Genomic DNA, 72,089 nt, shown 5'->3' on the forward strand with positions numbered 1-72,089 from the left:
TCTGTGCGGTGTGAGTAATTCATATTTCGTGCAAGTCAGCCAGAGCAGTGTATGGACAGTCAAATTAAAACATAAAAACAACATTGTACCACATACAAAAAGACACGCTGGTTTAAAACCTCAAATTCAAAGTGCACAAGTTAAAATCAACATTTTGAGCAACAGTTTTTTTTTTCTTAGCAAGCTAATTAAAAAGCCATCAGTATCAATCCATCTGACCAACTATGAACTGCACTAAATTACTGGTACACTGAATCCATAATTTGGTAAGACAAACCAATTAAAAACATAACACACATAATTGTAAGGGGGTATTTTATTGTAGGGGGTAAAACCAACATAATCCTCAGAATGGGGGAGTGGGAGGCAGCAGACACAAAAGTGATCTCTCATCAGGCAAGAGCGGAAAATTGCTGTTATACACAAATATATCACACCTGGGAGGGTCATAATATTATAAACAAAAAAAAAAAAACAACTATCCAATTATTTTACTTTTGAATAACACTAAGGTCAAATGCAGTGCTAAACCAAACTGCATCAACAATGCAAGTGTGTAGTCAAACTGTAGAGATTTATGATGATGGATCCCACCACATGTAATAACCTATTTGGGAGACATTAGTGGCGCCTGACAGCCTGGCCACATTCAGCCTTGCTGAACCAGAAGCCACACAAAGCATTTCCACATTTCTTCACAAGGGCTGCGATAAAACTTTGCACAAGTCACAATAAAAACAGCTAATTTACGGTAGACACTTGGTTTGGGGGCAAACTGAAGACAGTGGAAATGGCATATTGCAGGATATGGCAGCTTTCGTTCGGCTGGTCTGAGGGGTTGTGGTACTATATCTACAGGTGAAATGACTAATGCTACCGCCTAGATGTGGGTTGCAAGCCATGATTGTTGTACAATTGCTGTACACAAAACCCCAGGGTACATGGTTAATGGTTAACCCTAACCCTAACCCTAACCCTACATACTCTCTAGTCCGTCACGTCTTTTACGTATGCTTTTCCGTCATCTGTGGCAGTTAAAAAAAAAAAAAAAGTAACGAACCTGTTTTTCCAATGTAAAGAGTAGAAAGCATATATATTTGTGTATAGATGTAGGGAGTAAAAGTAAAAAGCCGTCAGAAAAATAAATATTCAATTAAATTACAGATACCTGAAAAATCTACTTAAGTACAGTAACAAAGTATTTGTACTTCGTTACTTGTCACCTCTGGATACATACAGACATAAAATCACATCCAGCACGCTTAACCTGTGGTACCTCTGCAGTTATTCTTCGTCTCTCCATAGAGCGGATTACGTTGTTTTAATCCAGCTTAGAATGCCCCTGCACAGCACACCATAGTCCTTTGCCATCGTACCAGGCCAGGTATTGACACACAGGCCCTGTTTACCTCCATAGGGCAGAAGGATTAGGAGCACAGGCTTTGATGTCAGATTCACAGACAGTGGTGGAGAAAAGCTAAAGCCTCTCAGGGTTATTATGATATCCAAGTCCGTTTCTTTACCAAACATTATGAGGCAATGGAAGGGTTGGGAATGAGAAGAAAAGGGAAATTTGGACCAACTGCAGCAGACTCTTTCATCATATATTATAATTTTATTCCGTTCAATGTTTGTTTTTGTTTGGCTGCTCATTTGTAGTGAAGGGATATCTTAGAAATTCTCTCTGGTATGTTTATAAGAGTCCACCAGGAGCTTTTATGTTAAGAAAAGTCCATTCTGTCAACTAAATAGCTAATGAGTAATACTGCTGCCACACTCACTACCAGCACCTCAGTAAATACTGCTCCATTATTTACAATCTGCTGTTACAGTCAGATTTAATCTGTCTATTGTCTTTATTATCGCTTAGAGGAAGAAAAAAAGGTATGCTCATTGCAATAGTGGTGCAAGGTTTTACAGCTGCACTACCACTGAGGGTCAGTGTTTTTTGATTATCTCTTTATTTCCCACTTGGCCTGAGGCAGAGGCAACTCCATCCTCTCAGCTCTTGGTTTTGGAGTCTGTAAACACGACCGGTGTGCTTCCCTATTGACATAATCAGGCTGAGTGGTGCTGATGCACTGACATTTGCAGTAATAGGAGACTGATAATCCTCACACAATTGCTTCTCCACTTTTGCACCATAGGGGAGGCCACAGGGGACACAATTGTGCCTCTGCAGAAAATCTGCTGCTTACCAAGTGACCGTGAACATGATAGCCTAGCCCTCACTCTTTAACTCTTATTACCCTGTGGAAAATGGGCGTCCTGCAAGATCAAACTGTCTATGATGACTTGGTGAATGGGGAAAAAGGGCTGGACAGAAATAAAAGCAGCAAGAGCTCTCTCAAGTGGTAAAAATGAAAACTTCGCTCTGCTCAGCTATCAAGAAGCTTTTTTAATCCTCACGGATTTTTATCATCCAGGCAAATAACTATACTGTCTAAGGTTTTTAATTGCCTTTTTAAACCCTCCCAGTAATTTGTCCAGATCAGATTTTCGTCTCACAGCTAAATTAAGTCTGGCCACAGAATACAGAATTTCAGCTGCGCAGCAGTAAATGTTCAAATTAGATACTTAAAACCTGCAGCATTACTCAAGCAGGTGTCATTAAAGCTTATAATTTACTTGTAAAATTCACAACTTAAGTGTCAGATTTGCATATATACTGTGGAACAAATGTATTATTTTAAAGCACTTCTTAAATTGGATCAAGAAAATAGTTTTGCCTCTGGTGTGAATTTATTCAGCATTGTTACAGCCATATAAAAACTCACGTCACACTCAAATAGCATGCCCCAAACTGAAGAAATAATATACATAACACAATGTATGCTTTGGCTAATGCTGCCGAGGGTTACAGATGTTTGTTGGATTCTGTCTATTTCTGGAAAAAAAAAAAATCAACATTTAGTCAGTTCATTAGCAAGAATTCATTTGTAATAGTTTTGATAAGCGATGTGAGAGTGAGCTGCTTTTCTTTGAGAACTTTGGTGATGGATTTTTATTGTTTGATGTGTTTTGTTCAAACAAAAATCACCAGATAAATAACTAATGAACGACCATCATTTATTAAAATATTTTGACAAGGTCAGCAATGTATTCCATCTGTTATTCAGACTGAGAGGACTTTTCTTTTACGATCCATACTTTTAGTCCAACATCTCATTAGCAATCCTGTTTGCAGGTAAAAACAATGTTTACCTGTGTGAAAGGTCAAGTAATTTGCCACCTCTGTATGTATCGCAGCAGTCATAAAAAGGGAAAAAAGGTCAGATCGGCTGCCATCTAACTATACTATATCAGACTATATTAAAAGAAAATTAGCCACTGGCCACACAAAAAGCATTTCCTTTTAGATTTCTTTTACCTCTTTTGTGCATTATTATCATAGCATAACATAGCAGCACATTAGTATATATCTTAACTACAAAACACCAATGTATGATTGACTTCCTTCTGTAACAAACTATGTTTCAGCAACTACACTTCAACATCAGATCTGCATCATCCTTTGTAAAGTCCCAAAAGCCTGTACCTCCATGAGCTCTCTCTTGTTCCAGACCGCTGCTGCCAGTAATTGCAAATAACTGAAAAAGGCTGTGAGCTGGAACCATTTGCATCTCTGTGACTCACTAACACACTAAAAGCGGAGATACTAGCAGTTACTTTGTAAGCCTATGAAAACTACAAAGTCAGTGCTTCCGTGCTCCATCATACTGTTTTGATCAATCTCCCCTTTATTCATATCACTTACTTTGGCCTCTATCGGTTTCCCACTGTGGTGTTATCTGTTGTTCACCACTGCTGTTATCTGCTCTTTGTTACTTCCAACAACACATCCTGCTGTGGGGATCCCTTCAGAGGCAACACTCATTTCACCGTTCTAACTTCACTATCTGTGGTATGCATTTTCTTCAGATTCTGTGAGGTCTTCCTATTGTCGTGTTTGTGCATCATTATTTGTTTGAAAAATCATGGGTCTCATTTTTAGCAGTGAACCAGAGGTGTGCATGCTAAAATGCACAAAACAAAACACTGTCTTGACATGAATCTGCACATGATCAGTCCATGCAACATCTATTTAAGGACCCCCATCGCATAATGAGATGTGATTTTGTTTTTACATAAATTGTTATATTTGAATAATTTGAGGCCTGAAGAGATAAAGGTATTCAATACTTCACGGGGATCAGAGACAAAGATCAGAGAAAATCATTCAATAGATCAGAGTGAGGAGTCATTTAGCATATCTACACTGATTAGATACTTTTCTATTATATTTACTATGTATGGTAAGAAATTGTTTTCTGTAAACTTTGACATAAATTACCAGTCAAGTGTGGCAGATTGTGTAGAGCAATGACTGTTAACGGCATAAATGTTATTTCACTCTGTATACAGATACAACACAACACGACATACTCAATGATGCAATTATCACATTATAGGTCCATGTAATGCCTAACGCAAAACGGCTACAGAAAAACCTGAAGTGACAGCCATTGCATGTAGCAGGAGAAAAGCACATCCTGTTTTGTATGCTGTCACCCTCATCATAACATCCCACAGACAGGCAGTCTGTCAAAAGCCAATCGCGCTATTACACCAAACCACAGGATAATGTTGACCATACGAACTGCAATTTAAGAAAAGAGTGTCACACAGGTGAACACCTAACAGATACTGTGTTCATAATAACAGTCCCAAATGTGCAGCCCACATATCAGAGTGTGCCACATTGTATGCAGGTGCTACCTTTAGAAGGCTTTCTTCCAGATGGAGTCATGTAGGTGTTTCAGCCTGTAAGCCAGGAGTAACAACAGAAGGCAGGTTGTGGACAGGTTCATCCTGATGCCATGTCAGTTATAAAATTTATATTCTAACATTAACAATGGACAGGCAAGCTGAATAGCAATGCAACAGCTCACTGGTAGGACAGAGTAGTTTTCCAGCGCAACAGATATGTCAGCCTTATTTTGAAAGGCTGCAATTCTTTAGGTCACTCGAAGCTGGTATTTAGGACAGGCCACACAAAACTCTGTTTGATCATGAGGCCCGTTTTGTCTGGCATTTCCCTACAGATTCCTACCGTTCATCTCCATAAAGCTGCTGCTGATTTTTCATCTGTCCGACCTGAGGGTGAAGGACACGTTTATGTTATTTCCTCATATAACGGATATCCTACTGTATTATAATGCTACATACCATTGAATACATCAGCAAGCAAGCATATTTATAATACCTTAAGTCCTTCCATCCGCGGGGGAGCTGGAGCCAAATCCAGCCAACGTTCTGGGCGAGGGGCGGGGTCACCCTGGGCAGGTCACCAGTCCATCACTGGGCCAACACACAGAGACAGACAGAGACCAACAACCACTCACACTCAGACCTACGGACAGTTTAGAGTCACCAGTTAACCTAAACATTATGACTTTGGACGGTGGGAGGAAACCGGAGTATCCGGTAATGATATGACGGGTAGGAGTACCATACGAGTAATAGGAGTCAATATCCTGCTGTCCTGGAGATCCTCCTCAGGCCGTCCTGTGATAGAGCACGCCACACCCACCGGAAGGGAAAACAATCGGCGGCACAATTTAAACAACAGCTTAAAACATGATTTCAACATGTCAGATGATTATTTTAACACACTAGCTGTACAAGAGAAACAACGGTACAATGAAAAACTCCTATTTGTGAGTCTTTCTCATTGTCCCCTTCTGTTTGCCTTCATTTTCATGGAGAAATGGTGGTGAACATCAATATTTACAACCACCTGATGGAGTCCCCCTGTAAGATCAGCATTTAACCTAATAGAGATACATCCACACTACTGCATCATCATTTCAAAATAGCTTTTTATAACCCAAATATTTCAAATCTGCCCCATTTTATGGGTTAAAGACTTTAATTCCTAACAGAAGCGGTGCTGCATGCATGTTTCTTATTCTCAGACTTGCAATAAATATAGCAACTTCTGATTCAGTCTAAAAAATACAATTTACATATAGACCACTCCCACTTCCAGTTTAAGTCCCGCCCCTTACAAGTACAAATACAGATACAGATAATGTAGATGGTTGAGCAGATACGGATAATGGGGTATTTGCTCATCCCTAATATAATGTAATAAAAACATGCATATACAAGTAGTATTTCTGCTCGTTGGCCAACACAAAGCTTAAACTAGTAATTAGAGGCTTTGACTAGTAAACACAGAGGAGTAAATTGTTTTCTCTGGTTCATAGTGAAGTAGGAGTGGAAAGTGCCTCACAGCCTCTCAGTATGCAGCCAGTAAGTAAAAACACTTACCTAACCTGTTCAGCAAACACTTTGTTGTGATTTAATTACTTCTACTCCCTGCTGCTGACTGATGCCCCAGCAAAATCCTTTACATCAGGCTCATGCTGATTTTGTGTCACATCATATAGCGGCCTGCCGATTGCAGAGTGCTGCAGTAGCATCGCTTTAGGCACATTAGTTGAAACTAAATTCAGACAATTTTCAGGTTAACTACACCTTAAATTTTGCTTATTGCTGTCCTTTTATTTACTTATTTTTTCCTGCACTGTAGGTGGGGTCAGAGATATAGTTCGCGTGTGCAGTTAGGTACAAATGGGCAAAAAAAGGGAAACATCTTTAAAAAGTACACCCTATCTATAAAGTATTGGAAATACCAGTCACTGTACTTTTACCCTCACTGTCTTCATCCTTCAATAGTATACTGTGGCCTGCAGTGTACAGTTATAGCTTGAACTTTTTTTTTTTTTATTGTAAAGATTAACACAAGTCTATGTTGAGTGGTATGCTTCTAAACACACTACATGCCAAACACACCATACATTCATGCCACGATGGTGATCCCATAATGGTCCACGGTAACAAGTCCATTATTCAATTTGCAAACAGATTGCATGAAATTATCAAAAATCAAGGTTTATTCATCTACGAAAGGGCTTTTTTTTTCCTGGTGGAAAAAGGCCAGGAAATAAGGTTTGCAGGCAATTATTTGTCGAGCAAAATTGCAAAGCTCCTTCAGTTGAAAAAGTCTGCAAAAAAGGTTTCACCATGGCTTCCTGAAAGTCATGTGAAAAATAAAGCTGCTTATGGTCTCCCCTCTTTGTTTTAAACTATTGCAACTCTCCAAAGGATGTGGTGATGTGATGGGTGTGTTGCCACACAATACCACAGAGGGTTAAAAAGTCTGGTATCGCCCATTCCCTGTAACAAGCTGCACTGCAGCAACCTTTGTTCCTCCTCCGTGGGAATTAAGTGGGCCTCCGTTTTGTTACATCATTGCCTCTCTGTGGTTTTAGCCATCCATTACAATCTTGTAATCAGACAGGTATCTTTCAAACCACCCACCTACTTGCTCCACTGGCCTCTAATCTACACTCACTGGATAAACCTCCAGAACAAACTCAGTCCAGCTCTGCTTTGAATGGCATGGCGATGGTGTGTAATTGTCAGCAATAATAATTATCACTGAGTAGGTTGTCCAGCCCGAATTGGAAAACCATCAGAGCAATTAGAGACATGTCAGCAAATTGCAGTTTGTGCACGTCTTCACTCTCCTCATAGGAGGTCTAACTAAAACCAGTCAGCAGAAGCACTTCCGTGAGTTGACTATAGTTGTTCTGGAGCACTCAAATTGTATGTAGTAAATATATCTACTACATATAAACTACTGCAGCTGAACAGCTAAACGGTACAATACTGACAGTTTTCATGAGGGTGATTTGTTGATTTAAATGGGAGAGATGGAGGTCGTTCAGGCCTACAGGCAGACAGGTAGAGGAAAGAACAAATGGAACAAAAGCAAGCAGATCATGAACAAGACAACAATCTGACAAATGGGTCTGTGAGCTGATTGGAGAATGGGAAACAAGCAATGCGAGAGAGCAGAGAGGATGCCTGTGTGGCAGGGTGACTGGATATACGTGGCTGCTGGAGACCGGAACAAGTTTGGCTGGTAACCAGGGCCAGTCTGTTTCCATCAGGAAAGAGAAGAATAACCAGTCTAGCTTGGGAGGCCACGACGAAGGACCTCGACGCTCTTTGGTGGCCAGTTGAGTCGTCTACCAAAGTAAGGTGGTGTTTATCTGCTTCCCCAGCAGGTTGTTCTGAGTGATGGCTAACAGACAACAGTGAATCAAATTTTAGCTTTAGAGCTCTCCTTCCTCAGACAGACTCCCCCTTGTATTTCGACAAACGATCTGCTATTCATTCGCCCAAATCCTCAAGAATCACCACCCGCTTACATATCATTGTTATATCATGCCATTCCACTTACATATCCAAGCTCACCTGTTTCACCTAGTTTATGTTTTGACTTGCACCTGTATGGAATGAGCACGTTTTATTTCCCCTTTTTTTAATTAATAAAAAAACCCATAAATTAAGCCATTGTTACAGTCCTTCCTTCAGTAATTGTTCTTAAGTCAATCCACAGTAAAGAACATTCCTTCTAGATTGAGATTTGATAAGAGGCAACACCATACACAATCTAAGGCACAACAATATCAATAATGCATGTACTGCAGTCTGCATGCTTTGCTGTGTTTCGTGGGCATGGTCAAGCATGCTCTTGTCACTCTTACTTCAGTTCAACATTTGGATAGTTCTGCCACCAGTGTATTTTTTTTTTTTGTCCTCAATAACTACAAATTTTCTGAGGCTCGGATGGCACAGTAAGAACATTATCATTACTTCATCAGATCGTGTCGCTCTGCCAGCATTTTCAGTCTTCCTCCTCTTGCCCTTATTGCAGCTGCTCTGCAGTGTGCACTTATTCGGGGCCTGAATTCTTCAGTTAACCAAATACATGTGTGTTCCAGCAAAGGAAAATCTCAAAGTCCACCTCCGCTTCCGCCCCCTTCTTTGATTGGCTGGTGGAAATGTCTGAAGTGAGAGGAGGAGAATTCTCCACCCAGCTGTAATTTAGGTGTCATGGTTTTGCTTTTGTTGCCATCTTTCTCTTCTTTCTTCACAGAAAATCGGAAGATGGCCTCAGCAAATGACAGAGCTGTTCTCCAGGCTATATTCAACCCCACCACCCCCTTTGGAGACGTCCCTGACCTGAACCAACAGGAGGAATTAGTTGATGATGGTGAGCATGAGCCTCCGACTTGATATGTCTCTACACATGTCACGGCTTTTTATGTTTATCATTTCATAGCATATTGAATTTATTTGAACACATTCCATTCCTGGACTAAAAAAAACATGACATTTTAATCCAAGTTGAGTTCTGGGTGACAGTTCTGTGTTTTCTTTGCCACGGTACCTGTCAATTGAGTTTGAGTGGTTTTCAACCTGTTTATCTCCTCCTGCCAGACACTGGCTTTGACACAGAGTTGCTGAAGCAAGTGAAAGAATTGGAGATGCGGGGTGTCTCGGCAGCAGAGGCTGGGGATTTGCAAGCTGCACTTCAACTGTTCAGCCAGGCAATCCAGATCCTGCCTCAGCGGTCTTCAGCCTATAACAACCGGGCACAGGCCCTGCGGCTGCAGGGCAACACTCAAGGTACATGCCACAACTTCAGTAACAGTCCGTTTCATAGATGCTTCAGTGTGCTGCAAGGCCAGCACAACACTATATCGAACTTTGTCTCGGCAACTTTGTCAACCGTGCTACAGTGCAAGCTCTGGGTCAGTCTTGTGTTAGCCTCTTTTACCTGCTCCAGTCACAAGGCTCTCAAAGTTCCGTGCATCTACATCTGTTCATTTACTGCTTTGAAATTAAAAAAAACAACATCAAATGTTAGCTTTGACAAATCAATATCTAGAATAGTTTGTCCTCAGTAACACATTCAATCTCATCTGATTTCCATTGCAAAATATCTAAATGAGATAGATTCCAGCCACTGCTTTTGTTCCATGCATGGACGTTTGTTTGTTTTTTTTTTTGTATTATGCAACATCTTTGGGGTGAGCAAGAGTATTGCTGTGGGTCTTTTTCTGCTCACACCTGGGAGATAACTGTCGATTGCACCACGTATTCATTACTATAACTTGGAGTTCCTATCTTTAGGTGATGCGTTGCAGTATGTTTTGTAGCCTGGTGCCAGTGAATGACAATATCCTCTGAATATTCTCGGCACCAACATGTCTTTTTAAAATCAAAGATAGTATATTTATTTACTATATAGATATACAAATATGCTGAAAAAATAGAAAGTGTGACATGAACTGCACATGGGCTGACTCACTGCTATATTTTGGAGCACAAGAATAGCATAGTGGTAGTGGATTCATTTTCATTTATTACTTAGTACTTGTATCAAGATTACTGTTGTACATTTTGGATGAAAGCGAGTGTAAACTGTGATTTGAAGTGCTAAAAATGGTTTTTAAGGTTGGCAAAGAAGATGTAAACAAATACAGTTTTATTGCTCTAACATTACATAAGTTCATACTAATTTTACTGTAAATGATTTTATGACAGTAAAACTTATTTTGATTTTTAGTCTGATTCTCAGTGAACATTGAAATAGACTGGCTTTAAGCAAAGATGGAATAGCCTGAATCCAGACATGTGTGCCTCATAGTGCTCTTCTCTCCTCTCAGGAGCCCTGAAGGACCTGGACCAAGCCATCTCTCTGAGTGGCAGCACTGGACGAACTGCCTGTCAGGCTCTGGTGCAAAGAGGCCTTTTACGTAGATTAGCGTGTCAGGACGATGCAGCCAGAGCAGACTTTGAGAAAGCAGCTGCACTTGGAAGTGAATTTGCTCGACAACAGGCCGTGGTTCTTAATCCGTATGCTGCCCTGTGCAACAAAATGCTCTCAGAGGTGATCAACAAACTACGTAACCCTGAAGCCTCTGAGGTGCAGTAGTTAATGTAGACAATTTGTCACCAGCATGCCTTTTCCATCATGAAGTCATTCTTTAATAAAAGAACATTTTTAGCTTTTAATGTCCCTTTAATAACCCTGAGTCTGCTGCTGAAAAATAAGTCAGGCCAACAGCACATCAGATTTATTATATAAATATAATGTCAATGACACACATACATCATAGTCCTCTCATTTTCCTTAATAAAGGTAGTCTGAGTAAGGTAACAAAGTTGTCAGTGTGTCCTTGTGAAGTATGCTCTACTCTATTTATCAACTATGACATATAGGACATGCAATACCATGTTCAGCATTCAAATACTGCTCTTGTGTTATGGTGTGTGCTGTGACACCATTCCACATGTTAGCTTTTATCCAGCAGATGTCAGTGTTGTCATTTTGGAGGGAAAAAAAGCAATCAGAAACATCTGCTGCATTTTTTTTTTCTTAAATATTTGGAAATTATGGGATAAGAAAGATGGAATAAACAACACTAATCCGTTCAATATGGTAAACAAAGGCACATCACTTCATTCAGAGTAAGATACAGAGTCTCTAAAACATAAATGTAAAAATTAAGTGTACGCAGAAGGATTATTTAAATCCATCATTTGACTCTTAAACGCACTGCATAAATAAATCAACAGTTTCTATAGTACAGGCAAGATAATTATGTGCAGATGTTCCAAAATAATAAGCCACGCAAAGGCCTTCACAAATTTGCTGTTCATTCTATAATAATAAACTAGTATGTGTCAGCAGGGGCTTAGCACACAACATCTCTGTGTTGTTCCTACATAGTGGTTGTATATGTGAAGCTTTTATCTGCTGTGCAGCTTTGTGGATGCATCACATTTGTGATTTGTTGTATGGCACTGGCTGTTGTTGCGGTGCGGGCCATGAGCATTATCTTTTTTTACTTTTCCTCCCTGCGTTTCTCTCTGACCTCTCCCAGGCAGGCTAAAACCACTGGCTCAGTGCGATCCTCTCTCTCGTAGAAGGAGCAGGTTTTCAGGTGATCTGACATGGAGGGAGCATCGCTGAAACTCCATCTGTCCACAGGGGAAAACAAAGAGCTGAACTCCCAAACCTGCAAAACACAAACACAGGCCTGAAGTAGGTACAGCAGGCTGCTGTAAAGGTGTCTATCATCTGCACTGCAGCTCCACGTGCATGTGGATAAATGTTTTTTTAAACAGCCATAGAATCTACATCAGAGTATTTTTATCCCACTGCAGGGCCTGCTGTTATTTCTGTATTCTAGCATTCAATATAAGTGTGTATAAATTGTGCTCCCTGCCGGGGAGCAAATCCTCAGCTGTCACACAAACACACATTGTTATCAGTCCTGGGTTTCCATGAATGATCACATATCTGACTTGTTATGGTAGCACTGGGTTTACTGGCAGCAAAGCCCCAGGCCATTCCATATCACTGACATCACCAGCATGCTCTTTGTCCCGTGATCGCTACAGAACAGAAATAGGAAATGTTTATATATATATGCAATATATATTTATACTGTATTTATATTCCAGAGGGCTGTCTCAAAGCAGAGGTTTTCACCAATATATTCATATGTTGGACAACAGAATATCTGAGAAAGAAGCATTAAAGCACTATCAAATTGTTAAAAAATTTATAAGTATAAATGCATAATTTTAGTCTTATTTCTCAAAATTCAAAACAAGAATCAGGTCATTTCCAAATGCTGAGGCTGCTGTAAGGGCATCAGCAAGACTCAGATAACTGGACCCCATGACTGAGGTCTAGCTCAGTGTTCTGATGTAAACACAACATTCTTGGTTTAAGTCCAGCCGTCGCCAAGTGTTAAAAAAAAAAAAAACTACAAAACATCATATTGACATTTGTAGCATGCTCTCTCCATATTTAACCTTTTATTCATTGTGTTTTGTGATATTTAGTTTGGTGCACTTATACTTGAACTTGCAGTCCTGCTTTCCTTACCGGCTCTCCCTTTGAAATAGTTTGGACACCCATGACATGTCTAATTTTCCAAAAGTGTTGAAAGGAAAATGATGGAAACTCTCTGCATTCAGATTTGGACTGTTTTAGTAGTATCAGTTTGAGGTGAGCAGTATGTTGCTTCACGTCCTGTGAGAGGAAAAACAAAAGAATGGACATCCTAGCTGGCATAGGCATCACCAAAATGAAGCCTCCAATGGTGATCTTCAATCAGATATCAGTGAAAATCAGACTAAGAGGCTCCTGGTGGTTGACAAAATGTGTCTCTTTTATGAATTATATGGTCTAGATGTGTTTGTTTGAGTTTACTTCTGTTCTCACAGGTCAGTCGGCACAAGGCAACAAAAGTGGATAAGAAAGAATGCAGAAACTGCAGTTCATCACTCTCAAGGCTCCTTCATTGAACACACACGCGCACACACACACACACACACACACACACACAAGTCCACGGAGAGATCACAACTATGACCAAATTTGTCTTCCCAACCTTTTTCGTTGGATTATGTTAATTTGGTTATCCATTAGTTTGTGTCCTAAATTGCAGATTCATTTTGCTTATTATCTTTTTCTTTTTAAAACCTTTTTTAATCTTTTGAGTATAATTGTCCTGGTGGTTTTATTCAGTCCTTGCTCATATTTTGTTTTGGTAAACTGTTTTTATCCCTGAGTTATATTAAAATAATTGCATCTTTGTTCAAACAGCAAGCACAGAGATTGGTTTTTCAGCTGGAAGAAATAAAAAACGAAGAAGCAGCTACAGCTATCATCAGTTTTAATTGGACATTGATGATGTGCATGTTAGAAGAGAATCTTTTAAAGCCACTGCTAATGAACTAATGTGCCCAACAGAGGAAATTGTCTGTTGTGACGTGCCCAGAAAAAAAGTCAGTTAACTGTAAACTTGAGCAAAGTGAAGTTAAATGCTTTTTGTATTTTATACTTAATTGGACTGAAATGTCAGCAGGATGGTAGTTATTTTGAAACAGCAATTCATTCATTCATTCATTCATCTTCTACTGCTTTTCCATTTCTGGATTGTGGGGCAGCTGGAGCCAATGCCAACTCACACTGGGCGAGGGTGGGGTCATCCTAGACAGGTCACCAGTCCATCACAGGGCCAACACACAGAGACCAACAAGCACTCACACACGCACTCAGACCTACAGACAGTTTAGAGTCAACACATCACATCTCTAAACACAGTTTAGAGAGCCCACATCGGCACAAGGAGAACATGCAAACTCCACACAGAAAGGCCCCAGGCCAGGAACTGAACCCACGACTTTCTTATTGTGGAGCAACAGCGCTAACCACTAAGCCAGAGTGCTGCCCACAGCAATTAATATCTGGATTAAAATGGTTTCTTCTGTAATCATTGCGTTCTTGTTTAGAGCTGTATAACTATTCTAAAAACTGTTCAACATCCAGGATTTTGTGATAGTTTAAGAGAAAATTACAGTAAAAGATGGTCATTATGGGATGCTACTAATAATTAGACTTTTGCCGTTTGACAGCACATTATACAAGAATAGTGTTGGTTAGCTCACTATGTTTTAAAAAGTATTTCACAGATACTGTTATGTCATGCCGGCTGAGGGCCTACTGGCAGCTGCTGGTACTGCGATGCATGGGCTGTCAACAATCAAATTTGTTGACGGGATGGTCAGATCATGAATCACTCAAAAAGAGTGTAAAATGTTTTCTTGTTTCTGCAACATGCAAATATTTTGTGGGTTGGAGAAAAGAAAAGTGTCAGTGCTGCACTCTGCATGCAGCACTGCATTTATGTTGCTAAAAAAATAAAATTAAATAAAATAACCGAAGTAAAGCAACTTTATGTTTTTCCCAACATCCTCATATGACCCCGCATGCAGTTGGTTTTTTGATAAAGGCAAAAAATAGCAAAAACCCGGAAAAAGTAGCAGATCTCCAGTGGCTGCTCCAGTGGGAACCAATTAACCGCGACCAACATGACTGTGATTTAGTTTGTAATATTGCTGGAGAGTCTGGAGAGTGTTGACAATGCAGCAGCTGTCATGCTATATGAATGGCTGAAATTTTCCAATGGCAGTTAGCAGAATGCTGCCAGATACACAAAAGGGGCCCAATATAGAAGTTTGGCCTTGTGTTTACTTTCCTTTCCCAGAGTACAAGGCTGAAATCAACAGAATATGTGCGATAGAACGGTGATGCTAATAAAATGAATAAATATGATTATGTGATAAAAATTCACTCCGCGGCGCAGTTATGAGAAATGCAGCTACGACTGATGATTCAAGCTGTATGCAGATTTTTGACTGAAGTAAAACATCAAATTCTATTATGAAACTGAAGGCTACTTGCTTTTTTCCGACACCTCCAGGAGCTTCCCCCGTGGGAATACGTCTTCTTCTCCCACTTGAGGGAAACCATCCCTCTCTCCTGCAGCAATGTGGCACACACCTCCCTCATCAGGCGGGAAACCTGGGACAGCTGAGATAATGTGAAACTGTCAAGGTAACCAGCTACATGCTGAAGAATCTCCAGGGGCAGCCTGCTTAACGGATCCAGATTATGTACACCGTTTCTCTCGCGACTGAATGTTTTTACGCTCTCACACAGGGATGAAGGGACTTGTGTTTCGAGGATAAAGGTATTGGCATCTTGGCAGTATTTAACTGTGGCTTGGTGGCCTGCAGGTTGGAACCTCGTTTGGGTGAAAGTACATCCGAGGTATGCTAAGGGGCAGCGTTGCTGTAGCCAGCCGCTGAGAGAGGCCTGTATGTCAGAGTGCACATTCCTGAAATGAGAGCGGTACTCATCACGGCGGAAGAAGTGGCCACACATGTAGCTGAAGGCTGAACTTGTTTTGTTATGCCTTCTGGTGACAGACTCTGCCTCGATATGTACATGAAGGCCATGAGGTTTGTCTGCTATGACATCAGCAAGGGATGCGTCCGTTTTGAACGGAGCGGAGCTGAAGTTGTACGTCTGTGTTCCTACATCTACATAAAGGCCATCCACTGTCACGCTTTCTGAAATTAAATGCCCTTTCAGCTCCTTTTCCAGGGAGCACAAGAGCGTAGACTGGACCTCATCGCACTTTGGAAGGTCGTCAGCTGACAAACCTAAATCTTCAGTGTCTACGCTGCGGTGAAAGCTCTTGGCTTTCTGCGCAGGGTCCTTCAGGTGACTGCGCTTCGCTCGATAGCTGGTTGGGATGTTGAAAGTGTGGACAGTTTGAACCTCGATGGGCTCCAGGCTGCCGTAAACAAAATCTTTTTCCCTCGGGGTGCAAGCTGCAAGCTGGCCAAAGTTAATCAACATTGCGCCGTGGTGCACCAGGTACATGTTATATTCTGCAATGTTGGCCTCTTTGCCTAACCTCTCAAGTACCCCGTCTTGCCACGGTGCAAGGCCGGTTGCACCCCCCACATTTGAAGCAGCAATGGCACTCTCACACTGTAAGTGCGAGTCTCTATTCCCTCCCTCACAGTTGAATGACTTTTGTTCCTCTTCTTGTTTTCCTTTTTCTTTTTCTTTGTCTTCCTTCTTATTTAGGTTTTTGACTGTTTGCTTGCATCCACCCATCTCCTTTGCAAATATTTTCTCCCAGGAGGAGTAGTTCTGAATGTCGTCCACGTCCTCGCTCTTTGCCAAAGCGTCCCTCTCCTCTTGGTTGAGTTCTTTTACCTCAATCTGTGCACAACTATTTACTCTAAATTCAGCGTAATCTGAAGAACATGCTGCTTCCTCCGCAGGCCTGTTGACACCAGCAGTAATATCCTGGAGAACAGGACTCTCCATCATCAGCTCAGGAAAAATGTTTTTCATTTTTATCGATCGAAACAGCAACTCTTGGTCCCTTAGAGCCATTGCAACGTCGAGATGTAGCTCAGTCTGAGGGCTTTCTGAAATATTTCTGTAGAAAGTCAGATCGCTCTCAGAAACAGGCCAGCGGTTCCACTCCTGGGAGCAGCAGACCACGCTGGCGGGACACACCTCCAGGTGTCTGGCCAGCCTGCGGCGCTGCATGGTGAGAGGACAGCCGTAATGAACATTGAGGCAGGGGACCGTCTCATTTGGACAGAGGAGCTGGTGCTCCTCTTGCTTGCACATATGGAACGTGGCACCACAGTTCTTATGACACTTTATGACCAGACATGAGACAGAGCTCTGCACCGGGGCCTGGCAGTGGACGCTGTAACATTTGTCGCAATGCTCGTGATGCCCCGCTGACTTTCCTCTCTTCATCTTCAGAGAAATGAAAAAAAAAAAGAACAAAAAAAAAAAAGAGGGAATTTGTTTAAATCTTTTTCATAATGGTTCAAATTGAAAGCACCAAGTCACGGGACATTCTCCATCGTTCATGTTAAACGCTGATGACAAACTGTGAAAACAAATGCAACGCTCTAGAAGATTTTAGGCAAGATTGCTACATTTGCATTTTTTCTATTCTAAGTAGAGACTGTTTACTTAGAAATGAAGCTACTTCCACAATAAAATATGCATTGTTAATGTGCAAGTCAGACAAATGTGAGAAATTAATCAAAAATTGGCAAAGAAATGCATATTTAATAATTGGGAGATGTATCCTTATTCAGTACACCGGTAATACAAATTGATTTTAATCTAATTTAAAACAATTATGAATACATCTTCAAATATGCAGTAGAGCATGAAAATAGATACACAATCTTCAATCCAAAAGTGCTCAGTTTACCAACAAAGGAATCTAGGTAGTTTTAGTAAATAAAAAACGGCAGCGGGGTCAATAACAGTGAAAATTCTCACCCTTTGTTCTTCTGTGCCTGTCACCTTGTATTTGCCGGCACCTCTGAATAACCTCTGCACTTTGTCTGGACGTTATAAATAGACAACAGGAGGACGGAGAGGCCAGTGGGACGGAGCTCTATTGTCATACAGCTATTAAGAGGCAAGGTCAAGTTACAGCCTCCAACATTGCTGCACCGTGAGAGGGTGGTGATAATAGCAGGTAATCCTCGGCTGACTACTGCGTGTTTAAAACCATCAAAATCTTAGCACACTGTCTTTACGGACATTACAACACCAGCTTTCAGGCTCTTCGTCAGCAAGTGTGTCTGTTTACAGCTACGAAGTTCACACTAAAGAAGTTCACTTGGAAAATAATAAGCCGTGAATTAAAATAAAAGCACTTCAAAATATTTTCAGGTTCTATGATCACCAAATATGTCATTAGATTTCTTTTTATATTATACAAATATATACTGACATGTCTTGATCAGTGGCCTCCACTAGATGTCAGTCACACACTTTTAAGAATTTATTTCTCCAGCAGCTCTCAGATTGTCTTATTTGAGGTTGCGGTGTAAGAAAAAAAATTATTTATATATTGTATATTATTTTGTGTTTTTAAAATGCCATTTTAAATTCATCTCAGGTGTTTCAAGTTGATCATTAATTTGAGCTCAAAACTTTGTATTTTTTATTTTCTTCTCAAAGTTAGAGTGAAACGGTTTCATCTAACGATGTTTTGGTTGAAAACAGGAACTGACAAATCTTTCAACACTTCCTACCATTTATGGAGTTGAACCAAATAGCTGCCTCTTTGAATAAAATCACCATCCCGTGGCTTCAGAACATTACTGCACTAAAGCAGCAGTAGTTGAGTGCTCCTGCATTGTGGCTCATTGTTTGTTGACTCCTACAAGGTATGTAAAATACAAATTATATACAGCAATGTGCTCACATCATGCTGTGCAGTTAGTCATTCATGCCACCTCCTTCATTTGATTCGTTTGCAGAAATACTGCATTTTGCTACATAATTGGACATTGATCCAGTCAAACTACCTTTAACTAATTACACTCATTTTCATTTCGGCTGGAAGAACCATCATACCCCCCCACCTCCTCCACCACCACCGTATCAACCCGCAAATGCCTCCTGACACCTATTTTGTGCCTGTTTGAAATGTGCTGCATTTACAAACCTGGCACAGATTGCAATGAACATCTTATCAGATGGGACTGCTTTGCTCTCCATAGGCTTTTGCAATCAGCATACGTTTCATCAGGAGAGAGGGGGAGCGACCGAGATGAGGCTTCAATGAGGAAAAAAATTCTATTTCAATGTTTTGTTGCTATACAGTAGAAACACAGCTGAGGCCAGAGAGTTCTATTGTTGGGGTGAAATCCAGTGAAGTGCTTTAAAACAGGTGGGATCGTTGCTGCAGCTCAATGCATTGTTCATTTTCAACCAATGAAATATTAATTTGAACTTCATTCATGCGCACAATAATAAACTGGAGCTGACCAGCTCTCATATTACAATTTGAGAGTCTACAATTTGTTTCCGTGATCACTGTGATCAGGAATCGAAAAGCATCCCACCTCAAAAGAGTGAGCCCATCTGACAAAATCCACTTATCAGCAACTTTATAGGCTGCGATTAGACACATTACCTGGTTTGTAATAACACATAATGCATACAAAATGGGAACAACAAAAGAACAGATGTATTCATAGTAGAGTTTTGCTTCCATGTTGTTTTTGCAATATCACAAAAGAGTTTCTTGAACATGCAAACATCAGGCGGTTAGCGCTGTTTTCCCACAACAAGAAGGTGGCAGGTTGGATTCATGCATGTGTGGGTTAATTGTTGACTCTAAATTGTCCATAGGTCTGAGTGTGAGTGGTTGTTGGTCTCTATCTGTCACCCTGGCCTGGTGACCTGTCCAGAGTGACCCCACCCTCACCCAGTGTGGGCTGGGATTGGCTACAGCACCCCCCTGTGACCTGGAAACAGATAGGCGGTAGAAGATGAATGAATGAAATCAAACATCAATCGCAGTCAAACAAACAAAAAAAAGAAAAAAAAAAGGAAAAAAAAAGATTTCTTTTTATGTTTTACTGACAGATTGCAAAGAAGCAAGGTGTTTAACAGAAAATTCTTATTTCTAAAATTGGTTTCAACTTTCAACCTGGCAGTTTAAAACAGATAATTACTGCTTGTCCTTTTATTGAAGTGCAGATTTGAACAATTCTGAGGCTACAAGTTAATGATTCATGCAAGCTCCATATCATTTAACTCTAATTTAATGTTCTGAAATGTGACCAGAGAACTTCTTGTGGCAGAGAAATAAAAAAAAAAATAAAAAATTAAGCATGATTAATATTCACCAAATTCAAAAGCTGTCACCACACAGCAGGCTTGATAAAAACGTTAGTGGTTTCAAGTTTCATATATTAAATGATGTCTTGGTTCCACCAACATACCAAGGACAGTTTATCCTCAAATGGTCCACACAGATTTCTGTATGTCTCAAAAATAAATAAATAAATCCTCTTTTTTCCCTAATTTCCATGTTCCCCTCATCAATCTACACTCATATTCCCATAATTAAGATATTTTATTTTTTTATAGACACTGAAATATGGCATTGACATAAGTAGTTAGACTCTACCTGTCCGAACCACTGGGACAACATAGCGTAAATGTGCTGCTGCTGAATTTCCAGACTGAGCAGGTACAGTGTTTATTACAGAGCTCAGTCCAGCAGAGCCCTATAAATAAGCTGCAGACGACTGTGGAAATCTCTAATGAAAATTAAATTGTAATAACTTAAAGCTGACCTAAGAAACTATCTGTGTTTAAAAACAAAGGGTGCATCCCTACCACACCTGATAGGTAAATGAAACACATGAATTCAAAAAAACATCCGCAGGATCATTCTTTTTCCAGAGAGCCCATGTTTTATGTCTTCAGAAGGTCATGACACCCCATTAAATTGTTATGGTGAAACTGCTTCCAATTACTACACATCCAGCATTTCTAAATAAAACAATCATAATAATTTATTGGAAGTTGTGACTGTGTCTACCTGATTAAAGTCCATCATCCCTCACATTAAGATGTGTTTTTAGTTTTGATGGAAACATTTCTGCTGCAGTTAAATGCTCCACCGTGTTCCTCAGCTATACCAACTGCGTCTGTCTGCTGTTTGGTGTTGAGCAGGGAGTACACACTTTTTAAAAGAGGTTTTCTAACGGAAACAGCTGCAGGCAACAGCCAAAAATGACCCAGCCAAAGAGCCGTATGGGCTCATTCTGCTGTTGATATTGGCCGTACAGCCAAACAATGGGCTGAAACTCACTGGGAGTCTCAGTAAAGATGAGGAGAGCTGCAGAAGCGAGTGCTAATTCTCTGCGGGCTCATTACTCCTGACCCCTTTCACATTGTGATATTGTTTTCACATTGTCATTGATACATTGCTACTGTGCTGTTTGTGTTTACCAAATAGTTTCACACGTTATATATTTTTTCGCTGACATAGGTCTGTTCTCCTCAATAAAACTATGAACCTTTGCCATCACCCTAAGTCTGTTTAATCTGTGTAATTACCTCAGATATAGGATACACTTAATGGGAGATGCCTTTGGGTGAGTATTGTAGTAGGAGCTCCCTCTGGAAGACAGATTGTAGCATAAAGTACCGTCAGCCAAAAATAGAAGAGAAAATGCAGATAAGTAACTTCACACCTACTTTCCACTCCCTCATTATGCAGCTTCCCTCCTCCCTCACCACTTAATTAATGGGGTGACGTACACATTTTCTTTTCAATCCCCTGCAGTTCAACTCCCAAGCTTCTTCTCTGACCCGACTGCGTAAAAACGAGACAATTTGCTAACCCTGGCCAATGAACATGCAAATGTTTATGGGCATATCAATTTAACTTCTAGACTTTCTGCGCCCAATATTCTGCCATTAATTACAAAGACTAATTAAAAGTACCTTGTAATGAAGACCATGTATGTTCCCCCTCGGGGCAGGGTACTTTGTGTCATTTTGCACCATTAATTGAGAATATGCTGAAGAATGACAAAATCTCAAAAGTTGCAAATGAGACATTTCGCTCCACTTGTTTTCATAATGGTGGGGGCTGATAAGTGCTGAGACAAGGAGGACACATTTAGGAAGTTTTCAACGGCAAGCCACTTCGTGCCCAATATAAAGCCATAATAAATGATAGATCATATAAAATTTATGAAAGTAGTAAAACAGCTTGTTGTAGACAAGTTAAAAGTGCACTGAAGATATTTATCAGCCACGACAGCAGAAAGTTTTATGTAGTGAAGATGAATAATGGCAAGATGCACATTGAGGCGTCCTTCCAACATATACAGACACATTTCAAGAACATCACTGAAGGCCACGGATAGATAGTGTGTTGGTGAGGCCATGACCTTGACCTTTGACCTACTGCTGAACTATGTACTACTAACCCCTGCCCGCCCCGACATACTAGGTTCAGAAGAACCGGACAGATGGAAAGATGACTGAAAGACATAATTATTGGATATAAGTACCTGAACTGCATGTGCTATATCATTAAACATCAGAGACAAGCTGGAGGCTGCAGGTACAAAATGAGCTGCTAAGCAGCCTGCGCAGCACTTGACAGGTCTTCATATTTCAGAGTGCGTATTTACTGCAACACTTTGAATGAAGTAGTATAGATTAACAGCTAGGGCCGGGTGAATTGTAAAACACACACACAAAAAAGTTCTAAATTGTTCCTTTAAATTTGAAGAGTATAGCTTTTAGGCTGGGTCGTCTCTGCAGCACCACATTGCACAGTGATGTTGCGGCACATTTCACCTTTCCACTTCCAAAACAACTGCAGCCTCTGCAATTTTCCAATGTTCGTGGGATTTTCATAAATTTTAGTCTATTGTTAGAAGCAAGATAGATGTGTCTTGCCTGTGCTAAAAAGCGAGTGTTAGCACCATTCCCACTAATTAGGAATACGGGGAGAGTCAGAGAAGCTCTGTGGGCGCCCTCAGGTACAGAGGGCATTTGGGGAACTTCCACAGTGAGGGTGTTTCAGATCGACTCTGCGTGCCTGGATTTCTGTTTTCCATTGGCCATGCAGGTTTTCAGCCTGCAGTGACAATTGCGGCAGTCGAATGTGCACGACTCCAATTTTGGCCGCATGCTAACAGATGTTAACATCTCACAAAGTATTTCCTTACAAAGCTGTAAAAGACATTTGGGCCATTTGTCATTACTGAAGTTTATGTGAATGTCGTCAAAGAGAATGCAATATTTCTAAAATTCTAAAATTTGGTCTCCACCTCTCTACCTAGATGTAAATTTAAATGCCATCTACATCCAACAAGGTGTATTCTTTACTTTTACTTTTTTTTTTTTTTTATTACAAACAAGTTCTTTTGTCAATTTCAAGGAAATATTGACCAAAACATGATCATGTTCCACAAAAATGTAATGCTAAGGTTTGCAAAAAGATACACTTTTACTTTCTGTTCAGTAAACATAGAATGTGTTTGGCATTATTTGTCCTCCACAACCTATTATGTCCAAAGGGTTACTCTTACTCTGTGGAGACATACTGATAGTAACAACCAAACTGAGAAGAGGACAAATACAAAGAAAAATGTGCTGAGCCTGACAACAATTCTTGGTCAAGCATCTCCTTAGATTTGCTGCTGAAAATAAAAGTATCTGTACACAAATCTTTTTCATTTTTTTCTTCTTGTGTGAACTGAATAATTTTATCAGGGATGCATAGGAACAAAAACTGCAGAATGTCATGCAACAGACATTGATAAAGATAATTTCCTCTCAGGTGGTGCAGTTAAAATAGTCTCCATGTGTTTCTGCTGTTGTGCGGCTGAGTGATAAGGAGCAGACGCTGATAAGAGACCTCAGCAGAACCACAGGATGTCACTCCCCCCCGCTAACTTTCTACCTTCCCAAGTTTAAAAAGACACACAGAGATGTGTGTGCGCGTGCGTTTTCACACATACATGTTTTGATTTTTATCACACTGGACGCAGAAAAAGATACACTGTGTTCACAGCATTCTCTGCCGTGTGCAGTGTTTATACATATGCATTATACTGCAAGGTTTTTGTGTTTTGTGTTATTTTGTCTCCCACCATTAACTCCACCACACAACACATTACAAGAAAGGATGATAACAGCACAAAATATGCTTCAAAATTACCATAAAGTAAGCACATTTCTGTGAATTCAGTATTCAAGGCTATATTTTGGAATTGCATATGTTAAAGGTTTTAATGGTTTCCATTTTTTACCAGCCCCTTAGGCTACATTAACAAGTCAAAAGGAAGAAAGGAAATAGTGCGTAAAAAAAAAGAAAGCAGGAACAAATATATAGATTATAAAGGAGTTCCTTAAACACCTGTAATGGATCACTAAAGACATTTATTCCTTATCATTGCCAATACAGGACTAATGGCTCCACTTGGGCTCCACCGAGTTAGAAAAAGTGATGGACAGCAACAGTTTTGGTTTGCCAGCAGCAAAAACAAGCTCTTTATCTACACCTGGACTCACACGTAGAACCCCTGCATTAAAACTTACTCAGCATCTCCATCCTCCGAAATTCTTCTGAGCCCGTAAGCTCTGTGCTTATTTAATCAATGAAGTCGTGACTGTGCGGACGACCTATCACAGAGAGTTCAGCAAATTCTGGACAGAAACAGGAAAGACCTTTGGCACACAGACAATCACTCCTTCTCAACTCAAAAAAAAAATATCCACAGTCAGGATATTCACAGCTCAGCCCATAGATCAGAAATGTATGAAATGCCCTGCTGTGCTGTTCTCCAATTACTGCCACTGATGTTTACCTCTGAATTGGCCCAGACTTTCACAGCATGCCCTCTCAGTCTCGGTCTCACACAACCGCTGCCTACAGCCCCACTCCAAACAGGGGCGTGACTCAGCTACACAACTCCGGGGGAACTGCCACTCTCACGCTCCATTAGTCCCTGCACCCCCAGTGGATGAAGAAAAAGGTATTCACTACCACGATGCTGCTGCCACAGACATCAAAATAGCAACTATTCGTCCTTTCCTTGTGCTTCGGATCACCTCATGACTAGAAGCATGCTCGCGGTTATCAGTGGGGGAGGGGGTAAGTTTATAATCGCAGCATGTGAAGATCGGGAGGTTGACAGTGATTGTTTTACCCTGAAATAGCGCTGAAAGAGGGAGCTCGGCTTATGCTGGGCAGACAGAATAAACTTAAGGTGCGCAGATTTTGCAGACAACAAAGCAGCACAGTGACTTTCAGACGAGGTTTTGAAAGATTCACTGCAGGAGGCAGGATGATATCAGTGACTATGTAGATGTAGAAGTGGCCATGTGAAGTGGGTGGATTTGCCATGTCTAAATCCAGGGGGAAATCATGGATTTGTCTCTGTCAGACAGCCAACCCTGGAGCTCTAAATGGGATGAATCACAGAGCAAATGCTCAGGTCACTGCTGCAGTATTGATTACCAATGGAAGATGTCTCATTCTCTTTCTCGTTTCTCACTCTTCAGCCCACCACCCGTGTGATGCACAGGGCTCACAACTGAATTATACTTTGCTCTTAGCTCGAAATCATTTAGACCGTGTTGGAAATGTTCACGCAAAAGTGGCAAAACTTTTCCAAAACCACAGTATGTATTGCGTGTAGTAATTGCTTTAAACCCATTTTCACTTTACAGTGGAAGTGTTTTGTAATGGCCATTTGTTGAGCATATAGAATCATTCATTGCTCTGACATTAAATTTGAAAGCGTCGTGTGGTGTTTATTGAAGTCCTGACCCCGTCCTCTTCTCATTAAGTTGATTCATGGATTCAATAAATGGGGCACAGGTGGCAGGTGTGCATGTCGGCGTGTGCACAAGGCTCACAGGCATCCATCAGGGTGATCAGGTACAGTATCTTTAGCTTCTTCTCCGTGCAGCTCTGCAGATGTTGCTGGCTCCTAGCCCAGCCAGACTCAAGGCTAGTCTGTACAAAGACACACACACACACACACACACACACACACACACACACACGCAGTAGCTATGCACAAACATACAGATACACACAAAGATGCAAAAGTGCACAGACAGACACACACGTCTTTACCTGGCCAAAGCTTCAGCTTCATTGTACTAACTGTATGTCAGTCAGGCGAAATGCCAAATGAGGTTAAACTGTCTTCTGGAAAGCAATCATTCATGTTCCAGTGGACGTTAAGAGTCCAATCCAAGGCCTCACAACTAAAAATAGACACTGTGATTTTCAGTCTTCAGTACACTGATTCCACTGGAGGTTTTTCATGTTTGGTGAAGCTGTCAAAGATTAGCTCACATCTCATATACAGTGTGTGTGAACTGCAAGCAGCCTGGAGTTGAGTGCCACCTGCTGTAATCACAATATTAATGGGGTGTTTGTCTGCATTTGGAAAAAATTATTTTAAAAGATTTTATCTTAAGAGAGAAAAGTGGACACTGCTTTTCACTTCTATCAGTACAAAAAATAAATAAATAAATAAATAAAAAAAGGAATACAGCACTAGAAAAATTGGAAAATTCATTCATTCATCACAGGGCGAGGGGCGGGGCCACCCTGGACAGGTCGCCTGTCCATCACAGGGACAAATTGGAAAATATGAACTAGAATTATTATCAGAGGTAGTAGTATGAGGGCAACAACTTGAAGAACCATGGTGATCTTTCTCACTCAGACAGATCACCACATAGAAACATGTATGATCTTTACATATACCATAATAAAATTATAGTCTGGTACCTTAAAACTGTTTAGTGGGGAGAAATGAGTAGACCTGTAGCATTTCTCCCTGAATCTGTGACATTTCTCCAAACTGACAAACATTCTATGAAACCCGTCGTGTTTTCTGGCTCATTAGATTTTCAAAATTAAAAGAAAAAAAAAAGAAAACGTTTTAACAGTGTTTTCTGTTCGCCTGAGTCATTTCTGACAAAATCAAAGTTTATGTAAGGCCACAATGCTGCTAAAGAGAAGCCTTATTAACAATCTGTCATACAAGTGATTTTCCAGCCCTGGTACAACTGGATTTTTCTTGAAACTGATATGAGTGTTTACTAAAACAACTGAACCTCATACAGCCTGTGACATCTGACAGCTTGAAATCAATCTCCTGCACAAAACAAACCTATGATCATCTTAGCACCTTCAGTATAGTCAGACAGTAAGAAAGGAAGGAAAAAAAAAAAGGCACTAATAAATGCAGGTTGAATAAATGAAGGCTGCAGGAGACAATAGATGAAACTATGTTCACTTTAATGAAAACAAAAACGTGGGCACAAATAAAGTCTGAAAGGTGGCTGGTGAATTATTGTTTTTAAGAATTAACATTTGGCTGGATATGAAAAAAAATTCAAGTGTAATTGCAATGAATCCACTTGCAGGGGAGCAGTTTTGACATTTATAGCTGCTAATTCAGATCACCCTGACACCTGCAGACAGTCTACAGTTGTTCTGTTTGCTGTTCCTCCTGATCTCTGTGCTAGCCAGGTAGCTCAGCCACCTTCACTGCTATTGCTCTGATTAGTTTACAGCTCAGCTCGTCCCAACAGCCATTTAAGCTTTAATCTTCCAACACAAGGAATAATAAGATCCCTTCCCCACCTGTCTTTTATAGTGCTCCTTGCCCAAAGTCACACTGTCTCAGCTTAGGGCAACATGGGGTAAAGATTATTTTTAGCAGCAGACACAGTTACATCAGACCAGAAAATAAAATCTTTCTCCTTAACCTCTAAAGGATGATGGAAATCCAGGTTTGCAGGACTCATTTACGGTTGGACCACTGCTGTCTCTGCAGGTCACAGCCAGTTCTCCGCCACAGGCTGCTTATGAAGGAAAACCCACTGGTGTTCAGCAGCACCCAAACACCAACTGGAACCAAATCTTTAGGCGTGAAAACACAATTAAAGGGAAATTGTGCACCCCCCGGTGTCCTTTGAGCATTGCGTCTCCCTCCATGCTGGTATTTCATGGCCAAACGTTTGAACAGCACCCTGTTTGAAATTGTGTAACTCTCTCTTTTTACTCTGAGCCAGAGGTAAGGAGTCTTGTCATACTATATGATGAGACCTGCAAAGCCACCTTCAAAGCTGCCCATGCAAAGATTTTGAAGGATCTGTTACATTTGCCACATTATGCATGATGCAGTGCAACTCTCATGAACTGATCAGGTCAGGTCTGACCATAATAGTGATAAAATGACACTGCACATTCTGTGTTTATGCTCATTTGGTAAAAACTCCTGTTTATTTATTACATGAACTGTGCATAATGCTTTTTTTTTTTTTTGGCATTCAGGTTGAGAATCTATTAAAAATAACGTGATGCATATTAAAAAAAAAAATCAATTGATTGTTTTTTGCTGTTGTTAGACACAAAAGATTCCATCTCCAGTGGAAAATAAATGAATAATTCCTCAGACACACACATGCTATTTTCCCTGTTTGTGTGACATTTCCAAATTCAAATATGAAGATGATGGTTGGAATTCATGATTGACATCACCTCATAACTTTTATCCTGCAGACACTTCACTTGGAAAGTGCATGTGATTTCATTAGAATTTTTCTTTGAGCCCCTGATGGAGGAAAGTCGGCTGGAGAGAAGCCTGAGTCTAAGAGGGATACATGGAAATGAGAGAAACTGTAACTTGATATCTTCCAACTCATGATTATGTATTTTCCAGAATTATAACATGCTTTTTCATTGCTGCTTGCATTGTGAGACGGACTGAATTACATCAAAAGGAAACAGAAGGAAAAGAAAAAAAGTTCCCAGGTAGTTTTAAAGCCATCTCTGTCATTTGCACAAGTAAAGACAAGCGCAAAGCAAAAAGCGCAATGGTCCAGATTATAGAGCGACATGGAGGAGACCGCATGGATTGATCAACAAAATACTAGATAGACAGCAGAGCAGTCTTCGCTTTCATAAAGTCAACCATGTTGTCATTGCAACCATGACAACACAGAATTTGTGCCAAACCTAACCAAGTCATAATTGTAGTAACCATGGGAACAGAGCAATGCACACAGCTTGCAATGCATTCAGCATGTTTATTTTTTGCAACTGTGGAAATCAGGGTGCAGTACGCCGGACTCTGCAGAGGACGCTCCCATGGGAGATACCATAAATAAATAAACTTACATGGCTGTTCATTGACATAGATTGTTTGCGATTTTTGAGTGATAGTTGTACAGCTGAAAGACCTTTTTCAGCTAATGCATGAACTGCAGACCCAGCTCGGAGAAAGCTCATGAAAAAGATAAGCACCACAAAGGCCCAGCAGTAGATGTATTTGCACCACTGATTCAGTATCAGCTTCCCAGCTCCCACCTCTGAGGCTCTGTGGTCCAAATCTGACACGCCTGTCAGTACCTGTTCTTGATTCTCCGTCATATGAGAAAATGGCAGCGCCCATTGTTGCAAGCTTTAAATTAGATTATCTGTGTATTAACTATCGACATTAATGTATTTGTACATAGCAGAACAGAGACCATGAATTCCAAGAGAGTAGCAAATCAAATATCTGAAAATAGAAAAATGGGGAGCACAGTAAACCGACCTGAGCTTGTCTGAACTCGTGTACATATGTGCTAAATTTTCCCCTGAATTCTGAAAGAATGCTCAAACCAACCAGAAATAAACTGCAGCGCACAGCAGAGAAGAACACAAGAAAAAAAATGAATTCACAGTGAATCAGAGGGAAAAGGCGGCAGCTTCATGTGATGGTTGACATGAATATCTTAACAGACTCAACTAAATGAACAGCAACAACAGGACAGGATACAGAATGGTCACACGCTTTAGCAACAGTCAATCGTGCATGATTTCTATGACCACCCACAATTAAAGAGAAACAGTCAATAAAAAAAAAATTGCAACAAGTGATTATTAAGACATGATATGCGTGGGACGTGAGCTCGTCTAAGGCATTGCCAGCCTATTATTCATTCTGACCAGCAGTTCTCGGATAGGCCACTTGATTACTGATTGTTTGGGAGCTTGGTCCCATCTCTCTGTCAATTTTCAGTCCTCCACTTGAACTTTGATTAGACCGACTAAACTATCTGTCCCTTCTCTTCCACCCAGCCTAAGGGCAAACCCGCCTTTAATATCTTTGCCTTTTCCACACTGAGAATGCCCAGTGCCAACAACAAATTTTCAGTCCAATTTGGGTTTATTGCAAGTATAGTAGTAAAGATGTCGGGGTGAGTAATAGTAAAACAGTAATAATGGAACAATGGAGAATTTAATCAGCCCGGCTAATCTGAGAAAACAAAACTGACTTCTTACCTGCCTCCCTAACACAAAAACATGAAAATTAAAGATTCACGAAAAGGAAAAGTCTCCTCACCCTATCAGCTATCAGGACTGCGTACAACAGAAGAATTTACACACTGCTCTTCTATTTGGGACATGAAAAAATCAACAATGGCTACACAATGACACCAGCACAGTGTAGTGAGTAGCACTGATGGGAATAACAGCATTAATACATACAGTGCTACTGTTTTTAGTAACAGGTTGGCTAAATCATTACTGTTTCCAGTGGGAATACACTCAGACGGGGGGGGGGGGCATGACTACAACTGAGCTTATTAAAACTGTTGTCACTACCAGCTCTGAGGAGCTGCAGAGTTTCTTTGATGGTCATTTGCCAAGGTAGATTAAAAGTTCAAGGTAAACCAATGAGAGGCAGAAAAGCTGTGACTGAACCTCTTGGCCCGTTTCCACTGGCTCCTTGTCTTCGTTGGTGAAGACTACATCCTTCAGGTTTCAGTGAATGCATGCCACTTCAGCCAACCTTGTGGAAGCATTTATGAGGTATTAATTTTTAATGACCACAGAACTATATAGGCATAAGCACTCTGTACAGTGATATAAAGGGAGCTATCATTAAGTCTGCCCGAATTGTGGCATTCAGCACGTTGCCAGTCTTGTGAACTTGCTGCTCCCAGATGCTTTCTGTAAAACTTACAGAGACAGCAGTGGAATCAGCTCACACTGATTTTTCTGCCAGACTGCCGGGTGTCCTGGTTTTACATTTGTTCAAGAGCTTCTCAGAACAAATTCTTCTGCTCCCACAAAATTTTTGCCATGATGATAGCGGAGTTGTTAGACTAATAAGGAATCTGCTGAATGCGTTTGGGAACATGTCTCGAAGCTTTCAATGGATTCCACATGAAAACAGGCAAATGAGGAGCAGCATATGTGACTGCTCCTCATTTGCAGTCAAGTATGGAATGCTGGAGTTTCCTGACCCATCCATGCATAAATTTAGCAAATTCTCTCACCCATAATCCTAATTCACTATGGTTGGCCTTCAGCTCTGATGGTCCTAGGATGACAATGTGATGATGTGCCCATCAGAAGGCAGGATACTTGAGTTCGGGGACAGCTTTTCAGTCAGTCACCAAAAATCCAACTTCATACACAGTCCCTCTTTACAGTCTTGGACAACTAGAAATTATTCACTAGATACATGAGGTACAGGCAGCCTTAATTTCTTTGATAGTGTCAGAGGCTGGACCAACCAAGCATCTTATATGCAGTTCAGAAAGTATGCCTTTCAAGTAAAAGTTGAATGACCGGGTCAAGCAAAAGGTGGGAATTTCTCTGGAGCTCTGTAGCTGACAACACGAAGACTGATCCAATGCAGGATGTTGCAGGAATCCCATCTTGTCAGCCATGACCTCGACGGTTTCCTCGCTTACATGTCAAGACAAAGTTGGTGTTGTCTTAGTCGGTCTTTAGTATAGCGTCTGTTTCGTACACATCCAAATCAAAGGCAATTTTTTTAATTGATGAAGGTTTATTTTCATCGATAGTCTTTGCTTTTAAGGTTGATCCTTACAGATTAAGTATATTCTTTGGTTTGGGATGTCAAATGAAGTTAAAATCTTTATTTCTCCATGCATTGAGTGCCTTGGGTCATTTGTGTGCTTATTTATCAAAAAAAAGGAGAGGTAGTACAGTTGTAAGCAATTCTGGTTTCTATTTGCTCAAATACAGTGAAACAGGCAAAGTCCGTGTCAACCATCTTTCACATTCTCAAGACTATGTTTTAAATTTCTCAAGGCTTATTGATTAAAAATCTGAATTTCAATATTTATCTGCCTCAGCATTATTATTCACATTAATTATGTCAATTATGAATGAAAAATATAGAATTTTAGAGCAAATTCAACATCAATAAATTTTCAATTGAGTGCGACAGATTGGGAATATTTAACAAACTACTCCAAAATTTATAAAATGAATATTACATTTAAAAAGTTATGGGAAAAGAGCAAGTAATTATTCAGAAATCCATCTCTTAAAAATGGAAATTCATGAGTTAAAACTCTACTTCACTTCTGCCCATACATATATGATCAAAGACGGTAAATGTAGAAATTAAAATTTGATTTAGTTTTCTAAAAGGCAGCTGAAGAGCCAGAAAGTGAAGCCCACAAACACCCTTAGACAGTTCTTATGTTTAAATACAGATTAATTCCATGATTAAGTGTCATCTTTTGGGGGGTTTCTCATCTGAAAAAAAATGCTTATATCTTTCAAATCGTGTTTGTTTGCAGCATTTGAGCTGGAAAGCCTAAAGTCAGAAGCTCTGAAATCAGAAGGAGCAGCTTCAATATTGGCCCTAACTACATTAGAGCTAATATTGTGACCAGCCAAAATTCATAAGATTACTGTTATCCCTGACAATCATTTCATATTTGATAGCAAAATCATTACAATTGAGCAGTACTTTTGAAAATCTGTGTGCACAAAGGTTGCCCTCCGACTTTAACGCCTCATTCCTCATTCCGGTAACTGTAACATAAATGTCTGGCTAACCATTATGGTTATTGATGGCTTCGATGGGGGTCATTATACATGCTGTGGGCAGCATATGTTCTTCCATTGCTCTTGAACGTCCTGTGGGGTTGAAACAGCTCACGGAAGGACACATGTCTACACCTTTGTGTTTCCACAGAACCAATTATGCGACTCCGCTTTCACAGCAATTTCGACCATGTGTTTTTTGTTGTTGATTTTTTTTTTGTCAATAAATCTAAATGCTGCTTTTGTCATTACGTTTGTGTCAAATTCACTGAGGTGCCCCGACAATGCAACAAGGTATTAGGGGGTATTATCACGGTTAAGTAGAAGATGATGGAAAATGTGTATTACTGAAAGCAAATTAAAGCCAGTTTGTTCTGATAGCACAACAGTACAACTAAATTCTGTCAGTTCCTTTATGCAATCGCACACATTTCCATTACACTCCTGGAGGTGTGATGTCAGTGCTTGACGATAATGACACACAGGAGCATCTTACTATCACAGTTAAACATTACTCATTGCTTTAATCTTAGCTACAACTTGTATTTAAAATTGATCTCCCGCCCACCTTTTATGCTGCCATGAGGTCAACGTTTTTGGTCTTTAGTCCTATTCTCACAGCTACTTGATTGATCACCATAAAATGTTTATCGAGCCCACAGGACAAATGATGATGACTTGCGCGATCATTTAACAAATGTCATCATTGGGTAAACATTTGTATTTGACCGACCCTTGGACTGACCTATTTGTGTCCAAATATCAGCATAACTGGTGGCATTCCCATTAGATGCTCCTTATGTTTGGGGGTGAATATCAAACAGCAGCAAACACACGGAAACATGAAGCATGAAACATGAAGAGTAGAATCAGCATATCAGAATTTTTCTGGGATCAGCATTTCAGTCAGTAATATAAGAGTGTTGTTCATTACTGAGATGTATTTAGTGGCTTGTTAGATCTTTAGTTGTTTAGTAGTTGCCTTTTGGTGCATGAAATAGTTGTCTCGAAAAATGCTGGATTTGTAAAGGTTTATGACAGGGCCTAACCTAATCCTTTGAACCTCTACCAAGCTCTTTATTCCTGATTTATTACATTAAACGGTCCTGAAAACTCTTTGAATCAGATAATGTCATCATGACTACACTTCAAGTGATTGCTTTACAAAGGAAGCATCTCTATTGGTCAAAAAAAAAAAAAAATAGCTACACAACCCTTAGATTTTGTTGAAATAAAACGTGGAAATAAAAATTACTGGATACTGTCTCAGTCTGTTTTGAAGCTGAGACTTTCACTATTTGTTCCGTTGGGGGGGGGTTTGAACAATTTCAAGGTGCATTTATTGCCAGTCATTTAAAAAAAAAAAAGAAAATGAAAGAAAAGAGGGTATTATGTTGTTAAGAATGATTGCCGTTTAAGCTGGGAGTTACTGATGTGCCTGAGCATCTGTTGCGCTCATCTTTTGGAAACGTATTACCACTTTTGATTGAGATGTAAAAGGTGAGCATGATATTATAGACTAATGGATAGAGCTGAAGTGGAGCTTTGGATGGGTTTTTCAACCTGAAGTCCAACAGGGAACAGGAGAAGGCAAGTGCGGGCCAAACATTTCGGGATAATGCATTTTTCCATAACAGTAGAAACTACATGCAGCTGTTGTATTAATATACATTTATTCATAAGCCTCCTCAGAGAGACACCGGCTTTATGAAAAAAACATTTTGTGATAAATTTAATGCACTTCTCTCAAATTTTGTACCGCAACTTGACTTTTAGTGTTTGGTTGTTTTTTTTTTTTTTTTTTTATTTCTGATGTGAACTGAGGTACATGAAGAGCCTAAATAGAGAACATAGTTCACAGAATAATTAATGAACGATGACTGAATGAGGACTACATCCATACGTATGGCAAAAGGGCGCCGGGAGTTTGCTGTTTTAATGTTTTTAGACATTCATTTCTAGCTTGGTCGTTTCCATAGACCTTATGTGCTGGCATCAGTGGTTCATTTTTTTCGCCCCAGGATAATGTAAACCACAGCGTTCATTTCTCCCTCCCATGACAGCTTTATAAATATATATGTACATTTTTATACACAACTGACAATAAATAACAAAGTTCATGTCTACTTCGTTTACGCCGAAAGATAGAAACTGCAGGTAGTAACACTCACCCTCAATGCAAGCAACAGACAGCTGATCCCAGTCCAATCCATCCTCTTTGGTTCGTTGAGTCAGTCTACTTTTCTGTTTCAAAACCTCAGACTTTCCAGGGCACTTGAGACAGCGTCACAGATGAACGAGATTAAACCTTTGAAGGTTGATGATTATCTCAAAAGTTTTCACTTGGTTTAGTTGTGTAGTTGTTTTTTTTTTTTTTTTTTTGTCTCACTGGATTCCTATTTTTTGTCTGCTACAATCCAGCCAACAAGGTTCCACGTCCCTAAACAAGGCGTGATGAGCTAATAAATGCAGAAACAAAAGGTAGGCGTAGTGAAACGAAGAAACAAAGCAGTCTTCCACAAAGTGCAAATAGAAATGCGAGAAAGCTAGTACACTGCAGTAACAAGGACAATCTGGTGGGGTGGTTAAATACACAGGTGAAACAAATAGGTAATCAACTAAGGCGGGAAAAAGAACAAAGAGGGGAAGTAAAACCGTCAACAACACACGGGAAAACAAGACTTTCAAAATAAAATGGGAAGTGTACAAGACAACGTAAAATACTGATTCTGATTCTGACAAGCTGTTTGTTTTGAAGCCTCAAATTTGTAAACGGGACGTCATCATCTTGATCGTCTTTGTGCTTTCCACAGCAGCAGGTTGCCCTTTCTGGTACAGTCTGCTGCACAGCAGCTACACCCTCGCGTATACCTTGCTTTATGTTTATTTTACTGGCAGGTAAAGTATTACCAAACTGAAGGAGGAGGTACAGGGTCCCTCTATGCAGGCACGACCGCCTCAAATACTTCTTCATCCCGCCGTCAATTAGACTCATTAATGAGCAACTATGAGGGGTTGACAAAAAGCAAAGATGAATGTGATTGTACTGTCTGTATACATAGAAGTGTGTCTGTGTGCATGCATGCATGTATCTATGTATTCATGTATGTTACCTTCTCTATGTATTGTTTTTAGCACTTTTGTGTATTTTACTATTTGTTTTGTGAACATCTAATAATTATTACTGTAAGTTCTTAGCATTAATTGTTTTGACCTTGTCTTCTGCACTGCTGCATTGTCCGCTGTCCAGGACGGATTTCACCCATAGGAGACAATTAATTTTGAATTTGACTTTCCTTTAAACATTGTTAAAACAACTGGAACTGGAGTTTGGAAACAAATGGATTAGGGAACATTTACTGAGATGAGGCTTCGAGGCAGAAGTGGAGTCGCAGTCCGATCGCAATTAGATGGAATTCAGGTTGAAGACTCTTCTGCAGTGGCTTCACATTTCAGCCACAGAACCTACATCTACTCCTGGAGACTATTGGAGCAGAGGAGGCCTGAGGGGTGGATTTGACCCGCTCTGTATCTTAACCCTGGTTGTTGGTCTCCAGCAACAAGGTCTCCAGCTTGTCAGTCACACTGAATCATCACCCTAATGCATCAAATGCATATCCTGATTAAAGGACTATTACTACACGGGGCTATAATTTTAAACATGTATATGTTGTATTGAAGAAGAATTGAAACTTGACAGTGAGATCATAAACTCATTAGGAAACAATTTACAAAGTTAATGTTTCTTTTAGATAAATATACATTTAATGCACTGCAGCATGAGCTTCACTTTTCAGACCCATGTTCTTTTCAAACGCAGACTATAATACACACAATGCAGCCTCACATGTTTTTTAGCAGTTTGTAAAATGCCTCATGAAGTGGGGAAACACATTAGCACTTGTAAGGCCCAAGGCATTCACAATATATGCTTCAGTGAGTTAAAAATGTGTGTGAAATTTACCAACACCAGTCTGATCAGTCTGGATCTATTACGAGATGAAGGAGTCTATACACAATTTCTTCTGCAATGGATGTCGGCCTCCAAGGAAAGAAAAGACAACACGTTTATAGATGACAAAGCTGACACCTACGTTGGCCTCCCACTCTGCGCTGCTGGGCCAGCTTTTCAGTCCAGATGGTGATGTGGGAAGATCCAGGAGCCTGAAGGGCTGTCTGTGTGAACCGTTTGATCAATGCCTCGGACCATTATGTGTTAAAGCTGGCCAACGTTAAGAATAAAGTAGAATGAATGGAGTACATAGGCATCAACATCATTTTTAGTAGTAACAATTAACATCTATGGTGAAGCAGCAGCGCGGGTGCATGGATGGGGAAGGATGGTCCGTCTGCCGTTCTGGTCCAGCTTTCGTGGTTCGAAGAGGACGATCTGGTCATGTTATATCTGTCTCTCCTGCCACACCCGCCACCTCAAATGCTGCCTCCACATAAGATGAGCTGCTCCCTGAGTGTCTCTCTCTCTCTCTGAGACAGGTGTGTCAGAGCGGAGCCCCACCAGCTGCAGTCCATTTCTGAATCAAACTTACCTGCTACAAAAGCCCAGCCCAGCCCTGACATGACCATGCTGCCTCACCGTACGCAGTCAGTGCACTGCTGATAGCCTTTGCTCATAAATCTTGCTTTCATGTTTTGCAACCTGCACCACTTGCAGTCGTCGTTCCCTGGAAGTCGAGCTATATTCCCTGTGCTGTTTGTTTGTGGCTCTGCTGGCTCCCAAATAAACCTCCATTTTTAAGTTTGGATCAAGTTCTGAGTGTCCCATAACAGGTCAGTGGGGATGGGACAGGATCACGTTGTTTGCACCGAAGCATCTCAAATATAAGATTATTTCCCCTTTGGGATAAATAGCTTAGTATAAATTTTAATGGCTTTGGTTTATGAAGAAATACCCATGAAAATAAACTTCAGTTATTCAGCCTTAATCCTACTCTCTGTTTGATACTAACTAGAAAATGTTATGTGTGCTGGACATTAGTATTATCCTTGTGAGCATGTTAACGTGCTGAATTTGGCCTTTAACGCAGTCATTGCCACGCTTAAGGGATGCATCACATCAGTGGCGCTCAATGAAAGAAAGGAAGAGCAGATTTCACTGGGCTGAATTCTCTGCACTGTGAAAATCTGCATCACTGTCATCCCTTCACAGACTTCCCCATATTTCATCCCTTGCGGATAAAAGATGCCAGAATAGTTTAATTGTACAAAGCTAAGACGGAATACGAAATGCTGGTTGAACCCAGTGAACCTGCATTTGAAAGGAAACGTGAATGAATATCTAAGTAATACTGATAACCTAATGGGCGGGTCTCATGGAGCACATTTCTGGCTTCCCAAACAAAAGTGCACCTGATATCCTTAACAGCTGCCTCTTGTTGGGTGTGCCAGTGTCAGGACTGCGGTTATAGGCTTCAACCTAAATAGATGGGCAGCCTAAGTGAAACCATTGGTTACTCTCTTCCTGCAACAAGTCAAAATGTCAACAACACTTGAGTGGTTTTCTCCACTGTGCTGTAAAACCCTCCTTTACCTCACGCATCATGTACCAGCTTCCAACACAGTGTACACAAAGTGAAACAGCTAAACCTAAATTTACCTCACTCTTTCTCAGAAACGTTGGTTCACAATAATGAGCTGGGAGCTTCGTTAAAGGTGTCTGCTTTAGATGCACGTTACATGGGAGGTCTATTGTTGCTTTAACAAAACAGCACAAGCGCTGTTATGACCTGTGGTCATTTGTTCAGTTTTGTGCTGACTGACATCTGCCTCTCTCTGCTGCTCCGACTGTGTGACTGTGTTGGATGTGCAGGTGGTGCTGCCAGCTGATTGGTTGTGCTCCAGTTGAGACTGTCCTCCGCCCGCCCCTCTCCTTCTCACTCCAGAGGCTAGCTGCCATACGGTCGGGTGGTTTGTGTGTGCTAGCCGTGTTTGTCAGACTTAGTGTGCTAGTGTCTACTCTGTGGTGGTAAATAGTTTGAGGAGATTTTGTGAGAACTTTGCTCACTTGTATGTGTCTGCTTTATAAAATGTAAATATGTGAAATCTACTCTTCCATTTATCACAGTAGCAGTACGTAAGAGGGAGAAGCACTTTCCTGTCATACTCCGTTTTCTCCTGTTTGCCAATTAGGAGTTGGGTTAATTTCTTGTCGTTTTCCTTTTATTTATCAAGTAGGTAAGTTCAGAGTTTTTCTTGGTTGTGTTTTGGGCATTGCTCCTGTCTTGATTCTTAAAAAAAAATATGCCACATGTGAATTGTGCTTCTGTCTGCCTGGCCATCCTTTGGAGTGGGAAGACAAAACAGCACCTAGTGGTGATGAATGTCACAGTGTGTATTATTGAATTTGATGCTGTTTATGTTGGCCGTTATTGGTTTATAAACATGCATTTGTTTCCTGAATTGCAATATTGAGGTTTTTGGGAGTGCAGAGTGTTTAATTGTTTCCCAGAAAAAAGGGAACTACAACAGCAGGGAATCTGCATCGTTTAAATAAACTTTGAACTGGAGAGCCAGCACCAATGAACAAAAGCTGTTAAGGCCCCAAAGATTAAGAAATACATTACACTGTATATATTAGTAATCACAACGCAGTGTTTACACAGTCTGCATAATTTCACAACGCATCATTGAATTTAGAGTAAGTGGATATTTATGAGCTTTCAAACAACACCGCTTTTTATATTTATGAAATGCTCATTATGTTTTACAGGTTAGAGAAAAATCAACTGGATTCACCGGATTCACAAAGAGTATGCTAATAGTATGGTTAAGGTAACATCAATTTCTCTCATTCATTTTTTCTTTCAAGCCTGTGTTAATCTGCCAATAATGTTCAAACATACATTGCACACAGTATAACATGCTGTTCCTGCTGACGAACAAAGTGTATTTATGTCCCCCCCGTAGATGTTCCTGTTTTGTGTTACACTTTATTTATGAATGTGATGTTTATGCAGTTTGCAGCGCAATTGTAAAGGATGGAGTTACAATTGCCACAAACATGCACTCTCTTCCTCTGTGGCACTGCCACACACACACACACACAGTAGTTAGCATACCCACACACAACTCTGAGGTAAGTATTGCCAATATATATGGTCCAGATGTTGATGACCCCTCCCTCCTTCCACAGCTTCGTCACAGACCTTTTGGCCCACTCAGACACAGCACTTATAGTAGGAGGGGACTTCAGCCTGGTATTAAACCCACATGTGGACAGAATCAGTTGGGCAGTTAGTCATCACAACTGCCAATCATCATTTCCAATATAATAAAGCATTATGCGAGTTATTTTTGGTCTTGGTGACGCTTGGCGCTCACGTAGGGTGACCAGAGGGGGGGTGGCAGAACAGTGACCGCACACTCATACACTGTGCATATATCAATTTAATGCAAACAAATAGGCCTACGTCAAACAAAAAAAATAAACGGAGCGTTCTAGAAAACTCTCGTATTGAACTTGAACAATGCTGATGTTGATTTATGAACTATGATCTGAACTAACACTGGCTGACTGCACTGCAGCGTCCCATCACTCCTTCTCGTCGCTGCCTGGGCTTTCTCTTCCCTCGCGGCTGCAACCTGCCCTCTCTTCATCATCTACTCTATAAAACAAAGAATGGGACAAAGGGATGTATTTAGTACTTTGTGTGTAGCAGCAACAAAAGTTTAAATTCACTCCAGCTACCTCCGAGGAAGACTGGATTGTGGAGGCCTGGCGCTGTATCTGGCAGAGGATTTCACTGCTGCCAGCACTCTTGCGTTTCCCAGGATGAATTTCTTGAAGTTTGCACAGCTCATTTGTAAATTCATCTTTAGCGGCAACCTGCTCAGGTCCTGGGACACCAGACTCCATGTTAATGATGAATGAATGTGTTACGCCCGCTTAGGAATTAGCGATACAAAAGATCACTGTAGGATTCAGAAAATGGCAATTCTGAGGGGTCAACAGTTCCTTCCTCCTCACCTCCTATGTCAACCCGCTGGCCTGTGTCTGTCCTCAGTGCACCTGTGGGCGTACCGCTCAACTCAGTGCTGTGCAAACATGAATAATCATAAAACCACTTTATTACAAAAAAAACATTTAAACACACACCAATTAAAATATGCACTACAAACAACTCTAAATTGCCTGATCCGTCTACCAACAAGCAGCCGCCTTCAACTCAGCGGGGAAGCCGGTCTGAAATTAACAAAGACAGTCAATGTAATGCGCTAAACACGACATCACAAAATACCATTTACATACCAAACAGAATTCCCTACCAGCTTTTCCTACACACCCGTGTGGAATGAGGTGTGCACCTGCCTCATTCCACCGGCCCCAAACGGGTAGCGGAAAAACTCTGTGTTCTATTTGTAGCGGCCTTAATTAGTGCACCTACCACCTGCCGCAAATGAATGAAAATTATTTGAGAACTCGTGCCACTACTGTGCACAATTTAAAAACTACAACACCCATAATTCATGTACGAACTGCTGCAGCCAGTGTGCAGCCGGAGGGAGCTAGCTGAAGGAAGACTCAACCACCATGGTGAGTTTTTAATGTTTTATCAGGAAATAACTCTACTCTACTCTACAGACTCTACTTTAGTGTGATTTTTGGGACAACTGTGGCGGGATTCGGGACGTCTGGTCACCCTACACTCACGTCCCCCCACGCTGAAGGAATACACCTACTACTCGCCAGTCCAACACTCTTATTCCCATTTAGACCACTTTAAATTAGTAGGTCAATTATAAAGAGAGTGTTTGACTCCAAGATTCACCCCTTCACCATCAGCAACCACGCACAAAAAAAACTACACACACCTTCTAAACAATGGCAATTTAATACATCATTGCTTTAGGACTCCAACTTCATTAAATTGGACAAGCTTCTGTGAAATAAATGACCAGCCTGATGTCACAGCCTGCGTCCTATGGCAGGCAGCAAAAGCAGCCATGTGAGGCAAAGTAATATCTTATTCTTCATATAAGAAAAAACAGGAGAAAGCTCTCGAAACAGAATTAAGCAAAAAAAATAAATAAATGAAAGCCTTGGACACAGCTCATGCTGTCACCCAAGAGGAACATCTACTGAGAGAACTGAAGGAATTAAAACTAAAATTAAATTATTTCCTCGACATACACATACAATTTCAACTGCAGAGATTACGCTTGGAGAACTTTGAACATAGCAATAAATCCAGCAGATTTCTAGCAAACCAACTAAAAGAGAACAAAGAAAGAGCAACAACATCCTCCATAAAGGGATAAAACGGGAAAATAACCTATGGCCCACAAGAAATAAATTACACTTTTAGGGAATTCTATAAAAAAACTTTATTCATCTTAGATTAACCCCTCCAAATGTTTATGATTCAGGTTTTCTGACCCTCCCTCTCTGGTTGTCTCAGGTCAGGTGATGCAGGGGGCGTGGCTTCACTCTGCTGCAGCAGCAGATGATGCACACCTGAATCTAATCTTTTCTGTTTGCTACTTTGCCCACTTGTGTTGTTTTCCTTCCCTCGCAGTGATTTTTTTCCTTTGGTACTTTTCCTTTTAGTTTGAGTGAGTGTGTTTGTTTGTGTGTGTGTGGGGGGGGGTGTTTGTTGCTTTTTGTTCTTGGCTTCTCCTGCTAGTTTTTTGATCCTGCTCTTTGTCCTGTGTTTCAGTCAATTTTTAGCTTGCCTCAATTCTTTTATTTTTTTATTTTTTCCCCTGCCTCCTGTTTGAACCCATTTTTCCAGTGGAGTTATTAGGACTATTTTTGTGGGACTTTATTCCATTATCTTCTCTCTCGTGTGCGCACTCTCTCTCTGCTCTGGGAGTTTCATTCCCTAACACCAAATCCAGCGCTGAAACTTTTCTGAACACATTTGAGTTGCCAAAATGAAATCGATACCAAATAATGTCTCTGGAATCACCTGCTTCGACCGAGGAACTTCAACGAGCCCTTAAACAAGAAAGCCCCAGGATCAGATGGTTTGCCTACAGAGTTCTGGCCAGAGTTTACACTGTTCACTGAAATGCAGGAAACCTCGACCCTTCCACCCAACATGAACTGTGTGAATATTAGCCTCCTTAAACTGGACAAAGACCCTGAACTCCCATCAAGATATCGTCCAATATCACTTACATTATATTAAAATGATTTGCAAGGTGCTAACTAGAAGCCTTGAAAAAGTAACACCCCACATAGTAAATCCTGATCAAACTAGGTTTATGAAAGGCCGACACTCTACCAACAGCACCTGCAGACTTATCAACCTGACAGACTATTGTAACAGTCAGAGCAAAGATGCCATAATAGTCTGCCTAGATGCAGAAAAAGCATCTGAGAGGGTAAATTCAAAGTTTCTCCTCACCACATTACAAAAGTTTGGGGTTCGGAGATAACTTTGTGAGCCGGATCAAAATACTGTATAGCTCTCCCCTGCTTGTGTCATAAAAAATGATCAAACTTCTCCAAGCTTTTCTCTCCAGAGGGGAACTAGGCAGGGTTGCCCTTTTTGCTATATTTATAGAGCCACCCGCAGCAGCAGTTCAGCAGAACCAAATTATTAAGGGAATTAACACAGCGAATGTGGACCATAACATTTTACGCTGAAGATGTATTACTTTTCCTATGAAATGTGCAAACATTTCTCCCTGAAACAATAGCAGTCATAGACAAATTCTCAATCTTATCTGACTACTCTATTAATTGGAGCAAATCGACTGGCCTGCCAATAAACTCAGATTTCCAGAGTACGTCAACCACCCCACTACGGCCAGGAAACATTAAATACCTAGGGATCAATATCACCTGGCAAACTTTCTGACCACACCATCCCAATTGAAGAAATAGAGGAAAACCTCACCTGGTGGAGGACACGCCCCATATCACTGATGGGTAGCTACAGTGAAAATGATGATCTTGCCAAAAATTTACATCACCAAATTTCTTTGGAAAGCTAAACCACCATGTATAATCTTGAAGAATTTACAAAAGAGGAAAGACAATTACCAAACCTTTATAATTACTACTTGGCCACTAGATTACAATATATACTAAAATGGATTAAACCAAACTCGTTACACCAAGTGTAGCTTTGAACAAATATTTTGCAAAGACATCCAAATCTCTGATCTTCCCCTTATCAGCACCACAGCTGCTTCAAGTGTATTAGCATCAGCAACACCCTCACAGCTTGGTGGGAATTCCTCAAAAGAAATGGGTTCTCGAACAACCCTTGCAGGTTCACGCCTATCTGGAACAATCCTGACATTCTGCAAAATCTAAAATTTTACAGCTTGGGTTGATAATGGGATAAAACATTTAAAACATATCTTCCAAGACAACAAATTAATACAATTTCATGAAATCACAGCCAAATATATTAATGTATTATTTAGGCACAATTAGCCAATTGGACTTGGAGCTTCCACCCAGAATAACAGCTTTCACCGCCTAAACTACTGTCTGAAATTAACTTTATACTGTCTACAACAGATCTACCTCCAAATGGGAGAAAGATCTGTCGATCAACCCAGACCCTAATTTTTGGATTACAATCTGTTCCAACACATTCAGAATGACTCAAAATGGCAACCTACAATAAATACAATTACAATGTTCTCCACAGAACACACCATACAGGGCAAAGGATGTTGAAGATGGGCCTCACACAAACAAACATTTGTCCGAACTGCGTGACTGGCTCACTAGATTGCTATCTGCATGTTCTTTGGCTTTGTACACCAGTTATCAACTACTGGCAGAGGGTTAGCGAAGATCTATCACCGTGGTTACGGCACCCCATCCCTACCGCCGCCCCCACTTTCTCTGCTAGGCAACCTCCCTAATATGAATATGGAAGTAAACAAATCCTGCATGCTCCTTACTGCCCTAAGCACTGCAAAAAAAGGCCATCCTGATTAATAATAACCGAAGCATTACTCACTATAAAAAACCTCTTATTAAACTACATTTCCACGGAGAGAATGTCTGCTTGGGAAAAAAATCGATTGGCATAGTTTGAACGGATCTAATCCCCGTTAATGAAATCCATCACGTAGTTTCGATGGGGTGGGGCTGGGCCTTGTGGCCCTGGCGGGGTGGAGAGGTAAGGGAACTGGCCGGTTCGAGACTTGGGACCTGGGGACTTGAGAACCTCCCACACCCCTGGGCCGTCTCGCCAGCATTTGGGAGGGGTGTCTGCCCTGCCCTCACATGGCGGAGTGGCGGACCCTCTGTCTGGGTCTCCAGACGATGCCCCTGGGTGCTGGGCCCCCTGGTTGCGGGATGGCCAGCTTTTCCTCTCTTATCGCCTCTCTGTCCCATCACAATTTTAAAGAAAGCAAGACACAGTGTATTAAGTGCAATGCAGTCAACGCTTGCACTGGTAGCAGCACATGCGACAGCCGTTTTCGACAGCCTGAAAAACGCACCAGCGTGCAGCCCCCACTACCTAAGCTGCAAGCTGTGCAGGATGAGGCCCTCCCACTAGAACCTGCAGCCGGTGTCCTTCCAGGCTAGTGCTAACATTAGAAACTTGTCTGTGTTAACTAACTAACTTGAAACTTAAACTTGTCAATTTCTGTAGGCCCATTTTCTTACTTTCTAACTGTTGTGTTCCTGTAAGTACTAGATTAGTAATGACACGTCTCGATGCCCCAGGCTGGTCGTCTTACAAGGTATGAGGTGCCCTGGACTACATCTGCAACCGTGGAGAGCTTGGCCCCTTTTTGGGCGGAGGGGTGTGGGTGTGTTTTTTTGCTTGTCTGGTGGTGATGGGCCCAGAAGCATATGGCCTCAGCTGGCCCCATTTGCGGGCAGGGACTGGGCAGGCATGGTCCTCTCGGGTGTCCTTTTTTTGGGGTGTTGGCCGGTCACTGGTTGGTGGTACCTTGTGGCCTCCAGTTTGGCCTACTCTGGGGTAAGGGAGAGTACAAAGAACAGAGGGGTGGGTGGTGATGGGCCTGGTCATTTTGGTGGGCTGGGGCTCACCCCATTGGCGCTTCGGCCTCACCATTGTGTGTTGCGGGCCCCCTGTTGGTTCTCTGGCTGATACATAATCACACACTCATAATTTGCACTGGAAATCCTGGAATGCTCTCTTTCTGTTGATATTGTAGTTGCTGTTTACTGCTGTTTTTTTTTTTTTTTTTTGCTGTTTTTATTATTTATCAAAGGCCGTGATTTATCCATTTATTATGAATGAAGTGGCTCTGTCTTCTGCTTTCCTCGCTGCATTAGCCTTCATGCAAAATAAAAAAAAACTGACATGAAAATTGATCTCTAGGAAAGAGTAATGGTTCTCCGGGAAAAAGGAAAAAGTTTTGGTAAAATCATAAAAATTGGCTGATAATTTAACATCAGGACACACAGCACCTTGAAAACAGAATGCTTTCTTGCATACGATTTTTTTTATAGGTGCTGGTAGCACATAAAACACATTCACTTATAGTCATAAAAAATGTAAGAACGTTTAATCAGAGTATTTGTTAGAATATAACTATTCCTAAAAATGAATAATCTCCTTCTCCTTTTTAGTTGTCTTTTACTTGTGCTTGACTAATAGAAAAATGTTGAAAAGTATAGACAAAACAGATTATTTCGATAAAACCTGACTATTGTAATAACCAGAAAAAGATGGGCACAATAAAGAAATACATCTGTTGTAAAATTAATTAAATAAGTTAGATTTGTAAAATAATTTGGGATAATGCAATTCATTTGAAATCTTTTGTCTGTTTTTTTCTCTTGATGGGTTCTCTCCATCTGTGCTGTTGCTGCTGGTACCGAAGGTGAAATATTGTAGATGAAGACAGAAATCATGACAAAGAATTTTGAAAGGAACTTTTTCATCACAAAACACAGGCGAAGGGATATTCCACTTTATTCAGGAAGCAACAAATGGCAATGCAGCATACAATATTTAAGCTGTCCTACTTTATGTGATCTATTGTCTCTTCCTGACCAAATCCTGAGTGACAAATGATTGTGTGCGCATATTTGATACCCAAATGCTATGCTCTCTGAAGATGACAATAAAAATTATTCTTTTTTTTTTTTGTGTGATTGTGGAACAATTGCTTTGCTATGTTTTGGATGAGACAACCAAGGCCAGAAAGCAGAAAAATGTCCACTTAGGTTGAATTCAGGAACACTTTTCTTTTCATGGCTTTGTTTGGTTATGTAAACTCTCTGTTCTCTCTCCGCTTTGTTTCTCTTTCATGCTTGGAAGCTCTTAGTGTAATAGCACACCGCATAATTGGCCTCCCTGTTCATCTTTGTTCCCTCAGGTAGTTTCTTTTTTTTATCACTTTACCACAAAATAAAGGATTACTTTTGGCTAGTTGTAGAATTTTATATGCCACTGACCCCCTGTTTCTGCCATGCTTTATGGAGTGCCTAACATATGCTATATAGTGTAGATGCTTTGGACGCGTTTTGAAGTATTACTCTTGGTTTGACAACTCTCTTTTGGCAGTCAGGTCATCGGGACACGGGCTCCCCCCACATCACTGTAGCACAAGCAAAATTGACTCTGTGTGTCCATGAAAATAAGGTGAATATTATGACAGTTGGTCAGCTCTTTCAAAGTAGTTATTAATCATAAAAGCGTGGTAACATTTGCAGTTCAGTAGAGGTGTGATGGCTCCTGAGGAGTGGCAGATTTATCCTCCCCTGCCAACATACCTGAGACCCTATTTTCTTGTTCAGTGAAGTGGAAGTAGGTGGTTCAGCGCTGTTTGCCAATGTAATACCAAAAAGATCTTAGACAAACACAATTAGAGCAGTGTTTGGTTGTGCATAAACCCGACCGACAATGGAGAAGTAGTATGAGCCAAATGCATTCTGCATTTCTCTGCGCTATTTCCTCATTTACAGGAGAAGGAGGAGGTATGCCCACTGCAAAGGTGAAGCCTTATCCTCAGAGCTGTGGGTTATTATGCTGAGAAATAATCTGTGAGCCTCCGGAGGTATTGGATTTACGGAGCCAGTTGGGCCAAACCAAATATCCAACTCCCACTAAAACCATTTCACAGACAATAGCACAAACTGGTTCAAGAGATCTTATACGTAATGAATGCACTGAGTGCTTGGACACGTATGCGCTATACGTAGAAAATACACATATTTATAGAGGCACACAAAGACACACGTCCTCCGTTACACACACATCATTCGCAGCATTCTTCACTGCACAGTTTGCATTGTGTGAGATCTGAATCCCCCTACAGTCTCTCTCTTTGATGTCAGTCAGCAGCTGGAAGTAGCCCACTGATAAGTATATTGATTTCTGTGAACCACAAGAATACCTCCTGCTGTTCTGTGTTTCCTTCCCTTTATTTCTTTTCTGGGCTTAATCTCGATATTGATATATTAGATAAAACAGTCTGGGCTACAAGTGGAAAAGGCATGCTTTCAACATTTTAATGAAAAGCCATTTCTGTCAGAGAATTTCGTTTTCTTGAAGATTTTGAAAGTGCTTTATTTCACAAATATAAATGGACTGATGGGAGTTGTGGCTTTCTGCATATTTACAATATAATTTGACAATCAATTTACTGTTGATTTCGTGTTTGCTGTTTTGTCCTGTTTATTCCTTTCAGGAGGATTTTTGTCAAGTTATTTTTCACTTCAAATTCAAATTAATAAGTTATTAAACCTTGTCATAACTCCTCTCCCCAAACAACCTTGGGCTTAGTTAACATTTTGAACCTTGCGTATGTTTCTTCTCACTTCATTGACTCTCTCTCAGTTTGTGCCAGCTCAAACTTTTATTTTTGTCCCTGTTTAGCTTCAGTGAGATGGATATCCGCTGAGATTGGACTGAGCTTCACTATGTGCCCAACAGGTGTAGTGAAGATAGTTCTACTCGGATGATTAATTGTGCAGTGTAACAACCTACAATGGAAGAAGGAAAAATTACTCGCGCATTATTAACACATCAATAGCACAGTCTGCACATGGTGTCAGAAACATACCAGGGAAAACAGTCTTTTACTCAGTAGGGCCTCCTTTGATCCCTAAACCCCATTTGTTCGTGACTCCACCGACTGTCTGCCACATCCCAAAGGTCTTCTATGGGATTCAGATCTGATGACGAGTGAGGCCACTGAAGTGTAATGAGCTCATTGTCATGTCCATGAAATAAGTTTGAGACTTCTGCTGTGTGACATGGGCCATTATTATGCTGGAATTAGTCATTAGAGGATTGTAAATGTGGCCATATGAAGGAGGCACATAGTCAGCGACAGAAGTCTGACTTGACATGCGAGCAATGACTTGATTTATATTAAATGTGCTGTTTGTGAGTTTGGTTTTGCCACTGGACATGATTTGTTGCCAAGAAGAGCAGCTGTTGGTGGTCAGTTGTTGTCTTATGTCTTTAGATCACATTGTGAGACAGGCTAGCTATTGAGCATGCTAAACTTCAATAGAAGAAAATACGTGATAGAGATAACTACAGTAAATTGAGGTGGCGTACCTGGAGACACCGCTTGGTGTGCGCTATTAACATTGGCTGTGGCACAACAGCAAAAGGAACAATGGGCTTCTTTAAGTAGTCCAAGAAAATGTTCTCCACATCATTAAACCACTAGTGAAGACTGTTAACACAAAGCATGGGGTCTATAGATTTCTACCAGTGGCAACAAATGTAGTTGTACTGTGACCAGAAGTGCAGCATGGTTTTTGTGTTGTTGTTTTTTTTTTTTTTTTCTGTAGCGTACTGCACTGATTTTATGTAGAGTGTTGTTGTTTGTGTTGTTTTGCATGATGTGCCTTCACTGCTGAACAAGTTTCACAGCTGGGACAGCCTATCTATCATCTATTCATCAAGCAAATTCTGATCCATCTGCTTGCCTTTGCAAAAAAAAAACAACAACAACAAAAAAAAAACGGTTTGTGCTTTTCACTGTCTGGAGTGGGACCAGTCACAGTCCTCTGCTGTTGTAGCCTTCCCCATGTGTTTCCATACTCCATTTTTTTCAGAGGAGTTTTTTCATAGCAGAAGGGTGTACAGAAAGACAGAACGCCACTTATCAGCGTGTGGTTATCAGCTGGCCAGTGATGCTTAGATGTTTCAGTTCAATTTTCAGCTCCTAAATGAAGATGGTGGCCGTGCCATTTTTGCCATCAAATTTTGATCTCCTGGTAATGTGAAATTTATCTCAAGTCAAATATTTGCTCATAGATACTGTCAAGGAGAGTAAAGAGCCAGGGGATGATGAGAGACAGCTCTCGGCATGCCACTGTGTTTGCTCGATACTCGTGGGAAGTCCTGATACTCACAAGTCAATAATGGAGGAAGCAGGAAAGTAGATATCTGCTCTGTGGACGGCGACTGGCCTTTCCAAATGTTTTTTTTTTTTTTTTTTTTAAATATCTGAGATTTCAGCTTCTGCCCCGAGTGAATGCAGGAGTGCTGAATGAATTGCAATAATTTTTCAGATGCCTGTAAACATCAGGCTGTGTGTGTGTGTGTGTGTTGGGGGGGCATGTACAATAAGTGAAACTATTGGATCTGCATTTGAGTGAAAGGTTTGAAGAATTCTCCCTGCATGTGTGAGCTTTCAATCAAGCAATCTCCTCTGTGCTGCTCTCTACACAACCCAAAGAAAAACTACATCCTAGAAATAATAATAATAACACCTCTTAAAAATATATCTTTCAAATGTTTTCCTCTCTTTTACACTTAAAAACTATATATATTTCTGTCAGCATTCTAACTTCTAATGGGTAAATTAGGTAGTAATAATATTTTGCCTGCTATTACAAGCCCATGATTCTGCCAAGATTAAAAGTTGTCATATTTTTTTTACGGAAATTGAATATGAACAGTTGAATTGTTGCCATGATTAAGTAGCTAATAAAACATCTTAGAGACAAAAAAATGTTGACCAGTTTTACAAGAGTGACAAATACATTCCAATACATTCCTACTCCTTAGAGTGTCATTAGTGTCCAGTGGAGCCTCCTTCACAACAGGGCGTACACAAAAGCAGAAATCTCCTCCATGAAATAACTCCAGCGCCTTTATTATAGCCATCCACGATTACACACAGAGACTGAAATTTTCATTCTGAGTTTGTATCTCCAAATAAATTATGCTATCTATTATGTTGTGCGAATAATGGCAGTCTCAAAAGGTGTCTCAGACAGTGTATTTATTCAGCAATGTGCCATTGTTAAGAGGAACACTGAATGAGATGGGATTAATGCTTTCCAGCCTTGGCTCAGGAGACACAACAGCTCTAAAATGAGCTACAAAGCATTTTATAAATCATTCATGGAGTCAGACCAATGCATTTAGTGGTACAGCACTCAGTCCTCTAAGACTCCCCTGAGGGTGACTTCATTTGTGTAGTTTGCTTGAGCTAAAACACCATGATATTCTTCTGAAGGGGCGTCGAATGACTAGCAGCTGCCCAGAGGTTAGATTCGGGGACATCAGTGTGTTAGTTCGGGGTGTTCCTCCATCATCTTTAAAATAAGACAGAAGAAGAGGATGTGTATGAGTATCCACCTTAATAAGCAGGAGGGAAGCGGAGATATTGATTTATGGCCACCTGCAGGTTTCCTCCATCATTCATCATCCTGTCCCTGCGCGCACCGCCATCACTTCCTTGTAGGGAGCTTCTCTTCCTCGCCGAGCAGCCGGCCACTCATCCTCATGTCTGGGTAACAAGCTGTGTGCTCCACTCAAGACCCCCCCCCCACCACTGCTCCGTACCACCACCACCAGCCCTCTCCCTCCAACCACACTCCCCTTCCCTGCCTGACTGTCACACTCCTACACCCAGAGTTGCACCATGACAGGATTACTCAGTACGCACAGGGCTCTAAAATATGGCAGAGCCAGATATATGCGGCCGAATTCCTCCTGTCATAGGCCATCCAACAGCCTTTAAATTCCCAAATCATTATCAGGATGCTCTGTTTGTTGTATTTAATGTTTGTCTTAGGTAGGTATAGTTGAATGATTTTTTTTTTTTTCTTTTTTGGGGGGGGGGGGAATATAGCCCTGTTTTGTGTTTGTTGCAATGAGAAGAGTCTTATCTGGATCTGACTCTTCCTTGCACAGATCTTGGCACCAGAAGGAACAAGCCCTTGTAACAAATGTCAGCTCTTCCATTATTCAACAAAAACAAAGTGACAATTGCACCTGTGTGATACCGGTTCGTCTCATCATGGTGAAGTAGTCTGATGCTAATTAGCACCATTTCTCGCTGTGGGAGGTCTAAATAATTTAATTGCTCAACCTCACCGCCACACTCAAAATCCCTATTTCTCTATAAGGGTTTAATATTCTTTCAAATTTTAATGACCTCCTTCAGAAAGTTGTGCACATTTATTATATTTTCACTGGCGCATTCATTAAAAAAAAAAAAAAAAACATTTTGTGTTTCATTAACGTATTCAAACACAGAGGTTCACAGATCGAGCTGTTTATGAATATTCAAATCAGGCTTTGCCCTTTAATAAGAAAAAAAAATAAAAGGTGCACAGCCTTTAGTGATATGCTGTCAAGGAAAATGAAAAGATTTTTTTTTTTTAATTTCTGTACTGTTTTAACATTGGGTTACAAGCATTTTTTCTACCTCCTTTCATTGTCAAGCTTTTGTTCTGCATCCAAACAAGACAACATGAAGACAGAAGGCAGGGTCCCACAGCGGTTGCTGTTTTTTGTCTTTCTGTTTTTTGTTTTTCCTCTCTCAGGTTACTGATAAAAATGGGAGTATGGTCTTGGTTTTACTTTGCCATTTCAATAAGATCTTCCTTGTCTTTCACGGCGATGCCAGCGGCTGGGGTCGCACACCCTTCACCCCCAGAAAGGTTTCATGAAGCCTTGCCACCTCCCTCACCTAACATTACCATTGCCTCTCATCTCCCATGAATATTATCCTGCAGCAGCGCAACAGCACATTCTTATTCCATTCCCTTTCCCTTCCTTCAAGGCCCTCACAAAGTCAACCCCAATTTATTCGCAAGGGATGGACTCATCATCGCTCTGGCCTGCCTCTCTCTGAGGCACGCTCTGCATAGGGATAACGGAGTCCTGCTGCTCATTCACATGCATCTGTTCGTACTGTATTTCATAAATCTTGACTCGCTCCCTGGTCAGTTAGAGTAAATTAAAAACAGCAGCTGCGTCCAGATGAATGGCCAATTAATAATTCAAATGATACACAAGTGTCAGTGGGATATCATCACTCCTGTAGCTCCCTCTGTCTCTTCCTACTTACACAATAATCATTGTTCTCAGCTATTTCTCAGATATTTCTGATTGTATTTGCATAGGCAGATATTTTCTTTTTGTTCTTTTTTTTTTCATGTCATATGAAATTCCATTCAGCCTCATTGTGCTGGGCTGGGGGAAAGAGCCTCAGAGCCAGGTTGTGTTTTGTTTTTTTTTTTGGAAACCTGGCCAAATAAACCAGAAACATTTATATATTTCTGCTTGCACATACTGTTGGGAATAACTTAGGGTGTTTTTTTTTTTTGTTTTATTCTTCCTCTGGCTGAACTGACCCTTTAAATTGTTTGTTTTGCAGAAAAATCTAAATGCGTCTGCATCAATCAGTCTTTTGTCTGCTCTCAATATGCAATTTGCAGCTGCAGCGAACTTTCCACACAGATTTTTTTTTTTTTTCTTTTTTTGTGGGGGGGCTCTGTGAGTAAAGTCAGGTGGTATCTAACAATAGTTGTAGCACAGAAAATAGCATGGCTTTACTTCTCTTGACTATTCGGGGAAACAACAAAGGAATGTCAAAGAAGTGAGCTGATACTCTTCTCATCCTTTGTTTATCTTTTACAATGCCATGTTGTAAAGGGTAAACAGAGAAAAAGGGTTGTTTACACCTGCTTTGTGAGCAGACAAGACAAAGTGAAGGGGGTGATACAGAATTATTCTCCAGGACCAACCCCTGTTGTTGGCATGAAAAAAATTCTCATTTCAGCGATCTCTTCACGTCGATACAAATCTCACTATCTACAAAATCTTTTCACAAGCACCATCAGAGCACAGAAATCAACATGTCAAACAAGTCTCTATTGAGGGGGAGGTCTTTTTGTGTTTGAAGTGTGAATTCTGAATTCTCCCATTTTGTGCCTATATGGCTTGCACAATGTAAGCGATGTCATTTTTTTAATATATATATATTTATATATATATATGTATTTCATTCTGAATCGTATCAACCTGGGCCAGCAGCAGCTGCTGCTGCTTTTAGATTTGCTCTGTTGACTGACCGATTCCAGTGCAGGAAGGAAAAAACATTCAGATCTTCTCCTAAATTTTTTTGTTCCTGCATCCTCCCAATCTAGGGTGTTCAATGTCTTCAAGATCAATTCCAGTCTGACTGATAAAAACCCAGCTGAGTCAGAAACTGAACAATTGAGCTCAGTGTCTTTTTTTTTTTTTTTTTTTTAACTGTCTCCTTCCAGGAGCAATGAAAAATATAGTTTGAGCGTTTCTTTGCACGCTAATGTGTGACCAGATGCTGTATTTTGACGAGCTCCTGATACCAAAATTAATATGTGTTGCATTTTTCAGATGAAAATAAATCTTCATTACGGACAGATAAAGCACAAGGCTCCCCACTTTACCTCTGATGCATGATCCAGCGGTTTGGGGGATGTAAAATCAGAGCAGCATCTTGCAGCTATATATATCTTGTTGTGACTGGATCCATTTCAAAGCTGTGGTTCATCCTGTCTGTGCCGTGGTTGTCTCCGAGTGATGGAGAGCATGTGTCTGTGGCCACGCGTGCTGTTGAGTTCTCCAGATCACCCGCTGCAGGCGTGACCTTCCCTCTCTTGCTGCTTAACCTAATCAATTATGGTTCAGAACAGAAGCCAAGAGAGAGGGGAAACAGAAAGCCCATGACCTTGTCAGAGCCCAGAGGAGACTGTGAATAATTCCCTCTGAGGGCCATAAAGAGGGTTTCCAAGGCAGGAGGAAAAGAGTAAAGGCGTGCCGCCTTTAGAGGAGAAGAAGAAAAGAACCTAAACAACAAGTATGCCTTAAAGGTAAGATCAGCTGCTGCTTGATGAAGCCTAAATTAAGTCAACTATTTGAGTCTTTCAGAGTCCGACAGTTCGAAACATTTAAATTACCTCACTGCAGCTGACCTCAGTCTGCGTCAAGTAAGTCAAAAAGAAATGTAGATTGCCCAGAAGACTGAGATAAAAATGTTCATTCTGAAGCAAAAAAAAGCTGTATTTTTATGCTGTAGCACAATTTGTGCATTTTCTAATTACTATCATCAGTGTTTCATTTTTAATTGCTATAAATATGACATGGCGTGAAGTGGCCTAGCTCAGGCCGCTTCAAATCTGCTGAGTCAGCTGGATCCTTCCTCTAATTCAGCGGTCCTCAACCTTTTTTGTGCCACAGACCGGTTTAATGTCAATATTTCCACAGACCGGCCTTTAAGGTGTGGCAGATAAATGCAACAAAATAAAATGATACGATCGGCATAAAAACTGTGCTATTTTCAAAATTTCATAATAAACGTCAATCCACTGTGCACTCGTATGGAACTTTATTAGCAGCGTCCTCGTAACATCGTGCCAACAACATAACATGAGTAACATCCTCTCTGCCCCTTAACCCCGAACCTAAATGCAGCTTTCTTTTTCATGGAAGTCGCAGGCTCGTCTGTCTGCTCACTGGGCCTTTTCCCTTCACAAGGAAACCTTCACTTCTTAATAATTTGGCTAGCTTGTGGATTTAATTTTAGCTGTAGTGTATCACGTGACCGAGACGTCTTGACATGCGTCAATAGTGAGCCATTGACAGATGTAACGGAGAAAATTCGGTAATCTTTCAAAAGAAAAAATAGTTCAGATTCAGATAATAAATAAAACATAAATAATGTAAGTTATTTATTCTTTCTGTGCGCCCGGTTCAAAAGACCCACGGACCGGTACTCAGCCTGGGGGTTGGGGACCGCAGCTCTAATTGATTTCTTACTACTATCATCCATTCAGAAAGTTTGACAGTTGAAGACCACTCAGATCTGAGATGAATATAGTTACACTATTTAAAAAAAGAGAGAATATTATAAACTCAGAACCTATTTAGCTTGAGAGGCTGTTTTGACATCTCTTAAAAAAAACCCTTTGAGAAATAACTGCATCTCCAGCAGGAAACCGTTTTCATTTATCAATAAAGCGAAGTGCTGATGTTGGTGCAGCTGAAACCTCAGCAGCCGAGGGCCGGACCCCTGTGGTCCCCCTGCAGAGGCCTGAAAGTCACCCTGGATCTCCATGGGGCCGCCGAGCCATGACTTTGCCCCTCAGACAAGCACGGTAATTAAGGAGTCCGCGGTGAGCTGAGCGAGTAGTAATGTGGAGCCTTGCGCGGCGGTTCTTTCCTGATCAGCAGAGAAAGCTTGGCAGCCCTCCGCCAAAAAAAATCTTCAGAGCAACATTGACTTTCTAAGGTATAGCTGCCTCAGAGGAAGAAGGGGGGAGGCGGGTGCTGCTCCACATTACAAACACCAGCCACTTACAAAGTATGTTGTGTTTAAGCCTTTAGGCTATCACCAGTAGGCGAGTGTGCGAGGGCTTTCAAGGTGTCATTACTGACAATCTAAATTATTAACTTATCGCTCGTGTTCTTTGGCTTTAACTGGAATGATTCAAAACTTGTACAACTAATCTTTTTTTTGTGCTCTGTTTGGTTTTCACTTTAATTTTCGTTGTGCAGAAAGATAGAAATGCAGATTCTTTAGTGTAGACATTTTGTCTGTACTCATCCGATTTCTTGTCACCTCTTTTGTAGAGATTTGAGGAAATGAGGACTCAGGCCAACATAATGTGAACCTCGTACAGTTTGGTTTAGACATTTCAACAACTGTCTGATCCCCTTTGGGGTGATCACCATAAGTGATGCTACTCTGTCACTTCCCTTTTATTTTTAAACCAGAGATAACTAACCAGGCTAGTTAGCACTGTTCCCTCTCATCAAGAAGGTTGTGGGTTTGAACCCTAGGTGTGTGTGGAGTTTGTATGTTGCCTGCAGGTACTCTGGTCACCTCTAGGTGTGAATGTGAGAATGGATGGTTGTTTGTCTCTGTGTCTGCTCTATGTTGGACTTGTAACCACTCCAGGGTGTGCCCCCACCTGGCTCATAGTCAGCTTGGATTGCCTCCAGTCCTCCGCCCTGCTACCCTTCATGTATAGATAATGGATGGATGGAAAACTGTCCAACACATCTCTGACTTTTTCTGTTGAGTCGCTTACTATGATCAAATGTTTGTGTTTATTACTGGTGGGACTCACAGTTTGTACATGCACATTTCATTTTACATGTTGTAACTGCTTAAGGAGAAGTGGCTGTTTGTCCAGCCATCTCTGCCACATCTATTTATCTATTTTTTCTTTTTCAGGCTGCAGCAAAACTTGTTTTCTTCTTTGTGGAGAGCAGTGACCACAGGAACATCACCAGCCTCCTGAGGTACATTGTCTCTGAGGATGCCTTCCTGCGTGTTTGATTTCACTCCTCCTCTGTTTACTCCAGCCTGGATAAATACAATCGACTGCAGCATTGATGTGAATCGTGCTCGTAATACTCCATGGCGTGATCTGCCATTGTATTTGGCCTTTTAGAGCTTCCTTTGATGACAGTATAACTGCAGTGAAAGTCAGTCGAACTCATGCAAACAAACCAGGACATGTGGATAAATATGCACGGTTGATTAGGCCAACCGCCAACTTGCTACCTACGGGTAATGGCTATCTGTGCTGACTTTGGCCAGACTCAAAAACAAGAGTTTGACATGATTTGTATGGCAGTTACTTGCCTTTAGAAAGCTGCCTGAGTATGACAAATAAATTAATTAATTTAATTTAATTTAAATTTCATTATGAGTTTAACTTGTGCATGTGTTGGCAGGACTTTGGGAGTGAAAGTCAATCTTGGTTTGCTCTGTTCAGGGTCTCGCACACAAGAGTCATTCTGGATCCTGGAGGAAGGAGGAGTACAACAGGAGCACATTCTCATTCAAAGCAAAGTCATAGGATTAATCATATATCCAGCATTGTACCTGCTTTATGAATATACTACATTTTCTTTTTTTTTTTTTTCCGTTTTAAATAAACCTGGATGGTTTCCTCTCCAGGAACCATCACCTTATTGTGGTGGCATGGTTTGTGTGTCCCAGTGAACCTGGGAGCTGTGTTGTCAGGAGCCATGTGCTCCTGGTTGAGTCACCCTAGGCAAATTGGTCCCCGGGCCAGACAAAGAAAGGTTCAGAAGAACCCATGAAAGAGTGAGGAGGGAGGAAGGTTACCCTGCCCGGAGGAAGCCCAGGGCCCACATCTGGAGCCAGGCCTGGAGGCTGTGGGTGTTGAGGGGATGTCTTGGGTGGCACACCTTGTCAACCTTGTGTGGAAGTGGACGGTGCCAAAGGAGTGGCAGTGGGTGGTGGTCCCTCCAGTCAACAAGGAGTGTGCCAATTACAGAGGCATCACACTACGCAGCCTCCCCAGAAAAACTCGACTCTAAAGTACTGGAAAGGAGGGTCTTTCCGATCGTTGAACCCCAGATTGAAGAGAAACAATTGGTTGTAGAACAACAGACTAGCTCTTTACTCTTGCAGGGATCCTTGGGGGGGCCCAGGAATACAATCTTGCTGGGCACAAAAAGGGAGCTGAAGCAGAAGGTAAAGCTCTCGATCTACTGGTCAGTCTTCATTGCAACCCTCACCTATGGTTATGAGCGTCGGGTTATGACTGAAAGAACAAGACTGCTGATACATGTGGCTAATGGATTTTCTCCGCAGGGTGGCTGGGGTCTCCCTTAGAGATAGGGTGAGAAGCTCAGTCATCCAGGAGAGACTCAAAGTAGCGTCACTGCTCCTTTGGGTGGAAAGGAGCCGGTTGAGGTGTTCCAGGCATCCGATTAGGATGCAACCAGGACTTCTCACCAGGGAGGAGCTCTTGGCATGTCAAACCTAGAGGAGACCTCATACTAGACACAGGACCAGGTGGAGCGTCCTTGGAGCGCCTCGGGTTCCCCCCAGTCAGAGTTAGCTGGGTTCCTTGCTAAAGCTATTACCCCCACAACCCCAACTTTGGTTAAGCAGTTGAAGATGGATGGATGGATAAGCCTTTGTTTTTTTTATATCGAGAATGTTTTCTGCAATCACTTTTCTCATTTCACACACAGTCAGCTCCACACACTGTTACATCTGGAAGCTGCCCAGTACAACCACAGTTTGTGCTGAAATTAGCATTCAGGGCACATGGGAACCATTTTAGAGGACACACCAGTGGTTTGTGTTAAAGTAATTTGTTTGGGAATATCAACCAGCAACCTTTAAAGTCATTCTGTTTAGCCTACATCACCGGGTTTAATATAATCATTTGTAATGACTGCAGCGCACTCTTTCACAAGATTCCTGCATCCTCTTTATGTGGCACTTTTAAAAGCATGGGTAGAATTATATGGTTTATGCCTTACACTGCAGTTATTCATTTGAAATAGTTTTGCTGAAGGGTCGGGTGGTAATGCAACTTAGAGCTATTTCAACAGCTTGTCTCTGCATGAATTCTTGTCTTTAGAGCAGCTTATTACCTTTCGCTGCTGTATTATAGCCTGGGGAGGGCAGAGTGTTGAGTTTGCATTACTATAAGACATGTTTTTAGGAGGTTTTCAGGTCAGCTACAGTCTAGTGGGTATTTTAACTCACTAAAGTGTCTTTTGGATTGTCAATTGCAAAAGCATGTCACACGGCCTGACACTGAATATGAAATGTGTTTTCATAGGGGCACCCTGGCACCTCACCTGCTGGAGCGTGTACCATGTATCGAGGCTTACAGAGCGCACGCACTGACCTGGGCTTGAATCCACCGTAGTCCCTGCGCTGCATGTCACCTTCTATTTCATACCTCTCCAAAATGTCAATATTAAGTGAAGCTGAAAAGCCAAGAAAAAAAAATATCTTCATCAATCTACAAATGTATTATCATAACATCAGTTGCTCTCTCACCTCTTGATAGTTTGCTGTTAAATGAAGCTAAATTCAGCAAAAATGGTGACTGCATCCGAAGACAGAACTAAACCTAGGAGACTGGTGTGATGACGTTCTCCACTACCAGCCTGACTGGAAAAGCTGCAACCCACTGAGAGAATTTTATCGGCTGAGGTTTTAGTGGAAGTCTTAAGCTTCCCATTATCTCAGGGCTGATTTTGGAGGCTTTTCCATGCTGCTAAAAATAAAGAAACAGAGGGAAAACCCATTTGTCTGCTATTTAGCCAACTCAACCATCAGGACAACCTGCTGCCTTTATATGTTAATTGCTAAAAGCATTCGTGCCTATTTAAAGTACTGAAAAATTTCTGAATACTTTTTTTTTTGTGTGTGTGTGTGTAATCATCTGCTTTTACACAAGCCAAACAGTGACTGCCTAACATAATGCACCAAGCTTCGCTGCCTCATTCAACAAGAGAGACTGTATATTGTACAAAAGTAAAGCATGTTTTAAGGAGCGGCCAACATATGAATAGCCTGTCATCTTGCAGACAATGCACATATGGTGGAACGAATGTGCCGTCTGCTCGACTCTGTCGTTGTTTCACCTATAGTTTGTCCAGCCTCCATGTTGATTCCGGCAGAAGCCACCGGTACCTTGTTTGTTTCTAACACATCGATCATAGTCACCTCCTAATGACTTATTCATTAACTTCTCCAAAACACATATCTTGATGATGAGACTGGAAGGAGCATGTTTCAAGACCCACAGTTGCCGAGTCTGCAGTCAGCATTCTGCGGAATTAAAGCCACTATTAATCAATTTTAGCCGAGCTGGAACAGATCCCAGGCCCATGATACTAAGAGCTAAAGACTGACAAATGTGCTGTGTGTGTGTGTGTGTGTGTGTGTGTGTGTGTGTTTGCCTGTGTGTGTCGGGGAGGAAAAAGAGTGGGAGGAGGGAGGCAAATTCAAATACTAATGATGTCTTGTAGACCACAAATAACCCAAGATAACAGAGTATGGATCGATAGATGCTGTAGAGATTGAGAATTTGGCCCAATGTTAGATTGAATTATTCGCTGATGTTTGCCTCCCTTCACATTTAAAATAATTGCGTTCATACAGCCGATCACCAGCTCATCCCAGTGTTAGATCCACTGAAAAATCACTCCAGAAATCAGCCAAAATATTGGCTAAATGTGAAGTGACTGGCACCACAGGGAGCACCGTGCCTTGCAATTTATGTTTTCCCAGTTCTGGAGCAAGGATATTACAGTGATCAAGGATGGATTCAAAGTGTAGCTCTAGGATACAGAGAGCCTTTCCTGGGCTTCCTGCAGGGAGAGGATGACAACACATGTCCAGCTGTCAGAACCAGCTGCCGGCCTCTGAAGTGATGCCCAGGGTGCAGGCGGCCTGTGGTGGGGGGTTGAAACACTGCTCCTGAGGTGGCCCGATTGATTGAGTTATGACGGTGGTGTAACGCTGTTAAATATCAATGTGCCCTTGGATTTGTGCTGCTATGTTACTATTATTGATCCTACATAATAGAATCATTATGGCTGCAGTGTTTTTCATCTTTTGAAGGAATCCGTGTCATCTAGAGTAAAACTGCGTGAATTTGGAGGAGGGCAAAAAAATTCTAACCCTAACCCTCATAGATGAGGGGAAATGAATTTAAAGTAGCAACTATTGCACTGGTGTGATTTTCTTCGCCCTTAGGAGAAACTGGTCACATGTCACATTGGTGGCCAAGTGGAATAATTCTTTTTTGTTTTTTGTTTTTTATCTGTTGGGGCAGAATTTTTAGGCTCATGGCTCTCAACATAGAAACAATTCTAAATAGCCTACAGCCCTCCAAAACAGAGCTGGTGCGACTGGACTGATTAACTCAGCTCTGGGAAACACGGTGCCTATCACATCGTCTTTGACACGACTGTCACACTTTCTTTGGAGTATGCTTGGTTTATCAGCTGGGCTTTGAAATGGAGTGGCAAGGGAAGAGCCAGCGGTGACTCCCTCATTAAAGAGGCTCTCGGCTACGCTGCGACACATGGATAATCTAACAAGGAATCAATCATTATGTAGTTATTGAGGTAACAGGTGAGCAAATATGTTTCCTAGTGGTTGTCCTTATTATTCTGGGGATTGCGGGCCCCCAGGAGACAGTAAAGCCAGATGGAATTGAGGTGTTGTCACTACTGAGTGAACAGGTAATGAATTACTCCATAACAAATGGGCCGCCACATGGGAGATGAGGAATCCTCCCACAAAGAGTAGAGACAGAAGGTGAGTGGTGGCTTCCACCAACAGTATTTTCCCTCATTCCTTCATGTGCATTTCTTTTTTTACCCCAAATTGACAAAGACTCTGGTGAATGGGCGGGGGTGTGAATGGAAAATGTAAGACCCCCTCTCAGATTGAGACAGACCCTATACAAATATCGTCCATCCCACTTTGGCATTATAAACTCAATTTAAGATTGTGACACGGCATTTTCAGAATTGCATGATACACGATACTGAACCTTTCCAATTACAGGAAGTCCGACCTCTCCTTCCCTCTTCTTTCTGCCTCATCTTGAAACCAGCTGATTTGTTATGACATTAGAGTAATGGCATTTCTCTGGTGACAGTCATTGCTAAGGGATATGATTACACTGTGGTAATTATGATTGTTATTTCCAATCACAGCTGAATGGAGTCAGAGTGTGTTATTTCAGCAGCACAGACAGCACCAGAGTGACTATCTGCACTAGATGATTCTGATGGGGGTGATTTCAGATACAAGCATTCTGCTGGCACAAGCACTGACAAATGCATTCTCTATTTCTGTAGGGAGACGGCAGACAATCACACATCTTCTTCGCAGGTGCATCCACCGGCCACTGAGGCAGCTGGATGACTTTGACAACACTTCGAGGGAAGAGCCACAAGCAAGGAGAGTGGAGAGTAACTACATATGTATGACATGTTACCATCTATTAGCCTGTTGTGGTTAATGGGATTTCCCTAAGATAAATTAGCAGAAGGCAAACAAAATATCATATATTGGGATGAGCTGACAGAGAGCTAATTGGGCTGTTGAGTTATTGAGTCAACACTAAACCTTCAATGGCTGATTTTTAGCCACTGGTCAGGCAACATAAACCAATGTATTATCTTTAACTTTATTTTATTATTATTATTATTAACTTTGGAATTTATTTGTCAAATCACCTAAAAACATATTTCCAGAGTTTACAAAGTTAAACACTTTCTATTTACGTTCATGTCTCCAGTCTCCAGGTCACCGACAAGTTTGATCTATAATTATATTAGTTTTTTTTTTTTTTTTTTTGCTTGCTTTAAATAGCTTCTAAATCTTCCATGCCTCAGCATGACTTTATGCAGCCACTTGAATGCATAAGCACTCTGCCCAGCAGATGTTGGTGTTACAAATAATGAAAAGAATCAGTCTACCAACTAAATTATAATTTACCACCTCTCTCTAACCAGCATCTGCTGAGCAATAAATATAAATTGCTTAAATTTTCTAAACATGTTAATGTAACTCACCATCTGTACTTGTTTATAAGGTAGGAGACTAAACGCAAAGATGTAAGAGTACACACTGTAACATATAACATATGTTACAACATATAGACAAAAATAAAGTAGTCTTCACTCTGGCATTGTTTTTCAAGCTTAATAGCAATATAATTACCATATGTATTCAACACAAATATCATACATAAACATGCATTTCCTGAGCTTGCACCAAACACAGGCTACATGATAGGTCTTTGGTGTTTGAGTCAGAAGTTGATCAGCAGTCTGAGCAATAGTGGAGTGGAAACTAGTGTAGCACAGCACAGCTCTCAGAGTGTTTAATGAAGATAAATTAAGACGTGTTGTTGGTGGATAGTGCTGTGTTAGCTCAAAAAGCTGAGTATTGCCTTCTCCTTAGCCTTTTCTCAGGAAATTAGGATTCGGTCGACTGCAACATCACACGCCACCTTGCAAACAGCAGATGCCAGATATTTGCATTGTAAAATGTGTAGAAGGTTTCGTTCCCACATTGACAGATATGAGTGAAGGAAAGTTATATAAAGAACAAATTGTGCCAAGTGCTGTGAATAATCAGTGATATGCTGTTGATTCCTATGTGACATAGCTACAGTAATTCAAGGCCCTGTCACAACAGTTGGTCTGGATTTATCTGTATCTCAAATGTAAAAACAGGCCAATTCAACCCTGTGTAGCACTGTGTCCCCTTCATAAGTGGGTGGACAGAGAGGAAATTTGCTTTTGATAGTTTCCCACGTTCTGCCAGCTGCTCCCAGATTTTATACGAAAACACCATATAAAGTCCGGCTTCAGAGCTCAGAAGGTTCTGCATTCTGCCAGACAACTCATGCCACCAGTTGCCATTTGTTGTCAGGCCTCAATTTGCTAATCCTTTTGTTGTTGCAAAGCATCACGTCTCTAATTATATGTGACTGCTGTCTTCATACCACGGACAACATGTTGTCATTTTCTGTGTCATTTGTGACAGTTTTATTCAGCATCAGGGGGAAGACTTACAGAGAGATATTTAAGTCTTTCGTATGTTCTAACTTCCTCAGCTGCAACCATGTGAAAATTATATGTTTGCCATTGGTTAAAAGAAAAGACAAAGGCAAGGAATAATGAGGGACTGACTATAAATTAACATGGGTACTTGAAAAATGTTGTCACCATTGTCTAAATGTCATTCACTGTACTCCAAAATGAGTTGCAGGGACATCTACAAATCTTTCAGATGTAGTTTGTCATAATAGGTGCTAAACTTTTGTGCTCGTTATTTCACACTCCCAGTATGTTCTAACACAACCAAAGCTCGCCTTCACTCACAGGAAATATGGCAGTTTTGCATCTAAAAACAGATGCTGCATTGGACTTTGAATACTGCACTGTTCACTGGGCTGCCATCTTGTTAATGTTGCTGCGTTAACAAATTTGTGTGATTAGCTGGGCTTGAATATGTGGCTTTAGTGGCACGCTTCTGGTTTATCTTTAATTTAATTACACCTTCTGTATCTGATTTGCATCTTGATAGAAAGACCATCAAGATGAATCAGATGCAGGAAAGATATCTATCCACTGAATCTGATCCTGGAATATGCTGCAATGTACAGCATCCAAAGATATCACAGTGAAGTTCTTGATCAGGGTTTACTGCTGCTATTTTTTTACTACTAATAATTTTTGCTTCTTGACATTTATTTTTAGTATTTGCACAAGTAAGAAGGAGACTTCTGTGCAGAATTGATGCCACTGCATTACCAATGATAGTGTAGTACACACTTGCTGTGTTGTAACAAAAACATTGAACGATGCACTGCCCAGTAGTTTGACAGTATAAGATAAATTGAAAATTGTATACCCATTCGATCTGAAACATTATTCAGTGCTGAGCGGTGCGCCCTACATGAGTTAAGCTGACGGCAACGAACACAAGAAATAATATGCCCATCATCTGAAATATATTTCATAGTGCGTACTAAACTTTTCCAGTGCTAACAAGTAAAACTGTGAAAGGTATCTTTAAAATACTCCTTTTAGGAGATGGCATCTAAGAGCTGATAAGAGCTACAAGGGTTGGAATCGATCATTTGTGCAATAGGAGGAGCACTCACTCATGGGTACTATTTAATTAATGATGGGGATAGAGATAGGCTGTTAGCTCCATATTGTCAGTCAAACACTCACAGCAGAGGGTGGCAATATGAGCTATGCAACTGATACATGGAACAGAAGGAGCTAATCTATACTCTGCAGTCTAGTACCATTAAGGCTATGTTAACAGGGAAGTAGTGCTGCTGCATGACACGCTAACAATTTTTAATTTCCCTTAAATACAGAAAACCGGTTGCAAAAATGATTTTTAGAATCTATTTTAATCAAGTTTTAGTGCAGAAGATCAAAAAGACAGAATGGCAAAATGTACCTTTTTATTTTGGTCTAATTACACTGACAACAAAAATAATAATAATGAAGGAGCTTTTTAATCAAATTTTGAAGCTGAAGTAAAGTGGCATCTTGATTAGTGAATCCTGTTTAGATCTACAACCAACTGTAACTATCAATAAACAGTAATCCTATTGAAATGTCCTCTAGCCTGGCAGGAAACCTTTACCTATCAAAATTAAAGTACCTGTCAAATGACAGTCAGTCTGTGTTAATTAGACTAATTAGAATTTGAAACTAAACCATGATAATGACCAGCAAAATGCCAAACTGTCAGAAAAAGTTCAGGACTATCTGACTGGTTTGGCAAAAGTATCATCACTAATTTCAGAGTAAATCTAAAAAAAAAGTGCCCTCCAGTGGTCATCCTGTGTAACTCTGTTAGATTTTAAAATGCATTTTTACTGAGGGTAACAGGCATCTCAGACTTTATTCAGAGTTTGTGTGGATATATCACATCAAATCAAAGTTATTAATCAAGTCAACCTCAAATAACATATCCTATCATCCTAAAACACCCAGTTCTTTGAAAATAAACATATACTGAAACAATTAGATGAAGTAACAGGCAGATGGTGGCAATCTGGCACATCTCCAAATTCTTCAGTGTGCCTAACCCATGCATTAACACTGTTAATCTTCTGTAGCTGTGGTCCTAGCACTAATGTGAATACTATTACATCAGTGTAAATTTTGTTGGGCTGAACTATTGTGTCTGGCGGCACTATTTGCAAGTTTTAAGTAAGGTCTGCCCACAGATGCTGCCTGATGTAGCCTGTGTGACCGGGTCATATACCATATGCTCTATGCAACCTCTGCATGAGAATCAGAGCAGCAGTGGCTAATGCCTATTAATCAGAATAAAACCCCATTATTAGATTCATGAGAATGAAGAATAAGGCTGTGAAGGAAATCTGGTCTGAATGACTTGAATTGATTACTGCCGGTTGTTTATAGACTTGTCCTGTCAGAGACATGTGGTCTTAATGGCTTAACCACCATTCGATGTCCCTCAGTATACTGTCAAGTCAGTCATGAAATCTAATGATTTCGAGATAGAGGAAATGAGGTCAGACTCCCAGCAAACAATAGACTGTTTCATACGATTCGCATAGAAACCTTCAACTTACATAAACTCCAAGTATAACATTGAGCTCAAACCACAGAGGAATTGCTGCCTGACTTCTCTAACCCACTTGGGGGAAAGAACTCTGTCCATGCAGCTGACTAGTATTGATGAGACTCTGCCTGCTTTGTTACAGTTTGATATAATTTGTACTGTAATTCTTTTTAAGTTTTCTTCTATTAAAACATTCAAGCTTGGCAGAATTGAGCAGGTTGATTGTCTCATCAGGAAATTAGAAGAATCTCTAGCACAAAAACCCCCTGCTCCAAACAAACTGAGCCGCTACCCGGCCCTAAATGAACATAAATTAGCTGAGTGTTGAAGACACAAAGCAGGCAGACTCTGAACGCACACATGCTCAGGCCGGTGTAGAGCTTTGGGGAAACGGCAGCACAGCGAGTTCTGGCTTGCATCAGAGGAAATAACCTGTCACTGCATGTTGGAGTGAGGTAGAAACAGAGAGGCACTTCCCTTAAAATGTGGCAAACGTAATATTATCAGAGAGGAAATGCTATTCAACAAAATTAGATTTGTTAATCCTGAACTTCACGGAGCCAGACGACAGTGAAAAGCAACAGATTGTATAATGGGAGGGACAGGGGCTGCACAGTAAGCTGAAGTATAAGGAAGGACACATAATTAAGACAGTCACTGATTGTGACAAATAATTATCCCTCCTGACATAACCTATTACACACATTAAACATACACACACTTTCCTTCTCTTTTTTCTTTTAATCAATTTATAACACTTTATGAACTATTAACTTTTTTCCACAATTAATTGTTTATTTGTATTATCCTGTGGCAATAGTACTGCCGATAAGGAATAATTAATTAAAATTGAACCCAGTAACCATTCTCCATAAGCCTGTAGACCGAGATAACGTACACAGTACTAATACAATAACAATGTCAAATATAATATAAAATTATATTATATTATTCTAACAGCTTCAAAATAAAACGGCAGGCCACCGACCAGCATACTCCCATCACCGGAAGAGCGGAGAGCCCGGAGGTTTGTATAAAACAAACGCATACAAAACAAAGCAACGACACAAAGAAGTTGATTCAATTTTTCTCATTTGTGCAAAGAGAAGAGTTAGCTCTGTGTAGAGTTTCCGTTGTTGAACCCAGCAGAGAGAAAACCTTTTTTCTGGTAACTGGTCTCAGTTGTTTACGGTCCAGAGAAACAAGCTAGCTAAGCTTTGCTACACGTGCTAACACAGCGCTAGCCTAACCGGCAGCAGTTTAGAGCTAGCTAAATAAAATAACTTTGTGCATGAAGTGATAACGAAAAGCTGGGAAAGAATCTGCAGCATTTCCTCATATTGTAATTTTATCATGTGATTATAAAATGCCTGCTACTTTGCTAGCTAGTGAGTTCATATTGATGCCAGGGTAACTCAAGTCACCTTTACTGTTAATATCGGTGCCATTTTTTTTTTTTTTTTTTAATCGAAGGTGCAGGTATCAATTGTTTTTCCTGCTCACAATAAACCAACTTCAGCCTTTTACCCATTTTTATTCATATTTCAGCAAGAACTCTGGGAAGGCATCAAAATGACAAAGCAAAAAAAGAAAAACAGCAGCATAATAACCACAGAGCAGTGTCAAGCACTGGTGTGATGCCACTCCTCACAAGTAACCGAGGGGGCCACCTTTTTTTATTTATTTATTTTTTTCCTTCCTCGGCAGCAGTGAGACGGGATGCTGAGCCGCAGAGAGCCTGGAGTCGGCTGCAGCGGTGGAGGCTGACTGAGGACAGCAGACCAAACCTCCGTCCGCCGAGACGCACAGCCGGCCGAAAGAAAGATCCCTGAAGTGGAAGGAGAGGTTCTGTAGTCTGGCGCAAAAAAACAACAACAACAACAACAAAAAAAAAAAGAAGACAACAACAACACCCGAGGAGAAGACACCGATCTACGTGTTTCCATTCTTGTGTTCTTCTTGCTCCTTTTCACTGGAGGATGTGCTGTTTACGCTGGCTAACCCGACAGAGCGGCACACACTAGGATCGGGACTTGACTGGATTTTCTGGACCAGCCGCTGCCATTCCTCTGTTTGGGTCCGGGAGGGAGAGAGACGGCACGGCGACCGCAACCAGCCGGGATCACCTGAGGAAGAGAGAGGACAGCAAAAAGTGAGACGAGCGGGCCACTTTTCCTTTTCTCTCTCTCTCTCTCTTTTGTATTTTAGGTGAGTAAATAATTTTTACTTTGCTGTTTCCATTTGTCTTTTATTCTGCTTGAAAGGTACAGCTCCAGCAGTGGTCAGCGATCGCAGGTTGTGGGAAGAGAGGCAAGTTGTGAAGAGCACGTTGCTGATTTTGATCTGAATAAAAACAACCCAAAGGAGCACATTATTGTTAAATTGTGTCGTTGCTGGCTGACAACCTCCTGCCCTTCAATCTGGTTTATTTTCTTCCTTATTCTGTTAGTAACTTCTCCCCCTTTCCTTCAGATCGGATGGAGTCGGGATAAAGGCATGACGCTTAAGGAGCTGTGGAGTGTGTCGTGGTGTCAAAGTCTCTAAACGAATAAATTTGGCTGTTTATTATGCTCGAGTTAGTTGAAGTAATATGTCCAGGTTAAGGCTAAAATTAAAGGTCCCTTATGAGGAACCCTCAACTGTGTCGACAAGAAAGATACTTTGAAATATTTACACGCTGAAGAGGATTTGAGGTCTAGCTGCTTTTTCATAGGAGCTCAAAAGGATCAAATAAAAATATTTTGTGCAAATAAGGAGCTCTCCTTTCAAGCCAGTGGCAGGTCCTTTGTGTTTTTTGGGAGTGCATCTTTAGGTTAGCAGAGCAGGAGGCTTTTAACACGCCACTTATCACACAAGTAGACCCACAGGAATTATCTAATCAGCGATATGCAAATTTCCCAAACTCTAATTTTGTGGCTTGCTGCAGTTGAATGTTTAGTATAATGCTGTCATCTGACTGTGCTGGTGACAGTTGGCTTGAGCATTGTGGTTTAGGGGCTCACGGACTCTTGTTTGATCTTATTGATCTGCCTTTTTCAGGGCTGGGTTTGGAGGATGTGCAATGAGCATGGGGTATTATTAAGCCATTACTCGGTATGGAATGTTATTTGTCATGCTTTTCCTGAAGTTTAAGGGGCTTTCTTTGTCTTGACAGCAATTAGAGAAGTGATGGCAGACAGAATGAAGTCTTTGAGAGAAATATCCAACCTTTAAATGCCCAAGTGCTTTCAGTGAATCCTTCTGCTGCTTTGGCTTTTCTTAATTTATGATACAGTTCCATTCAAAGATATAAAAAAGCCCAAAAAAAAGTTAAAAACACCAAAAAAATAAATTTTAAAATATAGAAACTAATTTGTGGTCTGTGCGTTTCAGTCACTCCAGAATTTCACATAAATTCTGTTTTGTTAAAATGTTACTTTTGAAGTTTTCCAGAAAATGTGGTGATCATTTTTTGGTGTGGAAGAACCACTGACATTTCTGACACTTTAGAAATTGTTTGGCTCAGAATCTCCTGTGATGCATGCAGCAGGTCTTGAGACCCAGGTCAAGCTGTTTTACAGATTCTGTTTGTGTGTGTGTGTGTGTGTCTCTGTCTGCCTCTGCGCACACATTTGTTTGTGTGTGTGAATGAGAGTTGCATATACACAGAGCCAAGTACCCCCACTATGTACTTTTTTGCTTCAAGCACAGTTTCATTCACAATCTTGCAAAGAGTGTGAGTTGAGCACATTTATATTTCACTGCTATGTCACATATACTGTACTACAGTTGTACCTTATCGTCTGCAACATGGACACAATCAATATTCAATTTTGCCACCATGTAAAATTCTTCCTGATTCAGCAAAGTCCTGTGGCTCTTTCTTTAACACGGACTGCTCTCTGGACTTTTCTCATTTCAGTTTGCTAAATAATTTCAGAGACAAGTGGGAATAAGTATTAAGTATCGTTACTAAACCTCATTATCAGATGGCTGTTTTGCATAGAGTGTCATTCAAAAATACACCATTTACGGTGACATCTGAGTCTTACCCACATAAGTGTAAATCAGAGTAATTATCATGTAACCTTTATTATGTCATAATGCTAGCATGGTTTCCTGCTAGTATTATACAGCATCCATTAAGACTTAACGATGGAAGCCTAACATGAAGACATGCTTGTGATTTGAAATGGGCCATAATTTGTCATAATGTTAATCTAGATATATATTTCATGAGACTTAATGTGCTTAAACGATTGTCATATCTGCCCACTCCATCACTTAGTTTAATTTCCTGAGTTCATGAGAAAATGGTTCATCTCACCAAGAGATGTATGGTTAAAGTCATCAGACGCAGTTCCAATGAAAAGGAGCTTCACCTGCACATCGGGGGAATAGATGGAGGGAATGAACAGCTGTGCCTGTTTCACTTGGCACAAATTAGAGGTTACCCTTGTCCTTATTGGATGTAAATCACTTATTTGCTTGCAGTACGGGCTTTAAATGTTTGTAAATCCACTTGGGGGCAGGTGTGGGATGAAATGCAAATTAGTGGATTGGCTAACCTTGATGGAAATGGAATATGTCTTGAAGTTACAGCTGTCCCATCCTCTTAACTGAAATTATTATTGACGTGGGCCAACAGACATCATTTAGGCTACAGCTAATTGAAAATGACAACAACCCCTGGGACACGGGAAAAAAATGCATACCAGCAGTGACAAGAGAGAGGCTAGGGATAGAAACTGTCGAACCAAGACAATGGCACCCTAGGGAGTCTTATCGTCACTGACAAATCTGAGGCTAATAAAGTGCAAATGGAAAAAATATCTTGCAGATCACACTTTGTATCTTCATGTCGATGAAGTGTCGCTGTCTTTTCTATAATGCGGGCAAAGTTATTCAAAGATGGTAATTCAGTATGTAGAAAAGTGCGTAGTTATTCCTATACTGTGACAAAAGTGATTCTAGGAAGTGTTGGGGAATTGGAGGACATCCTGAAATCCGTAAACATGTTTTGCAGTGTCCAGTGAACACAAGGGTGTTACTTTGCTCACAAAATACAATAGTGACGAAGAATATAAGTCCTTAGCATCTTTCCCTGGTAAGATTTGAGATGACGTGCATTTGTTAGATTAAAGAAATTCTTTTTAAAAAATGTTGGTGATCTTGACAGAGCCAAGCCCTTGCTTGGCTGCATTTCTATCTCGCACATTGAGGAAAGCCCACTGGTCTTGCAGAGCCTGGAAGACAAACATCCCTAAGGACCCATCTGACAGCTTAATTTATATAATTGCGTCGAAGCATCTGTGTAAGAAAGACTGACTTTCAGCATCCTCCTCCACTTGTCATGGTTATGAATGACTTGGCTTTGATGTCCAATGAGTCAAACAGACAGTCTTAACTCATTTTGATGTTGTCATAGCAAAGCATGTGTCAGCTCCAAAATGACTGCTGTTAATTTGATTACACCGTTGCATCCCTCTTACGGAGAGTTCCAGAGTTCCAGCTTCATATTTGCATGTC

The 72,089-nt window shown here is 40.8% G+C and overlaps 2 protein-coding genes across 2 annotated transcripts; one reads left to right on the forward strand and one right to left on the reverse strand.

Annotated features, from left to right (window-relative positions):
• Positions 1 to 8,974: 8,974 nt before the first annotated feature.
• On the forward strand, positions 8,975 to 11,032 carry ttc36 (tetratricopeptide repeat domain 36). The gene is made up of 3 exons (XM_029518239.1): positions 8,975 to 9,112; positions 9,340 to 9,528; positions 10,572 to 11,032. Exons 1-3 carry the CDS (start codon positions 9,007 to 9,009, stop codon positions 10,838 to 10,840), a joined length of 564 nt encoding a protein of 187 aa, XP_029374099.1. The 5' UTR covers positions 8,975 to 9,006; the 3' UTR covers positions 10,841 to 11,032.
• Positions 11,033 to 11,243: 211 nt separating this feature from the next.
• On the reverse strand, positions 11,244 to 17,059 carry LOC115053490 (F-box only protein 40). Its single transcript, XM_029518238.1, has 2 exons — positions 15,170 to 17,059; positions 11,244 to 11,927 (listed from the first exon to the last, which is right to left on the reverse strand). The coding sequence occupies exons 1-2, from the start codon at positions 17,057 to 17,059 to the stop codon at positions 11,754 to 11,756; spliced, it is 2,064 nt and encodes a 687-aa protein (XP_029374098.1). The 3' UTR covers positions 11,244 to 11,753.
• Between the last annotated feature and the right edge of the window lie 55,030 nt (positions 17,060 to 72,089).

Source organism: Echeneis naucrates, chromosome 13 (assembly GCF_900963305.1).
Source record: "Echeneis naucrates chromosome 13, fEcheNa1.1, whole genome shotgun sequence".
NCBI classification, from domain to species: domain Eukaryota; kingdom Metazoa; phylum Chordata; class Actinopteri; order Carangiformes; family Echeneidae; genus Echeneis; species Echeneis naucrates.

Bases quoted from the DNA above. Each gene is read 5' to 3' on its own strand.
- LOC115053490 (XM_029518238.1), bottom strand. From the start codon at position 17,059: ATGAAGAGAGGAAAGTCAGCGGGGCATCACGAGCATTGCGACAAATGT. The intron at 11,928-15,169 runs GCAAGTAGCCTT...TGTGTTTTGCAG, and splicing joins CCTGGAGGTGTCGGAAAAAA to GTTTGGGAGTTCAGCTCTTT.
- ttc36 (XM_029518239.1), top strand. From the start codon at position 9,007: ATGGCCTCAGCAAATGACAGAGCTGTTCTCCAGGCTATATTCAACCCC. The intron at 9,113-9,339 runs GTGAGCATGAGC...TCCTCCTGCCAG, and splicing joins GGAGGAATTAGTTGATGATG to ACACTGGCTTTGACACAGAG. The intron at 9,529-10,571 runs GTACATGCCACA...CTCTCCTCTCAG, and splicing joins GCTGCAGGGCAACACTCAAG to GAGCCCTGAAGGACCTGGAC.